Raw genomic sequence first — 58,699 nt, forward strand, 5'->3', positions numbered from 1 at the left:
GTGGAAAAGTCTGAAAATACAGACAAGGCAAAGAGAAAAGCAAACAAAAATAAAAATAATCAATCCTGCTACCTCCTCTAGAAACTTAAATTTTTTGGCATATAAGCTCACAGAAATTTTTTCTGTTATATATCTATATAAAATTATATGCATATATACATTTTTTAGACAGAATCGTGCTCTGTTGCCCAGGCTGGAGTGCAGTGGGGCGATCTTGGATCACTGCAACCTCTGCCTCCTGGGTTCAAGCAATTCTCCTGCCTCAGCCTCCTGAGTAGCAGAGACTACAGGCGCGATCCACCATGCCCAGCTAATTTTTGTATTTTTAGTAGAGATAGGGTTTCACCATGTTGGCCAGCATGGTCTCTATCTCTTGACTTCATGATCTGCCTGCCTCGGCCTGCCAAAGTGCTGGGATTACAGGCATGAGCCACCGCGCCCAGCTACATATGCTTCTTAAAAATGAAAACAAAGCTGTATGTGGTGGCTCATGCCTGTAATCTCAGAATTTGGGGAGACCAAGGTGGGTGGCTCACCTGAGGTCAGGAGTTCAAGACCAGCCTGGCCGACATGTTGAAACCCCATCTCTACTAAAAATGCAAAATTAGCCGGGCATGTTGGCGCATGCCTGTAGTCACAGCTACTTGGGAGGCTAGGCAGCAGAATTGCTTGAACCCGGGAGGCAGAGGTTGCAGTGAGCTGAGATCACACCATTGCACTCCAGCATGGAGTGCAATGTGAAACTCCATCTCAAAAACAAAACACAACGAACAACAAAGAAGAAACGTCAGAAAAACAAAAATGAGATTTCATTAATCACACTGCTTTTTAACTTTATAAGCTAGTGTAAATATCTTTCCACGTGAAGTGATTATGACCATGCCATCATTTTTCATTGGTGCCAAGTTTTCCATGGAACAAACATACTGCAATCTATTTTAACCCAATGTTTCCCAGAGGGTATTCTACATAACAATCCCACAAGCTGTCCCTTAACAAGAGAATGTGGGTTAAACCATTTGAAAATGCTTCATCCACATCCTCTTTCTTGGGCTTTCAGAATGTTAAAGAAACAAGTCAACTGAATTTTCCAAGCTTACTTGATCATGGACTCCCCCTGGACCCTCCTCTTCAGTTCTTCAGGAAATTTACTTATTACCGTTTTTTTCGGTTGGTACAAAATGAATTGCAGTTTTGGCCTTTACTTTTAATGGCAAAAACCACAATTACTTTTGCACCAACCTAATATAAAGCACCCTGAGAAATGCTCATTTAACTGATCTTAGTGTGACCAGACATTAGTTGTTGGTTTTTTTTTTTTTTTTTTTTTTTTTTTTTTTTTGGTGTTGTTTTGGTTTGGTTTGGTTTTTGTTTTGAGATAGAGTTTTGCTCGAGTGGAGTGCAATGGCAATCTCAGCTCACCGCAACTTCCCCCTCCTGGGTTCAAGTGATTCTTCTGCCTCAACCTACTGAGTAGCTGGGATTACAGGCATGGACCACCACACACAGCTAATTTTGTAGTTTTAGTAGAGATGGGGTTTCTCCATGTTGCTCAGGCTGGTCTCAAACGTCCAACCTCAGGTGATCCGCCTGCCTCAGCCTCCCAAAGTGGTGGGATTACAGGCATGAGTCACCCTGCCTGGTCCCTAGTTGTTGGTTTTTTTTTAAACATAAAACTTACTATTTTAACCATTTTTAGGTATACAATTCAGTAGCCTCAATTACATTCACAATGTTATGCAACCATCACTACTATCTATTTCCAAATCTTTTTTTAAATCACCCCAAACAGAAACTCTGTACCCATTAATAACTCTCCATTCCTCCCTCCCTCCAGTCCCTGGTAACCTATAATCTATTGTCTGTCTTTGAATTTGTCTATTCTAAGTATTTCATGGAAGTGAAATAATATTGATCCTTTTTGTCAGACTTATTTCACTTAGTATCATGTTTCGTGATTCATCCATGTTGCAGCATGTGTCAGGACTTCATTCCTTTTTTTTTCTTTTATTGAGATGGAGTCTTGCTGTGTCACCCAGGCTGGAGTGCAGTGGCGTGATCTCAGCTCGCTGCAACCTCTGCCTCCCGGGTTCAAGTGATTCTCCTGCCTCAGCCTCCTGAGTAGCTGGGATTACAGGTGCGTACCACCGTGCCCGGCTAATTTCTGTATTTTTAGTAGAGATAGGGTTTCACCATGTTGGCCAGGATGGTCTCTATCTCTTGACTTCATGATCTGCCTGCCTCGGCCTGCCGAAGTGCTGGGATTACAGGCGTGAGCCACCACCCCCAGCTACATATGCTTCTTAAAAATAAAAACAAAGCTGTATGTGGTGGCTAATTTTTGTATTTTTAGTAGAGACGGGGGTTTCCTCCATGTTGGCCAGACTGGTCTCATACTCCTGAACTCGGGTGATCCATCCACCTCGGCCTCCCAAAGTGCTGGGATTACAGGCATGTGCCACCGTGCCTGGCCACTTCATTCCTTTTTATGGCCCAACTTCATTATTTTACATTATTTTACTCAGTTTCCCCAGCAGCACTTGTTGAAGATTTCATAACTGATTTTTTCACATTTACAAATAACATTACATTAAATACCTTTTTCAACTTGTCCCATATTTTTCCCTAAGACAAATTCCTATAATTGCTATCCCCAAAGAGATGCACTTTTTTTTTTTTTTTTTTTTTTGAGATGGAGTTTCACTCTTGTTACCCAGGCTGGAGTGCGATGGCGCAAAGAGATGCACTTTTTGAAGGCTTTTTTTTTTTTTTTTTTTTTGAGACGGGGTTTCACTCTTGTTACCCAGGCTGGAGTGCAATGGCACGATCTCGGCTCACTGCAACCCCCGCCCCCTGGGTTCAAGCAATTCTCCTGCCTCAGCCTCCCTAGTAGCTGGGACTACAGGCGTGCGCCACCATGCCCAGCTATTTTTTGTATTTTTAGTAGAGACGGGGTTTCAGCATGTTGACCAGGATGGTCTCGATCTCTTGACCTCGTGATCCACCCGCCTCGGCCTCCCAAAGTGCTGGGATTACAGGCTTGAGCCACCGCGCCCGGCCTTTTTGAAGGCTTTTTGATACACACTACTGAACTTCCACATTAAAGGACATTAGGATTCCACCACAGTAAATTCAAACACCACTTTTCCTGCTGCCAACAGCCTTGTATATTATTTAAAATTTTTTAAATTTCTGCTAATCAACGTGGCATGGGAATGTATTCCAAATCAAGTTAAAGAGGCAGGGCATGGTGGCTCACGCCTGTAATCCCAGCACTTTGGGAGGCCAAGGCAGCCGGATCACTTGAGGTCAGAAGTTCGAGACCAGCCTGACCGATATGGTGAAACCCCGTCTCTACTAAAAATACAAAAAATTAGCCGGGCGTGGTGGCGGGCACCTGTAGTTCCAGCTACTCAGAAGGTTGAGGCACCAGAATTGTTTGAACCAAGAGGGGGAGGCTGCAGTGAGCTGAAACCACGCCACTGCACTCCAGCCTGGGTGACAGTGAGACTGTCCCATAAAAAAAAAAAAAAAAAAAAAAAGTTGGAGTTTTAGCTGAACTTCCTTTACAGCCCTACCATGTTAGCCTCAGTACCATCCTTTCCAAAGACCCCACTCTTAGAGTTTAATACAAGCCGAGTTAAGGAAGCAAACTAACCCCTTCCTCTCAGAAAAGGGAGACCAGAAATGGAAAGTATAATTAGGTTCCTCTGCCGGGTAATGTATTTTTAAAGTATTTCCTTTCTCAGAACAAAGTCACAAGCCAGCTACTTGAAAGGACAGCTTTCAAGTTTGTCCTTTTTTGTTAGTGTTCATTGCAGAGTTACCAAGCACAAGAGCCATGCAAGAAGTAAACCAACTTAGCATTAGAAGGCTTTTCTTAGTGCCACATCGCAATTATCAAGGAAAAAGGAAAAGCTCTTTGGTAGTCTGCTTTTTAGTTCGAGTAGAGCACTTCCGAATTTGTATTGGGATGGTGTTTTCATAGTTGATGTAGTTTTTGGACATGTCTCCCTTGCTTCTCTGAAACGAATATACCAAGTATATCTTTATTTTGTTTTGTCTCAAGTTGTTGTTACAGTACAATGAAAATTTTGTGGTGAGTATTGTGTCACTGGGAACTTGTTATTAATATGGAAATCCCGAAAGGATCATTTATTCACACAAAACAAGAAGCCAGGGGGAAATTAGTTTTCCACATTTCATCATAAATCATGTATCATTCAGAAAAGAGAGGAAACTATTGATGAAGCTGAGCACAATGAGTTTCTTGTTGCCAGAAAGAATAAAAATATTAGGCACAGAGCTCTCTAATTTCCCAAATATTTTAAATGCCACCATGACTTTTGCTGTCATGCCAGCAAAGATGAAGGCAGATATTGTCACAGAATCCATAAAATTTTAGGAGGCAGAAGGGACCTCACAAATAACTAGTCTGATCTCTTACAGCTTGAATTCCTGAAGCCCAGAGAGGTGACGTGACCTGCCCAAAGACTCACATAGCTAGTCTCCCGACTCCTGTACTTACTACCAATGTAGTTTGGTCACTTTCCGAAAAGGCTGACGTGAGCATTTATGTTACTGATTTACTTTGCTGTCAGTAAAGCCACAGAAATCTCCAGTTGCACATATGTAGCTGTTGGTCAATTTATAGGATTCAGGTAATAACTGCATTCATTTAATGCATTTTTTCCGAGAGACCATGGTCATCAAGTCTCCCTTAATAAGGGGGTGGAGCAAGTTTCCAAGATTCCTATATGATGTATGATTCTCTCCTCCTATACCTTATAGACACTTACGGAAATCAATCTTATTTACCCTTGAGTTAAGAACCACATTGTAAGAGGTCTGTGAGACATTATGGAATTTCAGGAAAACAAAATTACATATTTGCTGGAGTACTTATGGTTCCCTGAACTTTTCTAAATGCACAATTTTAACTATCTGACAGTGAAGTCTACCTATATGATAGATTTTTTCAAGCTCAACTTTTAAGATCTAAAATATTTAAAAACACTCTAGGCAAATTGTAATTAGTTTCCCCCACATATCTGAAGTATCATACATGCATTTTCATCATGGATATTTACATATGGTTGCTCCTAGGTGAATTTTAAAAATTCATTTAGGAGATGAGATTAAATATATCCTGTAGTGGGAGTACTAATAATTCAAGGAGCAGGGACAAAGATTAATGCAGAATTAGAAACTTAACTCGTGTGCTTTTAATAGTTCATTTGATTTGCCTCAATTCTAAAGAGCCAATGAAACAGGCCACCTAAATACAAACTCTACACCCATCTCCCCCTTTTAATGTAAGAGATTTCTAAATATGAGAGCTGTCCAACAATAGAATAAACTGTCTTGTGACAGAGTCAGTTCATTCTTTCAAGATTGCAAACTAAGGTTAAAAAACAATCTGTTTGGAATTATTTCAAATACTTCTAAAATCCCTAAATACTAAGATCACATGATCTCAGTATTATCTTTATATCTTATTTTATAGTAAAAGTGTCCTTTTTTTTTTTTTTAGACGGAGTTTCGCTCTTGTTACCCAGGAGTGCAATGGCGCGATCTCGGCTCACCGCAACCTCCGCCTCCTGGGTTCAGGCAATTCTCCTGCCTCAGCCTCCTGAGTAGCTGGGATTACAGGCATGCGCCACCATGCCCAGCTAATTTTTTGTATTTTTAGTAGAGACGGGGTTTCACCATGTTGACCACGTTGGTCTCGATCTCTTGACCTCGTGATCCACCCGTCTCGGCCTCCCAAAGTGCTGGGGTTACAGGCTTGAGCCACCGCGCCCGGCCTAAGTGTCCTTTCTTATGTGCATCTATAGTCATATTATCATAGACTATCTTGTATCATTATTTTTGTACTTAGTTATTCTGCTTGAAGACAGATAAGGTACCTCTCATCCTCATATGTCATACAAGTTTTACTAAAGTTTCCTGTCACAGAAAGTATTCATTAGGTATTTATTGAATATACTTAAAATCATTAAGTGTTATTGGTTGATTTAGTAATTATAAATTTTAAAAACCATATAGATTCTTTCCTGATCTGACAACACAACTTATTATTACAGTGAGTTTTCATGTTGAATCTCAGTGAATCATTAGGGTAAATTTGGAGCATTGCTCTTTCATAACATTGTAAGTAAAATAGGAATACTTGATTGAACACATATTTGAGACTTTATAATGATGCTTTATAGTTGCCTCTTGTTCTCACATTTTTAAGACGAGTTAGCCAGGTGTGGTGGCTCATGCCTGTAATCCCAGCACTTTGGGAGGCCAAGGCAGGTGGATCACGAGGTTAGGGGTTTGAAACCAGCCCGACCAACATGGTGAAACCCTGTCTCTACTAAAAATGCAAAAAATTAGCTGGGCATGGTGGTACATGCCTGTAATCCCAGCTACTGAGGAGGAGGCTGTGGGCAGGAGAATTGCTTGAACCCAGAAGGTGGAAGTTGCAGTGAGCCAAGATCTCCCCACTTCACTCCGGCCTGGATGACAGAGCGAGACTCCGTTCCCCGCCTCCCCCCCCCAAAAAAAAAGACGAGTTACAGGATAGACAATTTTAAAAAACTAATTTAGGAAAGATAAAACAAGCAAAATCAAAATTCTAAAAGTATACCGTTGTGTGTTAAATTGTGTCCTCAAGAAGATATCTTGAAATTCTAAACCCTAGGTCCTGTGAATTTGACCTGGAAATAGGGTCTTTGCAGATAGAATCGAATTAAGATACATTCATATTGGATTAGGGTTGGCCCTAAATCCAGTGACTGGTTATCTTTATAAGAAGGCCATAAGAGGACACAGGACACAGAGAGAATCCCATGTGATGGCACAGGCAGAGATTAGAGTGATGTATCTGTAAGCCAAGGATTGCCAGCAACCACCAAACGGATTGTCCTTCGGAGCTTCCTGAGGGAACCAACCCAGCTGACTCCTTGATCTTGTATTGGTAGCCTCCAGAACTGTGAAACAATACATTTCCATTGCTTAAGCCACCCAGTTTGTGATGCTTTGTTATGGCAGCCCTGGAAAACTAATACATGTCCTTCACTATAGAAAACTGATATGATAATTCTTTGGCATGTTTAGGAAGACAAAATAGAGCCTTACCATATTTTTCTCTTCTTTGAGACAGAGTCTTGCTGTTACCCAGGCTAGAGTGCAGTGGTGTGATCTCAGCTCACTGCAACCTCTACCTCCCAGGTTTTAGTGACTGTCCTGCCTAAGCCTCCAGAGTAACAGAGATTACGGTTGCCTGCCACCATGACTGGCTAGAACCTTTCATTTTTAGAAGAGAAGGGATTTCACCGTGTTGGCCAGGCTGGTCTCAAACTTCTGACGTCAGGTTATCTGCCCACCTCGGCCTCCCAAAGTGCTGGGATTACAGACATGAGTCACCGTGCCCAGCCACCTTACTATAATTTTTAAAAAATCAAACACAGAATAGCAAGTAAAAGTTACAATCATTTTGGTCTTAAAATCAACAATAAATGGAAAATCACTTTAGAAGTGGATCCTCCCAATAGACAAACTCAAAAGGCAACAGACAGAGTGGAGAACCAACTACAGAACCCTTGCGTCTGAGCATATTATAGTGAGTTGTGGCATCCTAGTGTACGGCTAAATCAATAAAAACGAACTGAATAGAACTGGGTTGGGTGGCTCATCCCTGTAATCTCAGTACTTTGGGAGGCCGAGGCAGGTGGATCACCTAAGGCCAGGAGTTTGAGACCAGCTTGAGCAACATGGTTAAACCCCATCTCTACTAAAAATACAAAAATTAGCCAGGCATGGTAGCATGCACCTGTAATCTCAGCTACTTGGGAGTTCGAAGCAGGATAATTGCTTGAACCTGGGAGGCAGAGGTTGCAGTGAGCCGATATCACGTCACTGCACTGCACTCCAGCCTGGGCAAAGAGCAAGACTCTGTCTCAGGAAAAAAAAAAAAAAAAAAAAAAAAAAAGCAGCTGAATAGAAGGAAAGGAATTGTCTGAGTTGAGAAAAGTATATTGAGATAGTCAAGATTACCAAGATTTGCTGATAAAAGTTCCTTATACAACTGAGTAGTAATCTAACACCCATTGGTTACTTTCTCCATCCTTAGTCTTTGAACTTGAATATTCTGTGAAACTCTCTTTGGCTAAGGTAAGAATAGTACATGTGGACCTTTGTCTGTCAGTGATCTACAGTTTCAGCAAGAAACATCACCACAACCACACCTCATTCTATGAGGGGCCCACAATTGGTCCACTAAAGGTCTGGCAGGTAAAGAAGCAAGTAACAATGCAATATTTATAGTTTACTTGTTCTTAGCCAATTTATAGAATCCTGTCCCAGTTTCAAGAGACCATCATGCTCCTAGTCATTTCATAAATACTTGGTTTCATCTATTTATAATTGAATAGCCTCTTCTCCCACTTATATATCAATTCTGATCAGTTCCATCAGGGTCACTGTCAAAAAATTGTTAGTGCCACAGTGTTTTTCCCATATGGCAGCATACCCACATCGGATTTTTTTTTTTTTTTTTTTTTTTTTTTTTTTTTTGAGACAGAGTTTCACTCTTGTTACCCAGGCTGGAGTGCAATGGCGCGAACTCGGCTCACTGCAACCTCCGCCTCCGAGTTCAGGCAATTCTCCTGCCTCAGCCTCCTGAGTAGCTGGGATGACAGGCACGCGCCACCATGCCCAGCTAATTTTTTGTATTTTTAGTAGAGACGGGGTTTCACCAGGTTGACCAGGATGGTCTCGATCTCTCGACCTCGTGATCCACCCGCCTCGGCCTCCCAAAGTGCTGGGATTACAGGCTTGAGCCACCGCACCCGGCCCGGATTTCTATCAGTCTGAATCTTTCCGATTAAAAGAAAAAAGTCTTTTATACATATATTAGGTAACTGTTCCTATCTTATTAGCTGAGGCAATTTAAACCATTCTCAGCTTCATTTCATAAGAATAAGTTTCTGTTTTTCAAAATGCTAATACTACCACCAATTACTTAAAGCACTTATTTTAAATTTAAAATTTTTAAGACACAATTTTTCCTATTTAAAAAAAAAAAAAAACCCGTAAGACTTTTGAATAGAAAATTAGGGTTTAAACAAACATTTATAGCCCTTAGGGAACAATTGGAGGCACATGATTTTGGCAGAAAAGCCCTAACATATTGAGTCTGTATTTAATCAAATCAGTAGTCATGATGATGAATAAAACGTAATTGATAAAAATGTAAAAGACTACAATATATCAACATTTTTCAAGACTTAATTAGAATACAAAATTAATCAGGGTTAATCAGGTTGAGTACAAATTGAGTGAAGTCCCAATTACATATTATTTTCTTTCTATTCAATTAACTTTAATTCATCTTGCTCTTCTCCTACCTACTGCTTCCCAACAAATTGAACATCTAAAGATTCATGTGCAAAATAAGCAATCCTTGGATAAGTATGGTATAACTAACTTAGTTGTAAAAATTGCCTTCGATAGGTGACTTTTCTTTACCAACTGGAAGCTAGTAGTTACTGAAAATAGGATTAAAGACTAGCATGGACCAGTAAGTACATAATTGTCAAAAATCATTTTACTTTCTTAATTGAACAATTATATTTTATTAGGATTATACTTCAGATTATTTTAAAAAGTCAAGGTACAGCATTTCAAGACATTAGTAGCTTAACAATCTATGCTTCTGTCTTAACATAATTCTTACTTGGAAAACATCTTTGAAAATATTATTACATTGGATACATGCAAGTTCTGTAGATAAATAGAATTTTAAGAAATTGAAGAAAAAAGACAAACAGGAGACAGTTTATGTTACAGTACAATTCTTGTTGCTTTGACTTGATTTGCCTGATGTGTGTGTTTCTCCATTGGTTCAAAGTCTTGAGATGGGTGAATCATTTAGTTGAAAGTTCCTCTTCTAGAACAAATGAGAACCAGTATAAGAAGGTGACACAGAAGAGTTTGTGACCGTGCTAATTTTAGCTGACGAATTACCTGAGGATCCAGCGTTGCTGTTGTTTCCATCAAAAGTAGCTGGAAGTAGACTAGAAGAAGAAAATGCCACTCATTGATAACAGAACTCAAGAGATCTCTCTGTGTACTCTGCTTTGTCTACATATGAGTGCAAAATACATGACCAAGAACTGGCACTTCTCGTAAATGAAGTTTTGTAAGAGTTGTATAAGAAACCACCAATAACAATAAATAGAAATCTATGGCCAGGTACTGTGGCTCACTCCTGTAATTCCAGCACTTTGAGAGGCTGAGGCGGGCAGATCATGAGGTCAGGAGTTCAAGACCAACCTGACCAATATGGTGAAACCCGGTCTCTACTAAAAATACAAAAATTAGCCAGGCATGGTGGCTCGTGCCTGTAGTCTGAGCTACTTGGGAAGTTGAGGCAAGAGAATCGCTTGAACCCGGGAGGTGGAGGTTGCAGTGAGCCAAGAACTCCCCTCTGCTCTCCAGCCTGGGTGACTGAGAAAAAAAGAAAAAAGAAAAGAAAAAAAGAAATCCATTCCGGTATTTCCCATTTTTATCATTAAAACATACTTTCTTGGACGTGCATTTCAATTAATACTCTCAACGCAACAAAATAGACAAAAATCCAAGAAGAAAAGATGAGCAGAAGATGCCTTTTTCCAAGGATGCCTTTCTATGTATTTCTTTAATATCTCTTCATCTAATGCCAAAATCTCACTTCTAAAAATGTATCCACCATATATTAGTGTCACACACACCTTATGAGAAAAAACCTCTGCCAGGTGCTGTGACTCACGCCTATAATCCCAGCACTTTAGGAGGCCAAGGTGGGTAGATTGCTTGAGCTCAAAAGTCTGAGAACAGCCTGGGCAACATGGCAAAACCCCATTTCTTTTTTTTTTTTTTTTTTTTTTTGAGACGGAGTTTCGCTCTTGTTACCCAGGCTGGAGTGCAATGGCGCGATCTCGGCTCACTGCAGCCTCCGCCTACTGGGTTCAGGCAATTCTCCTGCCTCAGCCTCCTGAGTAGCTGGGAGTACAGGCACGTGCCACCATGCCCAGCTACTTTTTTGTATTTTAGTAGAGACGGGGTTTCACCATGTTGACCAGGATGGTCTCGATCTTTTGACTTCGTGATCCACCCGCCTCGGCCTCCCGAAGTGCTGGGATTACAGGCGTAAGCCACCGCGCCCGGCGGCAAAACCCCGTTTCTACAAAAAAAAAAAAAAAAAAAAATACAAAAATTAGCCAGGCATGGTGGTGCACACCTGTGGTCCCAGCTACTCAGGGGCGGAGGTGGGAGGACTGCTTGAGCCTGGGAGGCAGAGGTTACAGTGAGCCAAGATTGTGCCACTGCACTCCCAGCCTGAGAGACAGAATGAGATCTTTTCTCAGAAAAAGAAAAAAGAAAAGAAAAAAAAAGAAAAGAACTCAGGTTTATAGTATCCATTTGGAATATCAGTTTTAAAACTTCTAAGAATAGTTAATAATGGGCTGGGCTTGGTGGCTCATGCCTGTAATCCCAGCACTCTGGGAGGCCGAGGCAGGCGGATCATGAGGTCAGGAGATCGAGACCAGCCTGGCCAACATAGTGAAACCCCGTCTCTACTAAAAATGCAAAATAATTAGCCGGGCATGGTGGCATGCACCTGTAGTCCCAGCTACTTGGGAGGCTGAGGCAGGAGAATAGCTTGAACCCAGGAGGCAGAGGTTGTGGTGAGCCAAGATCACGCCACTTCACTCCAGCCTGAGCAACAGAGTGAGACTCTATCTCAAAAAAATAATAAAGAAAATAATAATAATGTACCATACTTCTGAATACATACAATAATCAAAGTAGACTTAAAAAACAAGTAAAAATGGTCAATTAATGTTTAAAATCTCATTTTAATACTTACCACACATTATTTTCTGATAGCTGGGAAGTATCAGAAAAAGGCATGTTGGTTGTGCCTTGGAAAATCTTCTTTGGTTGATATTGAAATGCCGTTTCACCTATGACAATATAGCAGATCAAGGTAGATATGTTTTATTTAACATGTATGTTATGATTTTTAATTGCAAAAGTAATGCTTGTTCACTGCAATTAATTTATAAAATACAGAAAAGCACAAAGTAAATAATTTTAAGTAACCATTATCCAGGCATAACCATTCTTCAGTACTTTTTGAATATGTTATATACACAATTTTTTAAAATTAGGTTTGTCCCATATATAATGTTTTTAAATCTACTTTTTGTTTTTAATGATTATAATTTTCTTTTCTTTTTTTTTTCCGAGGTGGAGTCTTCACCCAGGCGGGAGTGCAGTGGCACAATTTCAGCTCACTGCAACCTTGACCTCCCTGGTTCAAGCAATTCCCCTGCCTCAGCCTCCGGAGTAGCTGGGATTACAGGCACTTGTCACCATGCCCAGCTAATTTATTTTGTATTTTTAGTAGAGACGGGGTTTCACCATGGTGGTCAGACTGGTCTTGAACTCCTGACCTCAGGCAATCTGCCCACCTCGGCCTCCCAAAGTGCTGGGTTTATAGGCATGAGCCACCGTGCCTGGCCTGGTTATAATTTTCTTATATTATTAACTAAATTCTACAAGATTATTGTATTTTACTGTTTTATTATTATTATTATTATTATTATCATTTTGAGAAGGAGTCACTCTGTCTTCCAGGCTGGAGTGCAGTGACGAAATCTCAGTTCACTGCAACCTCCACCTCCCGGGTTCAAGGAATTCTCCTGTCTCAGCCTCCTGAGTAGCTGGGATTATGGGCACACATTACCACATCCGGTTAATTTTTGCATTTTTAGTAGAGATGGGGATTTCAACATGTTGACCAGGCTGGTCTTGAACTCTTGACCTCAGGTGATCACCCACCTCGGCCTCCCAAAATCCTGAGATAGCAGGCGTGAGCCACTGTGCCCAGCCCTGCAAGATGATTTTATATAGCTATGTAGTAAGGCTGTTTAAGTTTAATCTCATTCCTTATTTTAAAACTTTAGGTTGCTATCTTTATTTTGCTAACCGTACACAATGAACTAAATAGATATGGCCTTTTACAGCACACAATGAACAAAATAAGTGGATCTTTAAAGATTAAGGAGGAACAACTAATCTCAAGAAAAACTGCATTTGTGTAACGTTTGCCTTGAAGTAAGTGTTAAAACCTGCACAAAACCTAAAATGCAATTAAAAAATATATAAATTGGGTTATAATACAATTCAGGTCTAAATTAAAAAAAAAAGATAAAAACCTGCACAATGTTTCACATTCATATAGTAACTATTTCTGGACCTGAGCAAAACTGACATTCAAACCCGTAACTTCTATTTGAATGAGAAAACACTAAGGTCACCATCAAGATATTGCATAGACCTTCTACAGAAGTGTAATCATGACTCAAAGTTCAAAAGAAGTCTGGCATCCCATGCCTTGCCAGATTACACTTATGCCACCATAGAAAAACTACTCAGTTCTCCTTTTTTGATTTAAAATTGAAAACATGACAAATCAAAACAAATTCCTCATAAAAGAAAATTAGATCTTTCTTTGCTAAAACCAGCATTACTTATCAAATGATTTTTTTTTTTTTTTTTTTTTTTTTGAGACAAAGTTTTGCTCTGTCGCCCAGACTGGAGTGCAATGGCACAATCTCAGCTCACTGCAACCTCCATCTCCCGAGTTCAAGCGATTCTCCTGCCTCAGCCTCCTGAGTAGCTGGGATTACAGGCACCCACCACCACGCCCAGCTAATTTTTTGTATTTTTAGTACAGACGGGGTTTCACCACATTGGCCAAGCTGGTCTGGAACTCCTGACCTCAGGCGAGCCGCCCACCTCGGCCTCCCACAGTGCTGGAATTACAGGCGCGAACCACTGCGCCCAGCCTCAAATGATATTTATAGGTGCCCAATTTCTGTGGTATTCCAACATGAAGGCTTATTTGCTCTTGCTTATTACTTTTCTTTTTTTTTTTTTTAGATGGAGTCTTACTCTATTGTCTAGGCTGGGGTGCAGTGGTGTGATCTCAGCTAACTTCAACCTCCGCCTCTTGGGTTCAAGCAATTCTCCTGCCTCAGCCTCCTGAGTAGCTGGGATTACAGCCACGTACCACCATGCTTGGCTAATTTTTGTATTTTTAGTAGGGACAGGGTTTTGCCATGTTGGTCAGGTTGCTCTTGAACTCCTGACCTCAAGTGATCCATCCACCTTGGCCTCCCAAAGTGCTGGGATTACAGGCGTGAGCCACCATACCCAGTCCATGCTCTCGCTTATTCCTAATGGAAGTAACTGCTGCTTCTTACTATAAAATGTGACTTTGGAGACTCTAATCTTGATCTCATACTCTCCTTCACTTCACAGAACCCTCATTCTTTTTAGGTCCTCTGACCCCTGCCTCAGGACCTCTCTTTTATTTTTATGCTATCTTTCTCCCACATTTCATTTGTATTAATGGGGTCTGAATAGTACATAATTTATTGTTTCCCAAATGAATATGCATATTCCAAAATATATGAATAAATTTCATTTATGTTTATCTGTTATTGTATCTAGCCAAAAATGACCAAATGAATTTTCAGTACATTTGCATAGGGCATGCTTGAGAGGGTGGGCTATGACTTAAAATATGGAGTAGATAGTATATTCATAATTCAGTTTGGAGTTCCCTTAGGGACATCTCAAAGAACTATGGCAGTCATCTTTCAGAGCACCTAAAAGCAAAGTGTGATACAGGTCACATCTCCGAAGACACTAGGCAGAAGCTACATCTTTTGTATTTTTTCCCATCTTTTTTTTTTTTTTTTGTATATTTGTTTAGAAACTACGTCTTTTATGTCAAAATTGATCTGTAAAACTCATTTTTAAATCAAAAATTCTAAGAAAATTCCAGATAGTTTTCATGTAATAACATATTTTATGTATATGTGTCTCAAAAGGAAAAATGTTTTATTTTGGTGAAACATTCTTCAATTTAAGTGTACTTTATTTTAAATACTCAATTGACCCTCGACTTCTAACAGCTCTTAAGCTGCTAATTTGAATATTTGAATATTTTTTCAACGCTAGGCCAAACTTCACAGCACAGGCAAAAAAAAAAAAAAAAACAAAAAACCGTAAGCTTAGTAACTGAAGCATCTTCATAAAACAATGTGCTTATTACTTTGGAAAAGAGTGTTTTCCAGAATTTAGCCCTTAATCTTAGAATACAAAAAGTACATGCTGAGTTAGGTATGTTGTTAGGAAGACTGACATTAATTAATCCAAAATACACAAAGAGCATTAAAGCATAATTCAGTATCTTTTTTCTTCTTATTCTTCTTCCTCCTCTTTCTTATCTTAATACATTTTTCACAACACACATTTTTAAGTTTAATCTTCTTTCCTATTCACCCATTTCTTTTCCCCATTGTAATTAAACATTGTACTAAATATACAAATTCAATAGTGGTACTTAAAAAGGAAGAAGAGTGAGAACTGGCTCATACCTGTAATCCCAGCACTTTGGGAGACAGAAGTTGGCGGATTATAAGAGGTCAGGAGTTTGAGACCAGCCCAGCTAAAATGGTGAAACCCAGTCTCTACTAAAAATACAAAAAAATTAGCCAGGCATAGTGACGAGCACCTGTAACTACAGCTACTCAGGAGGCTGAGGCAGGAGAATCCCTTGAACCCAGGAGGAGGAGGTTGCAGTGAGCCAAGATTGTGCCACTTTTCTCCAGCCTGGGTGAAAGAGCAAGACTCTATCTCAAGTAAAAACAAAACAAAACAAAGAAAAAGGCAAAAGAGGATAATTTACTGAGGTACCATTGAGAAGCGGGATCCAGGATTGCAGGAGTTTTTAAAAAACACTTCTGTTCTTTCCACTTCCCTTTTATTACTGAGTAGGTGGGTCGCTTTCCATATATGTAACCAAAAATAACTCCCATACATAAACTAAACATCATGGGGTGTGGTGGCTCACGCCTGTAATCCCAGCACTTTGGGAGGTTGAGGAGGGTGGGTCACGAGGTCAGGAGTTCGAGATCCACCTGGCCAAGATGGTAAAATCGCATCTCTACTAAAAATACAAAAATTAGCTGGGCGCAGTGGTGGGCTCCTGTAATCCCAGCTACTTAGGAGGCTGAGGCAGGAGAATCACTTGAATCTGGGAGGCAGAGGTTGCAGGGAGCCGAGATCACGCCACTGTACTCCAGCCTGGGCAACAGAGCAAGACTTCACCTCACAAAAAAAAAAAAAAAAAAAAAAAAAAAACCAAAAAAAAAAAAAAAAAACCCAAAAAAAAAAAAAAAAACTAATGAAAGAACATACACCTTCATATATATTTTTAGTGTTGTACGGTGGATCTAATTTGTGTCAACTTATTCATATTATATCAATGAGTGTGTGGCAGTGAGACAGGGGTTGACATTCAGCAAAATACTTGACTGACTCACTCTATTTGTTCATTCATTCATTTATTCTCTACTTTGTTTTAGAAAGTAATGAAGATAGCTAGCTTGGTGAATTATATTGAAAATCTTAATAACCAAGAAAATTGGAATTAAATTTCTCAATTCACATTTATATAGCACTTTAGAGTTTTCAAAATATCTTTATACATATTTCTACTTGCATAAAATGAAAGGCCTCTAATAACTTATCAAATATATTTTAAATAAATAAAGCCTTTAAAAATAAATTCTTATATAACAGTTGATTTTCAATATTTTATAAAATAATTTAAAGTTATATTTATTTCTGCTCATATATAAAAGTACCTTTTCTTTTTAATGATCCAAGGATACTTGGTCTAAGAATGTTGGTAGGATTTTGACTTCTTCTAAAATAAAATCATCATGATCATTATAAGAAATATTTTTAACAAAATCAGCAATGACTATTTCATTATAACAGATCTAAGGACATATATAAAAACAGGACTCTGTATAGGACATGGTAGTACATCATTTTACTGCTTTTCTTTACGTATGAGTAAAAACAGGAATGCCGTAGGAGCAAACTATCTTCTAATTCACAGGGATTCAGGATTTTGAATCCTACAGTCTACAAAAACCTACAGTCCTGGCTGGGACTTGCCTTGAATCAAGGTGAAAATCATGGATAAAGTTGTTTAAAGTTCTAGAGATAGCTCTGATCCTTATTAACAAACTTGGTCAGAGAAAGATTATGTATAAGCAGGGTGAAGGAATTATTAAATTATTCACATGTTCTTAGTCACCTAACTTTTTTGATACACAAAATGATAAACTGAAACAATGACATTTTAATGTCACTGAAAAGAAGTCACTTCTGGCTGGGCACGGTGGCTCACACCTGTAATGCCAACACTTTGCGAGGACGAGGTGGGCGGATCACGAGGTCATGAGATGGAAACCATCTTGGCCAACATGGTGAAACCCCATCTCTACTAAAATACAAAAAATTAGCCAGGTGTGGTGGCCCGGGCCTGTACTATCAGCTATTTGGGACGCTGAGGCAGGGGAATTGCTTGAACCTGGGAGGCGGAGGTTGCAGTGAGTCAAGATTGAGCCACTGTATTCCAGCCTGGCAACAGAGCAAGACTCCTTCTCAAAAAAAAAAAAAAAAAAAAAAAAAAAAAAAAAAAAAAAAAAAGTCACTTCCTTGGCACAAAACTTGGAGCTATAATTTCTTTCAAGTTTCTATAATTAATTCTTATTTTATAAACAATTTGGTATTTTCATACAACATAAACTTACATGATGTATTGTTGCATAGGACTGGGAGCAGGACTTGAAGGCGAACAAGTGCAATTCACGGAAGTTTGTAATGATGGAGAAAAAAATTGCTAAAATCAAATAGGAACAGAGGTTTTAAAACTGCCTCTCTTTTCATAAAGCAAATCATTGGTTTCCTAGAAGGGGCAGGGATGATGGAGAGGGAGACTAGGGTACAAAAGATCATGAGGAAATTGTATTGAGTGTGAGAACTTTACGATATCTTGATTATGGTTGTGGTTACAGAATTGTACACAACTACCAATATTAATCAACCCTATACTTTAAAGTTGGTGAATTTTATTATATATAAGTAATACTTGAAGAAATGAAAAACTGTTAGTTAAAATCAGATACACTGTGGCAAAATATACCCCCCAAAAGATTTGAGTGAGTGACCATTAATGTTCCTAAATATTTCCTAAATATTTCAAGGGACATAGACTTTTAGGTACTCCTTTCTTACCTTCCCAGTCCTCTTGATGGAAGAAGCCATTGAGGATACTGGAGTTAAATCAATGCACTTTGGAGAGGATGATTTCTGCGAGCTGCTGTCACTCTGTAAGCAGAAAGAAGTGTACAATTGTAGCACCAATTGCTTACTAATCAAATACTTGAGATACCTGTTGCACAGGGAAGTGAGTCCTTACTACTGGCTGCACCATGGTGAAGAGCTCTCACCATCCTAAAGAAATCAGGGAACCCAAGATTCACTTCAATAAGCAAAGGTGCCCTTTGCCTTTTGGGGACAACAGCTATTTGGTGATTGAGGGGCTACCCTGCATGCCAGAAAGATCTAGAATGTGAGTACTCAATACTATAAACACAAATCCTAAATTTAAGCTCTTTGGCTTTGACGTGTGCTTTGTTTTTGAAAACTCTAATGGTACGTCCAGGAAAGGACCAAAAAGGTTTTGGCTAGAACTAAGATGAAAATGAGACAGCAGGAATAACTACATTTATGAAAACTATCTCTAGATTTTATATAGACAAAAATCAGTGCTTCATAATTCAGGATTTTAAATTCTGCCCTTTTCTTCCCAAAACAAGACAAGTGTGTATTACATGTGGCCTTCCTCTTCCTAACACACTCATAGATTCTCTTACTCATCCATGCCAATACCTAAAGTAATTAGAATTGGGCCAGTTAAAGGACTCCAGCAGTATTGATCAATTGTATTAGCACCAAAACATGAAAAGTGACAGGCTCCAGAGATTATCAACTCATTCTCCCAGACCTACTCCAAAATCAGGGATAACTGCTCATGTAAGGTACTCAGAGTGCAAAGGAAAATAAGATGCCATTGCTTCTGTTGATGACCCATTTCTGTATCGAATAACTTCCATATCTGAAGATTGACATTAGTCAGAATCTCTCCTATTCAAATTTCAGTTCAGTTATTGTTTTGTCACTATCTGGGATATCCATGGAAAAGAACACTAAATATCATCAGTAACCACAACGTGTACCCAGACATTTAAAAATATTAACAAGAGATGAAACTAAATTCTAAGAATGTTTAAATTAAAAGTTTTATATTAAAATGTTAGTGGGAGAATATGTTACAGGCTGATATGGCTTGGCTGTGTCCCCACCCAAATCTCATCTTGAATCATAATCCCCATAATCCCCACATGTAGTGGGAAGGACCTAGTGGGAGGTAACTGAATCATGGGTGTGAATTCCCCAATGCTGTTTTCATGACAGTGAGTGAGTTCTCACAAGATCTGATGGCTTTATAAGCATCTGGCATTTCCCCTGCTGGCACTCATTTTCTCTCATGCCACCCTGTGAAGAGGTGCCTTCTTCTGCCATAATTGTAAGTTTCCTGAGGCCTCCCCAGCCATGCAGAACTGTGAGTCAATTAAACCTCTTTCTTTTATACATTACCCAGTCTTGGGTATTTCCTTATAGCAATGTGAGAACGGACTAATACACAGGCATAAAAAATGCAATATTTTTCTAGTAAGTCTATTGTCTATAGTTTAAGACTGTAATATATAGTTCATAAACTATGGAGAAAGGAGTGAAATCATTTATTGTGTTGTTATCCTAAGCACTTTAGCTAGTGCGACTGAACTTTTTTTAGGCCTGCTGGGACAGAGAAGAAACTGGTCCACAACAGCTATGGTTTTGTTCCACAAAACTGTTTACTTTGAACCCCACTTTCAAACAATGATAAGCTATTTTTATGAGTAAATCATAAAGCATTTCTTAAGAGTAATCAAGGGCTAGGCCCAATGGCTCAACCCTATAATCCTAGCATTTTGGAAGGCTGAGGCAGGAGAATCCCTTGAGCTCAGGAGTTCAAGACCAGCCTGGACAACATAGTGAGACCTTGTCTCAAAAAAAAAAAAAAAAAAAAAAATTAAAAATAACAACCAAAATTATTTATGCAGCAGATACAATTTTTGTTTCAAACTAGAGCTTAGATTTCTAGATATTACAACAAAACTAGATAGGCCAACACTGAAAGTCAATAAAAATTTGAAATTTTCTACAAAACTGAAATTATAATACCATACCAGTTTCAAGCTTTCTTCCCAAGATCGACTTATCTGTATTTCAGTTTGTATCTTCCTACAAAAGAAATCAAAATTGCAGTTTGCCTGTCTGAAAGAAAAGATATAATTAAATATACAAATTATCAGAATAGTAATTCAAAGTACAGTACTCACCATTCATACATTGTTTCTCTATTTATTAAATCCATGGCTTCTTCCTGTAAAGGTAGGAAAATGAGAATAAACTGAATACCAAGTTCCTATGGTTTTATAAAATTTGATTTCATTTGGATGCACCATTATTTTTATTCACTGGGCTATAGAAGAACTAAAGAATAAACAAATCTCTGAACAAGTATCTGGTTCTCTACCCTTTATTGCTTCACAAATTATCACACCAAAGATCTATTACTTATGCATTACAGTACATCAGACATGCAGAACTGATTAGATGAAAAACTTTGTACCTTTCTTTATTCAAAAGCAAAAACATTAAGCATTCAAAATTATACAGTTTTCTCTGAACTTTTTAAAGGCCTACTAGGACAGAGAAGAAACTGGTCCACAACAGCTATAGATGCCCATTAATATTATGATATTCATAAAAATCATTCACAGTACACAGACAACAAATGTCTATCAGGATGAGCTTGCTTAAGTAAATGATGAGACAAACATAATTTAAATCCAGTCATTGACATCAAAAAACAAGTATTACATATTAAATAGGAGACAAATGGATCCTATATATGTAAAATTCTAAGAGAGGTGCTCAGAAAGATGTCCACCATTGATAACTACGGTTATCAATGAGTAGTAAGATCTGGAGTAATGTGTTCTTTCTTCCTTTGTATATTACTACATTATTTGACTTTTTATTAATATGCAAGTATCATTTTCACATAAGTAGTTTTTTAAAAATAATCCACCCGTAGAAAGACATCCATGTTCGTGGATTGTGACACTTAATATTTAGATGACAGTTCTGCCCAAAGTGATCTACAGATGCAATGCGGCCCTTACTGAAGTCCCAATCACATTTTTTTACAGAAACAGAAAAACCCATCTTAAAATTCATATGGAATATCAAAGGACCCCAAATAGCCAAAACAATCTTTGAAAAGAAGAACAAATCTGGAAGACTCATACTTCCTGATTTCAAAACTTCCTACAAAACTTCATAATCAAAACAGTGTAGTTCTGGCATAAGAACAGATGCATACCTAGCACTTTGTGAGGCCGAGGTGGGGCGGATCATCTTAGGTTGAAAGTTCGAGACCAGCCTGTCCAACATGGTGAAATACCATCTCCGCCAAAAATACAGAATGAGCCAGGTGTGGTGGCACATGCCTATAATCCCAGCAACTCAGGAGGCCGAAGCACAAGAATTGCTTGAACCCTGAAGGCAGAGGTTGCAGTGAGCTGAGACTGCACCACTGCACTCCAGCCTGCATGAGAGAGCAACACACTGTCTCAAAAAAAAGTGCATATAACAATGGTGGTGCAGAATGGAGAGCACAGAAATAAACCCTCACATATATGTTCAAATGATTCTTTTTTTTTTTTTTAATTTCACCTGGGTGTAGGCGGGCTGAGGCCGAAAAGGGCATCAGCCATGTTCAAATGATTTTTAACAGGGATATCAAACCATTCAATGGGGAAAGGACAATCTTTTCAACAAATGATATTGAGAAAACTGAAGATCTACATGCAGAACAATGAAGTTGAACCCTTTTCTTTTACTGTCTGTAAAAACTCACTAGAAATGGATTAAAGACTTTAACTTAAAAGCTAAAAATCTAAATCTCTTTGAAGACAACATAAGGCTAAATCTGCATGACACTGGATTTCACAATGATTTCTTGGATATGATACCAATGGCACAGGCAACAACAGAAAAAAATAAACTGGTCTTCATGAAAATAAAAAAGTTTTGTGTATCATATGACACTATCAAGAGAGTGAAAAGACAACCAGAGAATTGGAGTTGATATTTGCAAATCATATATCTAAAAAGGAATAAACATCTAAAATATATACAGAACTCCTACAACTCAGCAACAACAAAAACCAACCCAATTAAAATATGGGTGAAGAGACTGAATAAATGTTTCTCAAAAGAATGCATGCAAATGACCAAACAGTACTTGAAAAGATGCTCAACATCATTTGTCATTATGAAAATGCAAACCAAAACCACAGTGAGATGCCACTTTACCCCCATTAAGATAGTTATTTATTTATTTGTTTGTTTATTTATTTATTTGAGACAGGATCTCACTCTGTCACCCAGGCTGGAGTGCAGTGGTGCAATCTCAGCTCACTGCAACTTCCACCTCCCAGGTTCAAGTGATTCTCGTGTCTCAGCTTCCTGAGTAGCTGGGATTTTTTTTTTTTTTTTGAGACAGAGTCTCACTCTATTGCCCAGGCTGAAGTACAGTGGCACAATCTCAGCTCACTGCAACCTCTGCCTCCCAGGTTCAAGCGATTCTCCTGCCTCAGCCTCCTGAGTTGTTGGGATTACAGGCACCTGCCACCACACTCACCTAATTTTTGTATTTTTAGTAGAGATGGCATTTCACCATTTAGCCAGGCTGGTCTCAAACTCTTGACTGCAGATGATCCACCTGCCTCGGCCTCCCAAAGCGCTGGGATTACAGGGGTGAGCCACTGCACACCGCCAAATTTCTAAATTTTCTAGAACATCATTTCATCCTTATCTCATCCTTTTTTTATACTTCTACTTTATATATATTCTATGATTCACATGATATAATAGCACAGTGGCATATGTCCAAAATGTATAAGTAAATGCAGTGTACCTATGTTGGAGGCATGTGCTCAAACATTTTCTCCTGATGTGATGTGTGATCGAAAGAGTTTAAAGATTGTTGTCTATATAGTATAAATAATAAATGTTTGGGGTAGTCCATAATAGAAGAGTGGTGTGAGTTGTGTGAAAGCAATAAAATTTGGCGACATACTGTGGCTCATGCCTGTAATCCCCGCACCTTGGGAGGCCAAGGCAGGAGGATTCCTTGAATTCGGGAGTTCAAGATCAGCCTGGGTAACATAGCAAGAACTCATCGCTACTAAAAGAAAAAAAAATTAGCTGGGCGCATGTGGTATGCATGCCAGTAGACTGAGGACTCAGGAGGCTGAAGTGGGAGGATCTCTTGAGCCTGGGAGATTGAGGCTGCAGTGAGCCACAAATGTGCTACTGCACTCCAGCGTGGGCAACAACATGAGACCCTGTCTCAATCAATCAATCAACCAATCAATCAATATTTGACCTAGTCCTTCAAAGATGTATAAAATATGAACAAGCAGTAGAGGGAAGGGTATTCCAAGCAGAAGAAACCATATGAACAAAAGTTTACAAGAGGGAAAAAATACAGCAGATTTGAAGATAGTCAGACTATCTTGTTTGAAACTGAGTTTGTGCTCCAAAGCAGTGAGAGAGAAAACAGGAGAGGTAAGACAGGGCCAGATTTATAGGCTCCTAAATAACCAAAGAGTTTGAATTTAAAGGATTTGGGCAGAATTACTTAGTTGTCAGAACCACAGGCTTTGGAGATAAACAGAAATGAGTCAAACCCCAGCTCTACAACCTACTACCTGTGCAAACTTAGGCAGGAGACATCACCTGAGAGTCAGTTTCTTCAGCCATATGAAGATGATGATAAGAATGAGGATGATGAGATGGCTATACAGTTCTCATCACAGTGCCTGGCAAACAGTTCAGTGCTTAACATATGTTAGCTATTTTTATTATTATTCAATAGCTAATGGGAAGCCATTGTAACATTTTGTATGGGGGGAAGAAAGCGAAAATGATGTTTAAAAAAAGTCGGCTGGGTGCGGTGGCTCACGCCTGTAATACCAGCACTTTGGGAGGCTGCGGCAGGTGGATCACGAGGTCAGGAGTTCAAGACCAGCCTGGCCAAGATGGTGAAACCTAGTCCATACTAAAAAAAAAAAAAAAAAAAAAAAAATTAGCCGGGCCTGGTGGCATGTGCCTATAATCCCAGCTACTCAGGAGACTGAGGCAGAGAATTGCTTGAACCTGGGAGGCAGATGTTTAAGTGAGCCGAGATTGTACCACTGCACTGTACTCCAGCCTGGGCAACAGAGCAAGATTCCGTCTCAAAAAAAAAATAAAAATAAAAATAAAATGTTGGTATTGATTGTGGAAGTTAGATTAAACTGGGAGAGACAGAAAATCTATTGGGATATTATTTCGGTAATCTAGACCCAAGGGACAGAAGAAGGAAGTGGCAGTGAGAACAAAGAGGATATTGTCAAGGAAGAATTAGTAGGATTAGAAGCTTAATTGGATACAGTAGAACAATAAGGAAGAACTGAAGATAAATCGAGAGCTTTGAGTCTTAAAACTGGGACTATTTTGATACCATTACAGAAAATGAGAGAATTGGAGAAGGTAATTTAAGAAGATAATTAGTCTTTTAAAAATAATGTAATAACAGTAAATTCAGCAAAATGTAATTGTTAGTACAGTTGTTAGATTTAATATTATGTAGATATTCTCCTCCAGTGTGAAGCTCAAAGTATTTTGTAGTTCATTTGGTCAACAAGTAAAGAGCAGGTAGTTTTGTGAAATTGAGATCGAATTCTGCTTAATATTCCTTCCACTGAAAGTTGGAGCATTAGCCAAAATCAGCTATTGAAGGCTGTTAGGAGGAGTGTTGACTCTTTTTCATTTATGTCTTGCCTATTTCCAAAATGGATTTGAGATGGCTTATAATAAAATAAGATTGTTAAAATAAGTATAAAAGGTCAAGAGCCATGCATTATAACTGTAAGAAGCAGAGTACTAGAAACCTAGTTTAAGGAGAGTTGTTATACTTGGATGTTAAAGTTAGCTTTCCATTTTTTAGGATGCATGGTAAAAATGGGAACTATAAGTTACCAACTTTTGCTCTCTGAGGGAGACTACGCCTCAAAGATTTTAGTTGCCGAGTGCCTGCACAGTACCCAATAAAGGTTTGTTGAAAGAAGGAAACAATCTGTAAACTAAGATAAAATTTAAAAAAAAAAATTTTTTTTTTTTTGAGATGGAGTCTCACTGTGTCGCCCAGGCTGGAGTGCAGTGGCGCGATCGCAGCTCACTGTGCAACCTCTGCCTCCCAGGTTCAAGCAGTTCTCTGCTTTAGCTTCCCAAGTAGCTGGGATTACAGGCACAGGCCACCACGTCCGGCTATTTCTTTTTTTCTTTTTTCTTTTTTTTGTATTTTTAGTAGAGACGGGCTTTCATCATCTTGGCCTTTGTCACCCAAGCTGGAGTGCAGTGGTACAATCTCAGCTCACTGCAACCTCCAGCTCCCGAGTTCAGGCAATTCTCCTGCCTCAGTCTCCCGAGTAGCTGGGATTACAGGCATGCACCACCATGCTTAGCTAATTTTTGTATTTTTTAGTAGAGATGGGGTTTCACCATGTTGGTCAGGCTAGTCGCAAACTCCTGACCTCAAGTGATTCACCTGCCTTGACCTCCCAAAGTGCTGGGATTACAGGCGTGAGCCACCGCGCCTGGCCCAAATTTATTTTAAAACAAGTTAGGCTATTCCCTTAAAGAACTTTTCTTCATAAAAGAGACTAGGTGCTTAGTAGGTTCCAAAGAAAACTCAAAAACATATCAGAAAAATATAATTTCATTGCTTTACTAGACTAGAAAATGGTGACAAAGTCTCTAAGACAGACACTGCAAAACCTGGCCAGCAGAAGAAAAACCCTACAAACACAGATGATATCCAAATTGTGCCTGTCATGATCATAACCTGTACTCCAGCTAGTGCAATCTGCTTTAAATGGCTTCGTCTCCTATTGTTCCCCTATGTTTGTGTCTCACTTCAATTCAGTTTGTACAATCCAGCTAACATAAAATGAAAACTGTAATATGTATTATTAAAGTTTATATTTGTGAAGATACGAATACAAGGAATTCTAGAAATGCAGAGGTAGTACGTCGGAAGACTATTTTCACATTTCACATGAAGTATTCACATTCATCAATGCTTTAAAAAATACCCTGAAAAGGCTGGGGACTGTGGCTCATGCCTGTGATCCCAGCACTTTGGGAGGCCAAGGTGGGTGGATCACGGAGTCAGGAGTTCAAGATCAGCTTGGCCAAGATGGTGAAACCCCGTCTCTACCAAAAATACACACACACACACACACACACACACACACACACACACACAAAATAGCGTGGTGACCGGTGCCTATAATCCCAGCTATTTGGGAGACTGAGGCAGAGAACTGCTTGAACCCAGGAGGCAGAAGCTGCAGTGAGCTGAGATCAAGCCACTGCACTCCAGCATAGGCAACAGAGCAGGACCCCATCTCAATAAAAACAAAAAACAAAACAAAACAAAACAAAACAAAAAAAAAACACAAAAAACAAAAAACAAAATAAACCAAACCAAAACAAAACAAAACAAAAGCCCTGAAAATAGCCGGGGCGGTGGCTCACACCTGTAATCCCAGCACTTCGGGAGGTCGAAGTGGGCAGATCACCTGAGGTCCAAACTTAAAGACCAGCCTGACCAACATGGAGAAACCCCATCTCTACTAAAAGTGCAAAATTAGCCAGGTATAGTGGCGCATGCCTGTAATCTCAGCTACTCAGGAGGCTAAGGAAAGAGAGTAGCTTGAACCCAGGAGGCAGAGGTTGCGGTGAGCCAAGATTGTGCCACTGCACTCCTGCCTGGGCAACAAGAGCAAAACTCTGTCTCAAAAAAATAATAAAAACAAAAACAAAACCCTGAAAAATGTGGTTTTTCTGTAATACATTTCTGCTAAGCAGCGCGACTATTTACATAGGCTATTGCAACTCCTAAACATGCACAGATGAGGATAAAACCGAGTTGTAACAGATTCAAGCTGCTGTAGTCTAATGGGACTTTTCTTTCCCCCTCCCACTTCTCGCTTTCTCCCCTCCCCTCTTCTTTCTTTCTTTCTTTTTTTTTTTTTTTTTTGAGACGGAGTTTCGCTCTCGTTACCCAGGCTGGAGTGCAATGGCGCCATCTCGGCTCACCGCAACCTCCGCCTCCTGGGTTCAGGCAATTCTCCTGCTTCAGCCTCCTGAGTAGCTGGGATTACAGGCACGCGCCACCATGCCCAGCGAATTTTTTGTATTTTTAGTAGAGACGGGGTTTCACCATGTTGACGAGGATGGTCTCGATCTCTTGACCTTGTGATTCACTCACCTCGGCCTCCCAAAGTGCTGGGATTACAGGCTTGAGCCACTGAGCCCGGCCCCTTTCTTTCCTTTTCTTTTGAGATGGAGTTTCATTCTTATTGCCCAGGCTGGAGTGCAATGGCATAATCTCAGCTCACTGAAACCTCTGCCTCCCAAGTTCAAGCAATTCTTCTGCCTCAGCCTCCTGAGTAGCTGGGTTTACAGGCGCCCACCACTACCCTCAGCTAATTTTTTTTTTTTTTTTTTTGTATTTTTAGGGTAGACAGGATTTCACCATGTTGGCCAGGTGGCTCTCGAACTCCTGACCTCAGGTGATCCACTCACCTTGGCCTCCCAAAGTGCTGGGATTACAGGAGTGAGCCACCACGCCCAGCCTTCTTTACTTTTTTAAGAGATGGGGTCTCACCCAGGGTGGAGTGCAGTGGCAAGATCATAGCTCACTGCAGACTCAAACTCCTGGGCTTAAGTGGTCCTCCTGTCTCAGCCTCTTGAGTAGCTGAGACTGTAGATGTGTGCCACCATGCCCGGCAAATTTTTTTTTCTTTTCTTTCTTTTTTTTTTTTTTGAGATGGAGTTTTGCTCTTGTTGCCCAGGCTGGAGTGCAGTGGTGCTATCTTGGCTCACTGCAACCTCCGCCTCCCAGGTTCAAGTGATTCTCCTGCCTCAGCCTCCCAAGTAGCCAGGATTACAGGCATGTACCACCATGCCTGGCTAATTTTGTATTTTTAGTAGAAATGGGGTTTCTCAATGTTGGTCAGGCTGGTCTCGGACTCCCAACCTCAGGTGATGTGCCTGCCTCCGCCTCCCAAAGTGCTGAGATTACAGGCATGACCCACTGTGCCCGGCCAGCCAATTAAAAAAAAATTTTTTTTAGAGATGGAATCTCACTATGTTGCCCAGGGTGGTTGAACTGGCCTCAACTGATCCTCCTGCTTCGGCCTCTCAAGTTACTGAAATTATAGGCATGAGCCACCACACCCAGCTTAATTTCTTTTTATTGAGTTTTACTTAAGACACTACAGAGAAAGTCACTTTCTTACTGGGTGCCAATGACTCCAATCCTGTTTAACAAATCAGGAATTAAATATAAAGTTATATAACAAAAAACTGTGAGGAAACTGTTAAAGGTTGAATTGTGTCCCCCAAAATTCATATGTTGAAGTCCTAATCCCCAGTGCCTCAGGAGGTGACCCCATTAAGAGACAGAATATTTGCAGAAGCAAGCAAGTTAGGATGAGGTCATTAGGGTGGACCCTAGTCTAATATCACTGCTGTCCTTCATGAAAAGGAGAAACTTAGAAACAAACGCATATGCAGGGAGAACACTATGTGAACTTGATGATAGCCGTCAGCAGGCCAAGGGCAGAGGCCTGGAGCAGATCCTCCTTCTCAGCCCTCAGAAGGAACCAGTCCTACTGACATCTTTATCTCAGACTTCTAGCCCTAAGAAATGTGAAACAATATATTTCTGTTGTTTAAGCCACCCAGTTTGTAATACTTTGTTATGGAAGCCTGAGCAAACTAATATACAAACTGTTTCTGTATGGCACGTATTTATGTTTAGAGCTTTGGGAAACAGGGAACTACAGACTGAATACGTTCAGATCCTTTGGAATACAAGCTCAATTTGTATTAGGGCTCACATGTGGTGGCTCATGCATGCAATGCCAGTACTTTGGGAGACTGAGGCAGGAATATCACTTGAGTCCAGGAGTTCAGGAATAGCCTGGGCACCACAAGAAGACCTCATCTCTACAAAAAAATTTTAAAAATTAACCAGGCATGGTGGTGTGCCCCTGTAGTCCTAGCTAGTTGGGAGGTGAGGCAAGAAGATGTCTTTAGCCCAGGAATTTCAGGCTGCAGTGAGCTATCATCACGCCACTACACTCCAGCCTGGGCAACAGAGCAAGATCCTGTCTCACAAATAAATAAATAAAATAAAATGTTTATTAGGAAAGGAAAATTACACAAAAATAATTTCTATTTAGGAATAATGACTCTTTAGAAAATTAACTTCCAGCTTGATGTTTTCAAGCTCTTTAATACTTAGAAAACAGCTAACAACAAAGGTTGAGAAGAAATTGTCCATTAACTGCCTAATAGGAAAGGTGTAATATAAAGCAAATGTTGGCCCAGAATCTAACATTGACTTGGGACTGCATGATTATTTAAAATTAAAAGTAAATTTCATCAAACTATTTTACAGGAGGCTGGGTGTCGTGCATCACGCCTATAATCCCAGCAATTTAGGAGGCCAAGGAAGGCGGATCACCTGAGTTCAGGAGTTCGGGACCAGCCTGGCCAACATGGTGAAACCCCATCTCTATTAAAAAATAATAATAATACAGGCCGGGCGCGGTGGCTCACGCCTGTAATCCCAGCACTTTGGAAGGCCGAGGCGGGTGGATCACGAGGTCAAGAGATCGAGACCATCCTGGTCAACATGGTGAAACCCCGTCTCTACTAAAAATACAAAACATTAGCTGGGCATGGTGGTGCGTGCCTGTAATCCCAGCCACTCAGGAGGCTGAGGCAGGAGAATTGCCTGAACCCAGGAGGCGGAGGTTGCGGTGCACCGAGATCGCGCCATTGAACTCCAGCCTGGGTAACAAGAGCGAAACTCCGTCTAAAAAATAAATAAATAAATAAATAAATAAATAATAATAATACAAAAATTAGCTGTTGGGGTGGAGGGGTGCGGGCACCTGTAATCCCAGCTACTTGGGAGGCCGAGGTGAGAAAATTGCTTGAACCCGGAAGGCAGAGGTTACAGTAAGCTGAGATTGCGCTACTGCACTCCAGCCTGGATGACAGAGCAAAACTCTATCTCAAAACAAACAAACAAACAAACAAACAAACTCTTTTACAGGAAATACAGAGGATAAAAGAACATATTAACACCACATGGAAGCAAAATCAGAATGTGGGATATTTTACAGGACAAATGGGCTGGACTCTTCAATAAATAAGAGGCACAGAACAAAAAACAGGCAGAAAATTCTGTTTTACAGCATGGCACTGGCACCAAAACAGACACAAAGACCAATGGAACAGAACAGAGCCCTCAGAAATAACACCACACATCTACAACCATCTGCTTTTTGACAAACCTGACAAAAACAAGCAATGGGGAAAGGATTTCCTATTCAATAAATGGTGTTGGGAAAACTGGCTAGCCATATGCAGAAAGCAGAAACTGGACCCCTTCCTTATACTTTATACAAAAATTAACTCAAGATGGATTAAAGACTTAAATGTAAAACGCAAAACCATAAAAACCCTGGAAGAAAACCTAGACAATGCCATACAGGACATAGGCATGGGCAAAGACTTCATGATGAAAACACCAAAAGCAATTGCAACAAAAGCCAACATTGACAAATGGGATCTAATTAAACTAAAGAGCCTCTGCACAGCAAAAGAAACTACCATCAGAGTGAACAGGCAACCTACAGCATGGGAGAAAAGTTTTACAATCTTCCTATATGACAAAGGTCTAATATTCAGAACCTACAAGGAACTTAAATTTACAAGAAAAAAAAAAGAGCAACTCCATCAAAAAGTGGGCAAAGGATATGAACAGACACTTCTCAAAAGAAGACATTTATGTGGCTGACAAACATGAAAAAAAGCTCAACATCACTGATCATTAGAAAAATGCAAATCAAAACCACAATGAGACACCATCTTATGCCAGTCAGAATGGCAATTACTAAAAAGAAACAACGGATCCTTGCAAGGCTGTGGAGAAATCGGAGCACTTTTACACTGTTGGTGGGAATGTAAATTAGTTCAACCATTGTGGAGGACAGTGTGGCAATTCCTCAAGGATCTAGAACCAGAAAAACCATTTGACCCAGAAATCCCATTACTGAGTATATACCCCAAGGAATATAAATCATTCTACTATAAAAACACCTGCTTGGATATGTCTTTGTAGCAATCTATAAGAAAAAATTGAAAAAAAAAAAAACCCACCACATGCATACGTATGTTTATTGCAGCACTATTTACAATAACAGAGACATGGAGAACCAACCCGAATGCCCATAAGTGAAACTGGATAATGAAAATGTGATACATATACACCATGGAATACTATGCAGCCACAAAAAAGGATGAGTTCATGTCCTTTGCAGGGACATGGATGAAGCTAGAAGCCATCACCCTCAGCAAACTAACATAGGAACAGAAGAACCAAACAATGCATGTTTTCACTCATAAGTGGGAGTTGAACAATGAGAACACATGAACACAGGGAGGGGAACAACACACACCAGGGTCTGTTGGGGGTGGGTGGCGAGGGGAGGGAAACTAGATGACTGGTCAATAGGTACAGCAAACCACCATGGCACACGTATACCTATGTAACAAACCGACACATTCTGCACATGTATCCTGGAACTTAAGTAAAATAAAATAAAAATGCCATTTTAAATAAAAGAGATCTAAGAGCCTGGGCACGGTGGCTCACGCCTGTAATCCCAGCACTTTGGAAGGCCAAGGCAGGTGGATCACAAAGTCAGGAGTTCAAGAGCAGCCTGGTCAAGATGGTGAAACCCCAGCTCTACTAAAAATACAAAAAAATTATCTAGGCGTAGTGGCAGGCACCTGTAATTCCAGCTACTCGGGAGGCTGAGGTAGAGATTCATTTGAACCTGGGAGGTGGAGGTTGCAGTGAGCCAAGATCATGCCACTTCACTACAGCCTGTGCAAAAAAGTAAGACTCCGTCTAAAAAAAAAAAAGAGAGAAAGATCTAAGAGATATATATCAACTAAATGTCATATTCGGATTGTGTTTAGATCAGTTAAAAATGCATTTTTGAGAATTAGGAAAAGTATAACATGGCTTTACATGACATTAAGCAGTAAGGTAATTTGTTATGCATAATGATGGCATTGTGATTATGAAGGAAAAAAAGTCCTTCTCATACTTATAAACTTGGGTAAAAAGATATGTCAGAGATTTATGTTAAAGTACTCTTTCCTACCCCTAAGAAAGAAGAGGATAAATGAAAAAGGATGTACAAAATGTGGATAATTGTTAAAGCTGGGTGTTAGGTACATGGAGATTCTATAGTGTATATGTTTTCAATTTTCCATTTAAAAATATTTTTTTAATGAAGTACCCCAGGCACCATGCATAATTACTTACAGTTGTCCCTTGGTATGCAGGGAATTTGTTCCAGCACCCACCAGCCCCACATATACCAAAATCCACACATACTCAAGTCCACAGTAGGCCCTCTGGAACCCAAGGATATAAAAAGTCAGCCATACATATAGAAGGGTTTTGCATTCCAAGAATACTGTATTTTTTATCTGCATTATCTATGTATAAGTGCACCCGCACCATTCAAATCCACATTGTTCAAGTTTGGAGTTTCCTCAAAAAGCAAAAAAATAGAGTTACCACATGATCCAGCAATTCCACTCCAAGGTACATAACCCACCAAAAAGGAAGTCAGTATATGGAATTGATGTCTGCACTCTCACGTCTGTTGCAGCACTGTTCACAATAGCTAAGATTTGGAAGAAGCCCAAGTGTTCACCAACAGATGAATGGATAAAGAAAATGTAATACATATAAACAAGGAGTACTATTCAGCCATAAAAAGAATAAGATCGCCAGGCGCAGTGGCTCACGCCTGTAATCCCAGCACTTTTGGAGGTCGAGGCGGGATTACCTGAAGTCAGGAGTTCGAGACCAGCCTGGCCAACATGGCGAAACCCCGTCTCTACAAAAAATACAAAAATTCACTGGGCGTGGTGGTGCGGGCTTATAATCTGAGCTACGCTGAAGGCTGAGGCAGGAGAATCACTTGAACCTGGGAGGTGGATGTTGCAGTGAGCCAAGATGGTGCCACTGAACTCCACCAGCCTGGGTGATAGAGCGAGAACGACTCAAAAAAAAAAAAAAAAAAAATGAGATCCAGTCACTTGCAGCAACATGGATGAAACTGGAAACTAGAGGTCATGTTAAGTGAAATAAGCCAGGCACAGAAAGACAAACATTGCATATTCTCACTTATCTCCTTTTATCTTTTCTTCTTCTTCTTTTTTTTTTTTTTTTTTTTTTTTTGAGACAGAGTCTTGCTCTGTAGCCCAGGCTGGAGTACAGTAGAGTGATCTTGGCTCACTGCAACCTCCTCCTCGTAGGTTCAAGTGATTCTCTTGCCTCAGACTCCTGAGTAGCTGAGATTACAGGCACCCACCACCATGCCTGGCTAATTTTTGTAGTTTTAGTAGACACGGGGTTTCACCATGTTGGGCAGGCTGGTCTCGAACTCCTGACCTCAAGTGATCTGCCCACCTTGGTCTCCCAAAGTGCTGGGATTACAGGCATGAGCCACCACACCCGGCCTCATGTTCTCACTTATTTGTGGGAGGTAAAAATGAAAACAATTGAACTCATGGTGATAGAGATTAGAAGGATGACTACCAGAGCCTGGAAAGGGTAAATGAGGAGTGGCGAGGAAGTGGGATGGTTAATGGGTATAAAAATGTTGTCAGAAAGAACAAATAAGACTTAGTATTTGCTAGCACAACAGGGTGCTAGTCGATAATAATTTAATTGTACATTAAAAAATAACAAAGTATAATTGGATTGTTTGTAACACAAAGGACAAAGGCTTGAAGGGATGGATACTCCATTTACCCCGATGTGATTATTACACATTGCATGCCTATATCAAAGTATCTCATGTACTCCATGGCACCTGTAAAAATTAAATTACTTTTTAAAAACCAAGGTTGTTAAAGGGTCAGTTGTAATTCTTTTCATACTCATAACAATCCTATGAGATAGCCAATATTATTCCCCTTTTTTGATAAAATCAATGCCCTTATTAATGTTGTTAAAGTGAAAGTTCAGAATGTAATGGGGAGAGAACCAGACATTTCTGTTTTGCACTTAAAATGTTAAGTTTAATAAGTACAATGAAGTCAGTCAAAGAATGCATGTAAAGAAATATGCAATTTGTGCCAGGCACAGTGGCTCATGCCTGTAATCTCAGCACTTTGGGAGGCTGAGGCAGGCAGATAACTTGAGGTCAGGAGTTCGAGACCAGCCTGATCAACATGGTGAAACCCCATCTCTACTAAAAATACAAAAAAATTAGCTGGGTGTGGATCACACCTGTGATCCCAGCTACTCAGGAGGCTGAGGAAGGAGAATCCCTTGAACCCAGGAGGTGGAAGTTGTAGTGAGGTTATAGTGAGCTGAGATAACACCACTGCACTCCCGCCTGGGCGACAGAGTGAGACTCTGTCTCAAAAAAAAAAGAAATATACAACTTAAAATATCTATCAGACCATTAAAATGCTGAAATTAAGTCTTAATTTTCCATTCAATCAGTATCTAGACTGAAAATTAATGTTTTTCTATTTTCCCATCTTATTCATTTTCTACTTGTATTTCATTTAAAATGTTTATACATCACTATGGAAATAAACTGCATTAAACTTATATTCCTAACCAATGTAAATTAGTATTTATATCAAGCTTCATCAGCAAATAGCAACACATAACCCATCTGCAAATATTTGACTTAATTTAGGAGAAGCAAAGAAACATATTGCACAGATAAACCAGAGGTCACTTTAACTACTCATTTGAAGTCGCTGAATTCTTTAAGAATTTCTAAAACAGATACATACAAAAATGGGAGTAAAAGAAGTTTTACCTACTAAAAAGTAAAAAACCGGCCTGGCGCGGTGGCTCACGCCTCTAATCCCAGCACTTTGGGAGACCGAGATGGGTGGATCACCTGAGGTCAGGAGTTTGAGACCAGCCTGGCCAACATGACGAAACCCTGTCTCTACTAAAAATACAAATATTAGCTGGGCATAGTGGCAGGTGCCTGTAATCCCAGCTACTCGGGAGGCTGAGGCAGGAGAATCACTTGAACCCAGGAGGAGGAGGCTGCAGTGAGCCGAGATCGCGCCACTGCACTCCAGCAGGGTCAAGGCAACAAAGTGAGACACTGTCTCAAAAAAAAAAAAAAAAAAAAAAAAAGGTATGAAAAAACCGTTTTTACCATACTTTCTTGGTAGGGTATAAACTGACCTTAGGAAGGCATGGCACTGGGGTGAAAGGGAGAGAGGGAAAGGAAGCAAGAGTTGGAGGACAAGTAACTGGGATTACAAGACGGTATTATGGGCTTTGTGCCACTGAAACAGCAAAACGGGAGCTGGAAAAGAATCCAGTAATTTTGGGCCAAATCTTGGTTCTGACACTCACCAACTCTGGACATTGGGTAAATTGCTAAATTTCTCCCCTTTTTAGTTTCTGACCTTATGAAGTTGTTGCAAGATAAAATGAGGCCACAGATGTAAAGTACCTATTAGTGCTAAGGGAATAACTTTAGCCTCCCTTGGGGGGAAAAAATGTCTGCTTGTAACTGGGTCAAAAAAAGAAATAACACCTCTGGTGGAGTGGTGATTTGATCTTTTGAGTTCTGTGGCTAATCCTTGGATAATTAAAAGGTTGAATTCTGTATTAGGCTTGTGCTATTAAGCATCATGTGCATGAGTGCACACCTACCAACCTACCCACATCCACCCACCCAACAACACACACACACACACACACACGCACACACACACACACGTGCACAAATGAGCAAAATACAAACCAGTGAGGTACAATGTGTCCCTGATCTCAAATCACTAAGAAGTGAACACAAAACAACAGCATGAAGGCCATTTTATCTGTCAAAAACACTCATCTGAGGGTCAAAAAAATAATGATACCTATGGTTATTATGAAGCTGAAAATTAATTTGTATGTGTAGCATTCCACTTTCAGATCCCTGGAAGAAAGAAGCCAGGCTCAAGATAGAAAAGTATGCAGTATTTCTAGAAATTATTAATTTATTAAAATAGTGAATAAGCCAAATATAGGGTTTCTTAATTTGTTTTCTTTTTTTAAGAAATCATTCCTAGAAATAAAAACTTAATTACATGTGACCTCACTTAGAATTACTGAAACACAGGTATTTTTACAAAGAAAAATAACACTTACTTTTTTAAATGAACAGTTCTCAATTTGGAAAGTCTTCTTACCTGTTTGATTTGATGAAGGCGGCTGATGGAACCACGAAAGGGAGATGGTGGCAACAACTGAAATTTAAAATGTAGAAGTCAAGCTCGCTTTAGTGTTTCTGATTAATTATATCTAAACCTTAAGTCAATGTTGAATTACCTAAAATATTTATTTAGTGCCTTATGCATTCCAGCAACAGTATAAGTTAAGTTCAAAGTTAAAAAAAGATCCAACTGGATCTTGACAGAAAATTATACTGATCAAAAATCAACACTTTCCAAAACAGAACAAAATAACTGTTATAAGAAATACAGAGCAGAACATCAACAGATGATTTTGTTCGTCTCTACCTTTTCTTTCCTAAGGCACTAGATCTTAAAATTGCCTCATTTCTCTTGCCAGTTTCAGCCCATCATTAAGCTGAGTGAGAGGTATTACCCGGAAAAAAAAAAAAAAAAAAAAAAAAAAAAAAAAAAAGCTGAAACAGTCATTGAATCAGTAGCTTGCTTGCCAAGCATACCGCCCAAAAATCATAAACAGAATAACGACATCAAATAAACTGAAATCTACCTGGGGAAACCAAACTTTCAAAATATAGAATGACTTTAAGGTAGTCACTTTCAAGTCATTTAGCACATTTTACTCTTGGTTGCTAAGATACTTCTTGTCTAGGTCCTTTCTCTTTTTCCGGGGCTACTTTTTCCTTTTCAGTCCTTTCTCAATGTTTGTGAGGACCCATACAAGAGGGGAATGAAAGAATGGAGGGATTTAAAGTTAAGTGTGAAAATGAGGCTTGAAAATTACCTTCAGAATTCATTTGTAAACTCTTTCTGTACTGTGCCTATTTCTTGAAATGCCAGATAATGTGTTTACCATATCTTAGTTTCAAATTCTATAAAGAGCACATTGAGTTGTACATTCAAAATATTGAATGAGGCTGGGTGCGGTAGCTCATGCCTATAATCCCAGCACTTCGGGCGGCCTAGGCAGGTGGATCACTTGAGGCCAGGAGTTCAAGACCAGCTTGCCCAACATCATGAAACCCTGTCTATACTAAAAATACAAACATTAGCTGAGGATGGTGGCACGTGCCTCTAATCCCAGCTACTTGAAATTTACAAAAAAAAAAAAAAAAAAAAAAAAAAAGAAAGAAAGAAACGAAAAGGCCTGGAGGCCAGCCACCATGGTGGCTCATGCCTATTATCCTGGAACTTTGAGAGGATCACTTGAGGCCAGGAATAAAAGACCAGCTTGAGCAAGATGGCAAAAACCCACCTCTACAAACAAATAACATGTAACGAGCACTGAGCTAGGCCCTGAGGATCCAAAGATAAATAAGAGATTTTCCTGTCCTTGAGCAAGTCCAGTTAGGGGAAACTAGGTCACAGTCAAATGGCAGAACAGAGTTATGATTTGAGTCCAAAGCACAGAGAACTCTGTGTGGGGTCTTGGAGAAGACTTCATAGAGGAGTAGCAATTCATTAGAGAAGAGAAGGGAGGACATTTCAAGGAGTGAGAGGAAACAGGCAGAGAGGAATGTTCAGGGAACAGGGAGGTTCAGGGTGGCTGAAACTTAGTATCTGAGAGGGTGCAGCAGGAAACAAATTTAAGGAAATTAGGCTAAAACCAGATTGTAGTTTTTGGACTTTAGCCTTTGAGCACAGTAAGAAACCCAGAGCATAGATTTCTCTGAGTTCTCAAACCTCAAAGGTTCTTTTAAACAAGATCGTATCTGTTTTAGAAAGGTAACCCTAGCAGCATCATGCAGAACACATTGATGGTGGATGGAAGAGGGACTAGAAGCAGGGTCATGGGCCAGGTCACAGATGGTGAGGGTCTAAATGAAAAAGGGAGGGTGAATAGGAGGTAGATTGGAGAAATGACCAAAAGGAGGGCAAAGAGGTTGCTAAGGTTCCGAGTGGAAACCAGTAGATGGAGCAGGCCCATGAAAGGCAGTAAGAGGAGTGAGTTAGTGAGTGGTGAGAAGATGAGTGTTCAAAAATGCCTGTTATCCCAGCACTTTGGGAGGCCGAGGTGGGCAGATCACCTGAGGTCAGGAGCTCGAGACCAGCCTGGGCAACGGAGTGAAACCCTGTCTCTCCTAAAAATACAAAAATTAGCCAGGCATGGTGGCAGGCACCTATAATCCCAGCTACTCAGGAGGCAGTGGCAGGAGAATTGCCTCAGCAATTGAACCCAGTAGGCAGAGCTTGCAGTGAGGTGAGATCGTGCCACTGCACTCCAGCCTGGGCAACAGAGCAAGACACTGTCTCTAAATAAATAAATAAATAAATAAATCAATAAATAAAGTATGTGTTGGATAAATAAATGTTTCCATGAAGCAGAGAGTCTGAAATTTTATTGGGTTTTAAAATGTATCAGATGACTTTTTAAGGAATACGTTACCTCACTCATTACATGTTGCTTAAAGTATTAAAATCAGTTTGTTTTTTTCTAATCATTTGCTAGAAAGTAGAAGAAACAGCCAAGGTTGCAAAAAGAACTATAGAAAATTGGTATGTGGGTAACTGAAAATTCACTACATATAAATTTTGTTTGACAATTAGCAGCAGCTACTTCACCACAATAATTCGCTATTGTCAAAATATGGCCGTTAAGTAGTTCAGTATTTTTTGAATGCTTACTAGGTTTAATGAGCTATTTTTCTGCTCAGAGAGGAATGAGAGTTTTTTCTTTAAAGAAAAACAACTAATAAGCTATAGTTATTACCCTCAGAGACCTTACAATCCACTGAAGAGACCAGTGTTGGAAGCAGATTTTATGTAAGAGACGAGGAAGCGCACGTTGAACGAAAACAAAGTGAGGTGGGAATCAAAAGCAAAGATGAAGTGGGTGTGTGTAGGTGGTGGGAGGTGGAGACAAACAAGAAAGGCTTAAGGTGGTATTTCAGTTAGACCTTGTAGGACAAAGAGTTTGTCAGCATAAGCAACAGAAAAGTGAAGGTGCCTGGCATATTTTAGGACACGTTATTGGCCCTGTGTGAGTGCAACGCCAAGAGTTCACGGAGGGAGAAAGGACTGTGAGGCCAAAAGTGTGAAGATACTAGAAAGCTTTAAATGTCTTGCTCAAAGAGTTTGAACTGTGAAAAAATAATCTACTCTGGTATATATAGGAGAAAAGCGGGTTACACCTAATGGCACCATCTACATAACTTTGGAATAGACATACTCAGATATCATCAGCCCTGAGCCTGGTTCTGTTGCTATCCAGAGGATGGGTATAGACATGTCACGCTGGATGTGGTGGCTCATGCCTGTAATCCTAGCACCTTGGGAGGCTAAGGTGGGTGGATCACTTGAGGTCAGGAGTTCCAGACCAGCCTGGCCAACATGGTGAAACCCCGTCTCTACAAAAAAAAATACAAAAAGGAAAAAGAGCCAGGTGTGGTGGCGGGTGCCTATAATCCCAGCTACTCTGGAGGCTGCCACAGGAGAAGCACTTGAACCTGGGAGGCGGAGGTTGCAGTGAGCCAGATCGCACCACTGCACTCCAGCCTGGACGACAGAGTGAGACTCTGACTCAAAAAATAACAATAAAAAAAATGTCTGACAGCTGTGGACTATTGACTGGTGTGTGACTCAGACTGGCCTGTACTAATCATGTTCCACGGTTGATATTTTAAGAAAATTTGTAATTCAAATCAATAATGCTACTGGCTGACCCTTCTCACGAAAGTCAAAAATCTTTTCTGGATAAAACTTACATTAAAAAGATACATTGGATATATAATTTGTTGCTATAGGCAACAGTGTTATGAACAAGAGTTGCTGTTTCAAGCATCTATTTATATTAAATGTGATAATGGTCATAATGCATGTAATGTGTTCAGCACAGCATCTGGCACATAGTATGTGCTAAATAATTGATAACTATAACTACTGCCACCATTATTATTACCATCATCAAATACTCTAGAATTCATCATTTAATTATACATAAACAACTTGGATTATATGCTGCACATTTATAAAACTAGCCTATCTGTCCTCTGCTACGTAGCAGTTTTTTTTTTTTTAATTGCATTTTAGGTTTTGGGGTACATGTGAAGAACATGCAAGATTGTTGCATAGGTACACACATGGCAGTGTGGTTTGCTGCCTTCCTTCCCCTCACCTGTATCTGTCATTTCTCCCCATGCTATCTCTTCCCACCTCCCCACCCCCCCGTCCCTCCCCCATTTCCCCCCAATGGACCCCAGTGTGTAGTGTTCCCCTCCCCGTGTCCATGTGTTCTCATTGTTCAACACCTGCCTATGAGTGAGAACATGCCGTGTTTGATTTTCTGCTCTTGTGTAAGTTTGCTGAGAATGATGGTTTCCAGGTTCATCCATGTCCCTACAAAGGACACGAACTCATCGTTTTTGATGGCTGTGTAATATTCCATGGTGTATATGTACCACATTTTCCCTATCCGGTCTATCATCGATGGGCATTTGGGTTGGTTCCAGGTCTTTACTATTGTAAACAGTGCTGCAATGAACATTCGTGTGCATGTGTCCTTATAGTAGAATGATTTATAATCCTTTGGATATATACCCAGTAATGGGATTGCTGGGTCAAACAGGATTGCTATTTTTAGGTCATTGAGGAATTGCCACACTGTCTTCCACAATGCAAAAAGAACAAAGCAGGAGGCATCACACTACCGGACTTCAAACTATATTACAAGGCTACAGTAATCAAAACAGCATGGTACTGGTACCAAAACAGAGATATAGACCAATGGAACAGAACAGAGGCCTCAGAGGGAATACAACCATCTACAACCATCCGATCTTTGACAAACCTGACAAAAACAAGCAATGGGGAAAGGATTCCCTGTTTAATAAATGGTGTTGGGAAAACTGGCTAGCCATGTGCAGAAGGCAGAAACAGGACCCCTTCCTGACACCTTACACCAAAATTAACTCCAGATGGATTAAAGACGTAGCAGTTTTTAGTATTTTCCTATTCTATTGGATCTTTTATTTATTTTTAATAGATTTTATTTTTTAGAGTGCTCTTCAGTTCACAGCAAAATTGAACAGAAATTGTGAAGAGTTCCCACATAACCCTGACCCTCACACATGTGCAGCCTCTCCTATTATCAACATCCCTCACCAGAATGGTACATTTGTTACAACCAGTGAATCTACATTGGCACATCATTGCCACCCAAAGTTCATAGTTTACATAGGTTCACTCCTGGTGTTGGACGTGCTAAGGGTTTGGACAAATGTATGACATGCATCCACCATTACAGTATGGTACACAGTAGTTTCTCTGCCCTAAAATTCCTCTATGCTCTGCCTATTCATCCTGATCTTTTTTTTATCTTCCTCTTCCTCCTCCTCCTCTTCTTCTTCCTCTTTTTCTCCTTCTCCTCCTCCTTCTCCTCTTCCTCCTCCTTCTTCTTCTTCTGTCTTAGTCTGTTACCCAGGCTACAGTACAGTGGCCAAATCTTGGCTTGCTGCAACCTCTGCCTCCTGGGTTCAAGTGATTCCCCTGCCTCCGCCTCCCGAGTAGCTGGGATTACAGGAGTGCACCACCATACCCAGCTAATTTTTGTATTTTTAGTAGAGACAGGGTTTCATCATGTTGGCCAGGCTGATCTTGAACTCCTAGCTTCAAGTGATCCGCCTTGCCTTGGCCTCCCAAAGTGCTGGGATTACAGGCATGAGTCACCATGCCTGGCCGTGATCTTTTTGTTTTTAACAGAACTTGACTTACATTTTGTCTCATTATAAAGCATATATATTTAATATATATAATTTAATACATTCTGAGTCTTTCCATGTTAAAATTCATGTGCAACATCATTTAAGTGCTGAGTATTATACTCTAAGGATGTACCATAATAATAAGCAGCACTTTTATTATATGCCACATGTTTTACCTCAATTCCTTTTTTTTTCTTTTTTTTGGAGATGGGGTCTAACTTTGTCGCCCAGGCTGGAGTGCAGTGGCACAATCTCAGCTCACTGCAACCTCCGCCTCCTGGGTGCAAGTGATTCTCCTCCTGCTTCAGCCTCCCAAGTAGCTGGGATTACAGGCATGTACCACCACACTTGGCAAGTTATGTATTTTCAGCAGAGACAGGGTTTCTCTATGTTGGTCAGGCTGGTCTGGAACTCCTGGCCTCAGGTGATCCGCCCACCTCGGCCTCCCAAAGTGCTGGGATTACAGGCATGAACCACTGCACCCAGCAATGAAGATGCAGAATTTTAATACGTTTAATTCATGCTACTGAAGTTCACATCTTCATCAATCAAATGCACAGAAAAATCACAATATATAGCATGAAACTTTATGGTGTGTGAAGTTTATAATCTAAGGAAAAAGATATGCTAAACTGAACTTAAATGTATACATATACTTTCTATAGAAATTATGACACTGGATGTATTATAACGACATGTCATAAATAAGACGATTACTTTTTATTTTTTAATTTTTTATTTAACTTTTATTTTAGGTTTGGGAGTATATGTGAAGGTTTGTTACATGGATAAACACGTGTCACCAGAGTTTGTTGTACATATTATTTTTCTTTTTGTTTTTGTCTTGTTTTGTTTTGTTTTTTGAGATGGAGTCTTGCTCTGTCACCCAGGCTGGAGTGCAGTGGTGTAATCTCGGCTCACTGTAACCTCCGCCTCCCAGGTTCAAGCAATTCTCCTGTCTCAGCCTCTTAAGTAGTTGAGACTACAGGCATGTACCATCATGCCTGGCTAATTTTTTTGTATTTTTAGTAGAAACGTGGTTTCACCATGTTGACCAGGCTGGTCTCAAACTCCTGACATCAGGTGATCTGCCCGCCTTGGCCTCCCAAAATGCTGGGATTACAGGTGTGAGCCACTGCACCTGGCCTGTTGTACATACTATTTCATCACCCACGTATTAAGCCTAGTACCTAATAGTTTTTGGTTTTTTTTGAGACAGATTCTCGCTGTCGCCCAGGCTGAAGTGCAGTGGCACGATCTCAGCTCACTGCAACCTCTGCTTCCCGGGTTCAAGCGATTCTCCTGCCTCACTCTTCCGAGTAGCTGGGACTACAGGCACGTGCCACCATGCCCGGCTAATTTTTTTTTTTTTTTTTTTTGTATTTTTAGTAGAGACGGGGTTTCACTGTGTTAGCCAGGCTGGTCTCGAACTCCTGACCTCATGATCAGCCCCCTTCAGCCTCCCAAAGTGCAGGGATTACAGGCATGAGCCACTGCGCCCAGCTAATAGTTATCTTTTCTGCTTCCCTCCTCACGCCCTCCCACCTCAAGTAGACCCCAGTGTCTGTTGTTTCCTTGCGTTCATAAGTTCTTATCATTTAGCTCCCACTTATGAGTGAGAACAACATGGTATAGCAAATTTGTTTCATAAAATAATAAAAGATTTCCTAGAAGAGATTATTTTTAATGACTACCTAAGGGATGGGAGGGAACCAGTTTAGGTTCAGACAAAGGCTTAGGATTTCCAACTGAAAAACTTTATCCAGGAAATCGTGAGAAGATTGACTGAAATTGATGATACCAGCAGGGAGACAGTGTGAAATGTCTGAAGTAGGTAGGATTTGAACTTGAGCTACAGAATCATAAGCCACAAGAAGGCCTTTTTTTTTTTTTTTTTTTTTTTTTTTTGAGATGGAGTTTCACTCTGGTTACCCAGGCTGGAGTGCAATGGCACGATCTTGGCTCACCGCAACCTCCGCCTCCTGGGTTCAGGCAATTCTCCTGCCTCAGCCTCCTGAGTAGCTGGGATTACAGGCACGCGCCACCATGCCCAGCTAATTTTTTGTATTTTTAGTAGAGAAGGGGTTTCACCATGTTGACCAGGATGGTCTCGATCTTTTGACCTTGTTTGTGATCCACCCGCCTCAGCCTCCCCAAGTGCTGGGATTACAGGCTTGAGCCACTGCGCCCGGCCGAATAAGGCCTTTTAATTGGACAAAATGTGGATCAAACATTGTATTGGCCAATTCTTTTAGTAATAATGTGAGAAATTAATTGTAGAAAACAAGACTTCTGGAAGAGAATTGTCCCCAAATTAAGTACTACAAGTGGCGTTTGCAAAGGAATTACCTTAGATAATTTTTCCATACGAAACAAAGTATTAAAATAGAAATAATGAGTTTCCTCAGATGTAATAAACCTCACTGGTATCTTTTGTGTAAATTTCCCACTGTGCCTTTCTCTCACACTCCAGGAGAGTAAAAAGTCCTTGGAAGGAACTAAGATTATCAGCACCAAAGAACAATGTCATGGTGTGAAGCAGGCTGGGAGTGGAAGTAGGGGGAGGTTAGGGAGGGTTCTGGGTGAAGCTAATTCCCAACAATTATCTACAGTGAAGGAATTAAGATAGGAGGAAAAACCAAACTCAGTTCCATTTAAGAGAGATCACCATAAACTAATATTGTAAAGACATTAAGATTTTTAAAAATCATTTTTCATTTTCCTTGATTTGCTGTTTTTAAGCCATCTTGAACGACAGTAACTAGAGATAAAATGCTCAGAAAATCCTAAACAAAGGGCTGTACACTATGTTCATAAATGTCTGCCTAGTTTCAGAAATGATTTAAGGTGGCCTATAATGCTACTTAACACCAACTGAACATGGGCTGGATGCACAGGGCACAAAGCAGGGCAGGAATGCACTATATGCTTGTGACTTTGTGGGCCATACAGTAGATTTGGGGTTTGTGGTTGCCAATGTGAAAAGCAAAATCTAATGAGATAGATGCCAGTAGGCATAAAATTAGAACAGATGAATCGCTCAAGAAAAGCACAACCTTTTTTCTTAGGAAGATGAGACATTTCCCCTGCTTCCTTTGGAAGAGGAGAGGGTGGGGATGGAAAAGTGAGGCAGTGACATGCAGATTGAGCAAAAGTGCCAGAATTCCTGGTGGGAGAGAAAGAAACAGGCATGCCAACTTCAGAGTTGTTAGGAGTTAAAGCAAAAGGGTGATTTGAGAGAAGGCAGTCTCAATGTCAGAAGAGGTCTTCGGGCTTCTGTTCAACAGAAGTGGGTGGAGTGATTTCCTGAGAGAAGTGAAGAAAATATTTGCACTTAATTAAACAAAATGATTGTGAGAGAACAGTTGTTTTTTTTTTTTTAACGATGCTTAGAAAATATGCATCTTTATTTATTTTTGTGTTGAATGAAACCTATGGTTCTTCAATGCCTTCTGTCACAGCGATTTGTTTCTAAAACATTGCTTTACCTACATATGTAGAAACACACATGCACACACACACACAAACACACACACATTTTTTTCTCATATGGAGTCTCTCACTGTTGCCCAGGTTAGAGTGCCGTGGCGCGACTACAACCTCTACCTACCAGGTTCAAGCGATTCTCCTGCCTCACCCTCCCGAGTAGCTGGGATTACAGGTGCCTGCCACCATGCCTGGTTAATTCTTGTATTTTTAGAGATGCGGTAATTGCCATGTTGGGCAGGCTGGTCTCGAACTCCTGACCTCAGGTAATTTGCCCACCTCAGCCTCCAAAGGTGCTGGGATTACAGGTGTAAGCTACCGCACCCGGCCGTACAGTGCCATTTATAGGTCCTCCCGTCTCAGTCATTCTTCAACCCAGTCAAATCTGGCTTCATGTCACCCCACTCCTCCTTCAACTGAAAGTGTTTTCAAATATAAAAATTTGGCCAGACTTGGTGGCTCACATGTGTAGTCCCAGCACTTTGGGAGGCCGAGGTGGGTGGATCATGAGGTCAGGAGTTTGAGACCAGCCTGGCCAATATGGTGGAACCCCATCTCTACTAAAAATACAAAAATTAGCCGGGCACGGTGGTGGGCACCTGTAGTCCCAGCTGCTTGGGAGGTTGAGACAGGAGAATCACTGGAGCCCGGGCAGCGGAAGTTGCAGTGAGCAAATATGTGTCACCAAAGCCAGACTCCATCTCAAAAAAAAAGGACTGGATAGGTATGGAAGGCTTTGAGAGGTGAGCAGGTGATCAACAAATATTGTTGAATGAATGAGTAAATGACTGAGTAAATGACTAAGTGGAAAGAAGAAAGATTCATTTAATGAACCGTTCTAATTTCTCCCACTATAATATTAATGCATTTGTGGGAATAATATTGAGGATCAAAATGTATGAAGAGGAAAATGTTTAGTTTCATGATTAGTGAGCAATATTTTAAAATTGGTATCAAGCTATAATATTTCACTAAAATGTATTCGATAGATTTTATCACACTAAAAAATCATAAGAGAAATCTATAATACAGAACACATAACATATAAATTACCAAACTGACTCAAGAAGAAAGAGAAAATCTCAACAGACCTATAACAAGCAATAGAATTGGTAATAAAAAACCTCCCAACAAAGAAATGTCAGATGGTTTCAATGCTGAACTCCACCAAACATTTTTTTTTTTTTTTTTTTTTTTTTTTTTTTTTTTGAGACGGAGTTTCGCTCTCGTTACCCAGGCTGGAGTGCAATGGCACGATCTCGGCTCAACGCAACCTCCGCCTCCTGGGTTCAGGCAATTCTCCTGCCTCAGCCTCCTGAGTAGCTGGGATTACAGGCACGCGCCACCGTGTCCAGCTAATTTTTTGTATTTTTAGTAGAGACGGGGTTTCACCATGATGACCAGGTTGGTCTCGATCTCTTGACCTCGTGATCTGCCCGCCTCGGCCTCCCAAAGTGCTGGGATTACAGGCGTGAGCCACCACACCCGGCCTCCACCAAACATTTAAAGAATCAACACTAGGCCGTGTGCAGTGGCTCATGCCTGTAATTCCTGCACTGTGAAGGCTGAGGCGGGCGGATCACCTAAGTTCAGGAGTTTGAGACCAACCTGGCCAACATGATGAAACCCCGTCTCTACTAAAAAAACACACAAACAAAAAACAAACAAACAAAACTAGCTGGGCAGGGTGGTGGGTGCTTGTAATCCCAGCTACTTGGGAGGCTGAGGTGAGAGAATCGCTTGAACTTGGGAGGCAGAGGTTGCAGTAAGCCAAGATTGTGCCACTGCACTCTAGCCTGGGCAAAAGAGTGAAACTCTGTCTCAAAAAAAAAAAAAAAAAAAAAAAAAAAGAAGGAAAGGAAAAGGGAAAATACTCAGCAAGTAAAAGGAAACTTCCTTAACATGATAAAGGGCAGTTACTAAAAACTCACAGCTAATATCATATTCAATGGTGAAGGACTGAAAGCTTCCCCTCCTTGGATGAGGAACAAGACAAGGATACAAGGATATGCACTTTAGGAACCAGACAGAAGTGGTGGGTGAACAATGTGAATGCACCAAATGCCATTGAATTGTATATTTTAAAATAGTTAATTGAATGTTATGTGGATTTCATCTCAATAAAAAAAAAAAAAAAATCACAGGTGCAGTGGCTCACGCTTGTAATCCCAGCACTTTGGGAGGCTGAGGTGGGTGGATCACCTGAGGTCAGGAGTTCAAGACCAGCCAGGCCAAGATGGTGAAACCTCGTCTCTACTAAAAAAATACAAAAAATTAGCCAGGTGTGGTGGTGGGCACCTGTAATTCTAGCAACTCAGGAGGCTGAGGCAGGAGAATTGCTTGAACCTGGGAGGCAGAAGTTGCAGTGAGCCAAGATCAAGCCACTGCACTCCAGCCTGGGCAACAGAGAGAGACTCCATCTCAAAAAAAAAAAAAAAAAAAAATCATATAATGAATCATGTATTCACTTTGGCTTACTGATCTACAAGTATATTCCCTATGTTTACAGGATAATTAGTAGAAAAGAGTTATAATTTAGAGATTACATTATAACACCATGAAAAGCAAATTTTATTTACAATTCAAGATAAATGTGAGATAAAAGTCTAACTAAAAGCCTGAAAACTACTTTTAGGAGAGTCTGCAAATTTTCCTCTCAAAGTTAGAATTTTCTTTAAAAAAACTGGAAACCAGATGGTCTTATACATAAAATCTCAATGTTAAATCCATATGGGATTTAAAAATTAATTCTGTTGCAGCTGCAGCAATCATAACCGTAGTCAGTGTGTTTATTTTTCCTTCAGTAATGTTTAGAGCAGTGTTTCTCAAAGTGGGAACTTGTTAGAAACGCAGATTCTCAAGCTCCACCCCCGATCTACTTAATCAGAAACCCTGGGGGTGAGACTCCCGCTGGCCATCTGTGTTTTAATAAGCCCTCCCTGTGAATGCTCATGTTTGAAGACCATTAGTTAAGACCAATAAGCACCAATCTTGGACAGGGAGGCCACTATAAGCATTTTCTTACCAGAGAATGTTGATTCCCAAACGTTTTTCTGTTTGTCCTAACTCTTAATGTGTCAGCTTGCAACACCTGTGAATTAAAACTAAAAAGAAAAACATTTGTTATATAAAATCCATTACAAAAATCTTTTAAAGCAGATTTCAAATACTTAAACACTAAGGGTAAAGGCAAGCTGTGCAAAGGTAGAAATTCTCTCTCTCTCTCTCTCACACACACACACACACACACACACACACACACACACACAAGGCCTTAGTTGGCTGAGCCTAAACAAGTCTCCATATAAGGTAAGGAATTCTCTAGCACACTACTTTACTTCTAATCATGCTACAGAGAATAAGTATAATTTATTGTGACCTTGGAAATACATCGTTTTCAGTGTAAACCTGTAAATGATTTAAATTTATGGTCAGAGCAACAATGTGCAAATACCAATTCCCTCTCAACTCCCAAAGTGTCACAGGAATAAGAGGAATAACCAATAGCAGGGGTTGATGAAACTGAGATTTTTCACAGATGTGTTTTGTTTGGCCTACACAGTGTTAAAAATGTTTTTGAATTTGTTTTGTACACTGTGAGATTTCACATTAAGAAAAAACCCAGATTCCAACTTTCTGGCTTCTATTGAAAAGTTGCAAGATTTTGCAACGCTGGGCCACATTCCCATGATAACAATGGACTGAAGTTGTGCAGCTGCAGCCCACTGAAGATGGATCTGTGTCCTCAGGTTTGATGGTTGCCCACCCAAGTGAATCCTATTTGACCTTGTAATCCCGAAGAAATCATCATGTCATTTTTTTTTTTTTTTTTTTTTTTTTTTTTTTTTTTTTTTTTCAGAAACGTGGTCCTGCTATCAAACTCCTGAGGCTGCCCTCAAATTCCTAGGCTCAACAATGCTCCTGCCTCAGCCTCTCAAGTAGCCATGATCACAGATCCCAGCTGTGCCTGGCATCTTTTCCTTTTTATTATAACTTTTTAGTTTGAAACGATTTGAGACTCACAAGAAGTTGCAAAAAGAATACAGATGGTTCGCATACACCCTGCATCCAGGTTCCTCCTAGATGAGAAATCATCTGTACCCCTTTTTTGTTTTAGCTGCCTATAGCCAATCAACTGCCAGTATTTTAGATTGTACCTCTATACTCGCCCTCTCTGATATCCACCTGATTCTTTTCAGGCTCCTTGCCAAAAACCAATTCAAGGCCTTTTTCCTTTTCTGCAGACTGACTGCCATAGTCTAATTGGGCTCCTTGCCTCTCTTCTTTCCCTTCTCCAGGCTATCTAACAGACTACCGGGGGCACCTGCTTAAAGAACAGTTTGCTCACAACTTTCAGTGACTCTCTTCAGTGCCTGTCAGATTCAGTTATGTTCTTTACGATGACATTCAAAGCCCTCCACAGTTTGGCTACAGACTCTTCAATTTCACGGACAAGTACAATTTCAAAACAAAATCTAGGCAGAAACATACATTGCCACTTCTTTCTTTTGCCAAGTCATTTTTTTTTTTAATTCCACCATTGGCAAGGTGCAGTGGCTCACACCTGTAATCCCAACACTTTGGGAAGCCGAGGCAGGTGGATCACGAGGTCAAGAGATCGAGACCATCCTGGCCAATATGGTGAAACCCCATCTCTACTAAAAATACAAAAATTAGCTGGGCATGGTGGCGCGCGCCTGTAATCCCAGCAACTCAGGAGGCTGAGGCAGGAGAATCGCTTGAACCTGGGAGGCAGAGGTTGCAGTGAGCAAAGATGGTGCCCCTGGACTCCAGCTGGGTGACAAAGTGAGACTGTCTTAAAAAAAAAAAAGAAAAAAAAAAATCCCACCACTGACCAACACCATCATTTCATTTGTAAAAGGACATTTTGGTATTTAAAAAATAAGAGAATAACAGTCTCAGAGTACAGTACAGCCCTGCCCAGGAAGGACAATTAACAACTATATAATGACATCTTTAATTATGCCGTACTTAACTTCTCTAAAAGCATGGATTGGTAAAAACTTCATCTGAGATCAGCACTGATCAGCAGATGAACATTTGGGAGTCAGGGTTTCAGGCAAAGTGGACCATTCGGTTCTCTGGAATACATCTATGCTTTTCTGCCTTCAAGTCTGTTGTGTATGTAATACTTAAAATGCTATCCCAACCATTGGCCCCCCTCTCTTCCAGGGTATATCCTATCAATCCATGAAGGCCCATCTCAAATGCCACCTTCTCCTCCCTCCCTTCTATGAATTCCCCTAGCACTTTCTTTAGCACATTCAAGTCCTTTGAGTATTTATATTCCCTATTAAAGCTTATTGAGCCCTGAGATACAGCTTTGCAACATAATAATTTGCATACAACAGATTGTAATTCAATATTTTGTGAATGAGAAGGTATATGGATGTATCTAATTTTACTTCTATTCCCAGTCATTTTCTTTGTGAGAATAGGAATATGTTCTGGCAGTCACTTATAAGAAAACTGGAGGGACAGTAATGGGCTATTTCTTTCCACTCTCTTTCGCGTATGTGTGTAGGGGGCCTAATTCTTAGGGCTGGCAATGATATATTTGCCCCTAAATTTGTTTGCCAATTTTAGTAAGACTATAACTGAAAGAAAGAATTCAGGCAGCATATACTTCAACTGGTATGCATCATTCAACATGAATTTATAAAACCCTAGGTGATATCTGAACTGAGCTAAGTGCTACTTCTAACTTGGAAAAAGCAGAGGTAGTATATAACTGGATGGATGTTCAACGTTCCACATCAAATGATCAATAAACAGCTCTGTCTAAACTATAATAGATTTATGTCATAATATTCCCAAAGCAATAATTTTTTATGGCTGCTATTCTTCCACGTTCCTAGGAGTTCAATAAACCAGAGGGTGGGCAAACTTTTTCTGCAAAGGGCCATATTAGGCTTTGTGGGCCATATAGTATCTGTTGCAACTCCTCAGATCTGCCACTGCAGTGGGAAAGTAGCCATGGATAATAAGTAAATAAACGGGCATGGTTCCATTCTAATAAAATTTTATTTGCAAAGTCAGTTGATGGGCTGGATTTGGCTTTGGGACAGTAATTTGCCTTTCAAATAGAATTGAGGGCCAGGTGCGGTGGCTCATGCCTACAGTCCCAGCACTTTGGGATGCCAAGGCAGGCAGATCACCAGGTCAGGAGTTCGAGATCAGCCTGGCCAATATGGTGAAAACCTGTCTCTAACAAAAATACAAAAATTACCTGGGTGTGGTGGTGCACACCTGTAGTTCCAGCTACTTGGGAGGCTGAGGCAGGAGAACTGCTTGAACCCAGGAGGCAGAGGTTGCAGTGAGCCGAGATTGCGCCCCTGCACTCCTGCCTGGGCAACAGAACAAGATTCCATCTCAGAAAAAAAAAAAAAAAAAAAAAAAAAAGAATTGAGGAAGTAACAGTTTAAATGCAGTATCAAGGTAGAGGTTTTTAAGGTAGGGAGACACTGGCAGGAATACAAGAACCTAATCTCTGAGTCTTTGAATAATGGTCAGAGAAAGAGAAGTAAAAAAAACTCCTAGCTTTAAATATAGTTAGACACCAGTAATAAAGTCAGTCACCTACAGAGATAAAGAGTATAAAGAAACAAGAGGTTCGAAACTTTTGACACTGGAATTTTTATTAGTACAAGATATACACAAAACAGTGCAGAAACTTCTTCGAAACAGTTAACACTGTATTGAAAAGAGTTGACATCAAAGAAACAAATGTAAGGAATTTAATTCTGCAAACACTGGTGCTAGAGGGTCCTTATATAGAAGAAACAGTAAGCAAAGTTCGAAAACTACTTGAAAGAGGTGCAACGTTTAGCAAGCTAATTTTTTCTACAACAGCACAAAACGTGCCCTCAGATTATTTGGGTAAGTTCGGTGACCTCAGGCATGTCACATCATTCCTGTTACTTCTTTCTGATGGACGATATCTTTAACTCCTACTAAAGAAATATGCTAGTGACTCTCACCTTCCTGAAAATAATGCTTTACTACCAGGTATAGATTAGGAAGAGGGAGTACACTAGTGTTAGAGGGCCAAGGAAGGAAAAAAAAAAAGAGAAAAGTGAGCAGTATACATATGCAAATGAGAACTGAGGTAAAAAGGAATTCAACTAAGGCTCAGTGTAATCCGAAATTTTTCTTGCTTCAGAATAACTTTTCCGACCACACCCTACATTTTCTACAACAGCACAAAAAATGCCCTTAGATCATTTGGGCAAGTTCCCTGACCTCAGGCACGTCACACATCATTCCTATGTTACTTCTTTCTGATGGACTAGAGTCCCTGGACTCTGTCCACTTTGTGGCTTCTATATCTTTAAACTCCTAGTAAAGAAATATGCTAGTGACTCTCAACATTCTGTACAAATTTTACTTCATGCATCAGGATTTTAAGCTATGGAATCCAACATTGTAGCTATGCTCTAATATGATAAAAGCAAAAAAAAAAAAAAAAAACAAAAAAACCCCACGCCTTTTCTGGTGTATTTAATACATTAAATAGGATCTAAAGGTTCTTTCAAGTCAACATCCTCCATCATCTATTTGCAACCTATTTCTTCTTTTTACATTGTCTTCAATAAAGCCAGCATTCTCCCTACGCTCTCTTCTCCTAGTAGAATGGATCCCTTAATTCCTTTATTGCCACAAAAGGATTAGAGCAAAATCCTGAGTGTATAAAATGTTCTTGTTCTCAGCACAACATGCAGAGTCCCCGTTCTATGCTTTTCTGCCAGCCTATTTTAAAAAGGTAATGTATTTACTTCCAGTCAATCTTTGTTTGCTTTTCACTTTGTGAACAATATATTTTCTCCTACTTCAAATGACCCCAAAGCAGCATTTATTTAGAGTTAATCAGCTTAGATATTGGTTAGCAGTGGACAGAACAGTCGTTTAGGAGTCAGGAAACAGAGGTTCCTAGTACTGGTTCTGCCGCTAAACATGTCATTTTGGAGATTTATGGGTCTCAGTTTGCTCATACGTTAAATGAGGAGGGTAAAGCTGGTCTCTGAATCCCTTCCTGATAGTCTAGGGCAGATGTCCCCAAACTTTTTACACAGGGGGCCAGTTCACTGTCCCTCAGACTGTTGGAGGGCCGCCACATACTGTGCTCCTCTCACTGATCACCAATGAAAGAGGTGCCCCTTCCTAAAGTGCGGCAGGGGGCTGGATAAATGGCCTCAGGGGGCTGTATGCGGCCCGAGGGCTGTAGTTTGGGGACGCCTGGTCTATGGTATTGTGAATTACAACTATCAATTAGTATGATGCCACAAAAGGTGAGGAGCAAAGTTAGTAACGTATGTAGTGAATGCCGTTATTCAGATATTTTTACAATATCTAGAAAGTCTTATATACTGAAATGTGAGATCCAAAATCTCATTTTAAAACTCCAGTTTAAGAAATAAGATTTAGTAATGCTAGACCTTCAGAAATACAGTTAATCATCACTTAGTGCAGTGTTTTAAAATCCTTTTTCCATTATTGACCCTCTAAAAAGTCTCTTTAGACATTTTCCCCAACTGCTCCCCCATGAAATTTTAATAACACATATGTACTATGTACGTGTATGTACTGTATGTAGATCTGTATACATAAAAAGAGCAAAAATTTTTCACACTCCCCCAAGAACTATTTTCTCCACCCTTGGGGAGTTACCACCCAGCATGAATGTGTAATTTAGGAGATCGAGCTTCTGTGGTATCAAAACTTTTTGCTCCAAGAAAAAATATATGTAGGCAGGGCCTGGTGGTTCACATCTGTAATCCCAGCACTTTGGGAGGCTGAGGCAGGCAGATCACCTGAGGCCAGGAGTTTCAGACCAGCCCAGCCAATATGACAAAACCCCGTCTCTACTAAAAATACAAAAAATTAGCCAGGTGTGGCGGCGGGCTCCTGTAATTCCAGCTACTAGGGAGGTTGAGGCACGAGAATCGCTTGAATCCGGGAGGTGGAGATTACAGTAAGCTGAGATCGTGCCACTGCACTCCAGACTAGGCGATGGAACAAGACTCTGGCTCAAATGTGTGTGTGTTTGTGTGTGTGTGTGTGTGTGTGTGTAAAAAAGTCCAAAGCTTATTTGCTTGACAACCATTTTCATTCGAGAGGCTGTAGGTGAAGGTCAGAGGTGACAAAGCAGCCGAAATGACAAATATTAAGAGTCATGGCAGAAGATCTGGAGGTGAGTGGGGGAGGATGCTAAATTTCTTCAAAGGAGTGGGTAAGAAATGGGCTGAAGTTAGAAAAAAGTCCTGATCCACACCAGTTGGCTGCTGCTTTCGGGTCCGGGTGGACTGTCAGGAGAGGACATTCAGGTTTAGATATTTGTCAACCTCAGGGTGGATGCGCACTCTCCCTGAGGTCAGCCCATCCCACTACCCCCACCGAAGGTTGAGGTTGGGATTTCTGGACACCAGGAACAAGGGAGATACCTGCAGAACCTCAACAAATAAAGGGACGGGAATTCTATAGGAAATCACTTTACTGAGCACCTCCTCCCCACCTGCTTGCCTCCTCCAGTATCTCAACCAGGCTCACCCAAGTCCATTGATCAAAGGGGCACTGCTGACTCTTCCCACAATGTTGCTGTCCGAGGTGGTGGAAGTCGGCGGCAGCTTGAAATCTAGTTCCATTTTCTCCTGCGCCATGTCTGGATCGAAGAATAAGTTCTCAAGGTTTTCCGGCTCCAGTTCACACAAGGAAAGCCGACTAAGTGGCAGATGATGTAAGAAGAGAGGCAAAGGGGAAAAAGAGAAGAGGGGAGAAAGGTCTTAGATGAGTGGGGGTGCCCACCTTTGCAGCCCTAGCATGCCTAACATCAGTGAACACAAAGTTAGGCAGGACTGGCCGAACCGCCTATCTCCCATGACAGGGGTCTCTAACAATGAGAAGGTCCCCCACCTCCAACTCTATAATGTAACTGGGGAATTTAACCTGTCACCGCCGCATATCCTCTTCATCTCTTCCAGCCCTGGCAATTCATGGTAAGCCTCTCGGGACAAAGCAAAAACTACAACCTGCCGCCTTCGACGATCAGCTGGGTCCCGCTCCTCGGAGCCGGCGGTACTCTTCTAGCGAGACCACGAGGATTGTGACGCTCAATGACGTCACTCACGCGCCTTTGTCAGCTTTCCCAGTGGCGCATGCGCAAAGAAGTCGCTTCTTTCCCCATGTCCCGCCAGCTTTCCTCTTTCCCCAAAGCCCACCCGCCGTGGTTGTGCCTCTTTTCTTTTGCTAAACCCTGGCATGGTTTCCATAAGCATTATTTAGAAATGAAAGCGTTGGGAGGAGAGTGAGTTCCTTTTTGCTCTATGCCTGGTACTCGGTTTTCTCATCATCCCTTTATGAGGGAGGCCAACAAGCTTCTAACCTCCTATGATGCATTTTTTCCGTCCTGTAACAGCAGACACACTACACCTTTGTAATTTTACAAAAGCAAAAGTCTGAAAAGGAAAAGAAAAGATACTACTACCTAGGTGCTTAGAGGCCACTTGGTCCCCAAGAGGCTTGCTAAGGCGGTAACCTAATTGAGCTCATTTGGCAAACTAATTACTGTTTTCAGTGTGGTTTCTTTATTTTTTTTAACCATAATTGTACAGTGTGGGTTTTTTTGTTTGTTTTTTTTGGCGGCGGGTGTTTTTTGAGACGGAGTTTCGCTCTTGTTGTTCAGGCTGGAGTGCAGTGGCCATAGTCTCGGCTCACGTAATCCTCTTGCCTCAGCCTCTTGAGTAGCTGGGATCACAGGTACCCACCACCACAGCCAGCCAGTTTTTGTATTTTTAGTAGAGACGGGGTTTCACCATGTTGGCCAGGCTGGTCTTAAACTCCTGACCTCAGGTGATCCACCCGCCTCCGCCTCTCAAAGTGCTGGGATCACAGGCGTGAGCCACCGTGACCAGCCACCGTGTGTATTTTTACATTATATTTAATCTGGTTCCTCACATCTTTTCATATAAAAAAACAAAGACCTCAGCTAATTTACAAGATTTGAGTTAAAGCAGTAAGACTTTTCTTAAAACAAATATCGGCCCGACACGGTGGCTCACGCCTGTAATCCCAGCATTTTGGGAGGCCGAGGCGGGCAGATCACTTGAGGTCTGAAGTTCGAGACTGGCCTGACCAACACGGAGAAAACCCGTCTCTACTAAAAATACAAAAAAATTGCTGAGTGTGGTGGCACATGCCTGTAATCTCAGCTACTCAAGAGGCTGAGGCATGAGAATCGCTTGAACCCGGGAGGCGGAGGTTGCGGTGAGCCGAGATCACAGCATTGCACTCCAGCCTGGGCAACAAGAGCGAAACTCCGTCTCAAAAAAAAAAAAAAAAAAAAATTCATAACACTGGTATAGCACTATACAGTTTACGAAATTTTTCTTCTTATTTATTTTTATTTTTATTTTTTGAGACGGAGTTTCACACTTGTTGCCCAGGCTGGAGTGCAATGGCATGATCTTTCAGCAATCTTGACTCACTGCAACCTCACCCTCCCAAGTTCAAGCAATTCTCCAGCCTCAGCCTCCCAAGTAGCTGGGATTACAGGCATGCGCCACCAAGCCCGGCTAATTTTGTATTTTTAGTAGAGACGGTGTTTCTCCATGTTGGTCAGGCAGGTCTGGAACTTCTGACCTCAAGTGATCTGTCCGCCTTGGCCTCCCAAAGTGCTGGGATTACAGGCCACCGCACCCAGCCTACAAAATGTTTTCACATACTTACCTCCAGTGGTTCAATCATCAACCCTGCTCAGCTAGCCAGTGGTGAACTTAAAATAATGGGACAGTCTTGAGATAGTTCATGACAAGTCATGACATGTAAGATCATAATTATTTATTCTTTGTTCATTGTGGGAATAGAATAAGACAAACTTGATTACATTAGACAGAATTAGATTACTTAAATTCCAGACATCAGGATGATTAGGAGTCTCCGTTCCTGATATAAGACAGATTGCTAATAGCTACCATTTATTGGTCACTTACTATGTGCGAGGTACTGTCCTAATCACTTTAAATATATGATTGCATTTAAAGTTTACAATAATTCTGTGAGGTAGGCACCATCACAATGCCCACTTTTCAAAGGAGGAAACGAAAGCCCAGAGGGGTAACTCACGTTAAAACTACTAAGTGGCAAAGCCAAGATTCCTCTGCCCTTCTGTTTAAGTAAAAATGAGGTGCCTCAGAATATCTCCCTGGACACAATTTCTGTACTCATAAGCATTTGGTAAATACTTATTAAATTATTTTATGAATAAATGCAGGTTTAAATAGCCTATCTTTCATTGCTCTCTTGTAGAGCAGGTAAATCATTTCTATTTTACAGTTGGATAAAATTCCAAAGAGATTAATAGCACATAATTAGATACCAGCAGAATTCAGGCTAGTATCAAGATCTCCTAAATGCCACTGTTAAAAGTCTTAGGGTACTTGGAAAGTTTATAAAAGATGATGGTTAAAGCTGAGTAAATTCAGGGTGAATGCAGAAGGCAGTGATTAAAGACAGAACAGAGTCAAAAACAAATTGTCCGAATAACAGAAAAATATGGGGCACACCAGCAAACAAGTGAATCTTACCTCCACTCGGTTCATTTTACTTTTCACCATTTGCTGGTATTTTTGGCAGGTAATAAGGTTTCATACATATATTTTGAATAAATGGACAAAACCTCATCCTGCCTAAGCATTACAAATATCTAATTTTTAAATAAGTACAATAACAGTAAGAAAATAGGTGTACTGGGCCAGGCGCTGTGGCTCACACCTGTAATATCAGCACTTTGGGAGGCCAAGACGGGTAGATCACAAGGTCAGGTGTTTGAGAGCAGCCTGGCCAACATGGTGAAACCCCCATCTCTACTAAAAAAAATACAAACAAATTAGCTGGGCGTGGTAGTGTGGGCCTGTAAATCCAACTACTCAGGAGGCTGAGGCAGGAGAATCGCTTGAACCCGGGAGGTGGAG

The 58,699-nt window shown here is 40.5% G+C and overlaps 1 protein-coding gene across 7 annotated transcripts; it reads right to left on the reverse strand.

The window, feature by feature from the left end:
• Nucleotides 1-9,351: 9,351 nt before the first annotated feature.
• Nucleotides 9,352-55,745, reverse strand: PABIR3 (PABIR family member 3). 7 transcript variants are annotated; one of them, XM_039464048.2, is made up of 10 exons: nt 55,281-55,390; nt 48,739-48,817; nt 36,529-36,585; nt 20,418-20,461; nt 20,265-20,319; nt 18,205-18,297; nt 17,721-17,809; nt 16,761-16,822; nt 11,903-11,999; nt 9,941-10,067 (listed from the first exon to the last, which is right to left on the reverse strand). In XM_039464048.2, exons 1-10 carry the CDS (start codon nt 55,388-55,390, stop codon nt 9,941-9,943), a joined length of 813 nt encoding a protein of 270 aa, XP_039319982.1. The 7 variants fall into 7 exon arrangements, with proteins under 7 accessions (XP_039319983.1, XP_003931202.1, XP_003931203.1 ...); XM_039464049.2 differs by lacking the exons at nt 11,903-11,999; nt 16,761-16,822 and having other exon boundaries at nt 9,352-10,067; nt 55,281-55,745; XM_003931153.4 differs by lacking the exons at nt 16,761-16,822; nt 17,721-17,809; nt 18,205-18,297 and having other exon boundaries at nt 9,352-10,067; nt 55,281-55,745.
• Nucleotides 55,746-58,699: the final 2,954 nt, after the last annotated feature.

This window comes from Saimiri boliviensis, chromosome X, assembly GCF_048565385.1.
Source record: "Saimiri boliviensis isolate mSaiBol1 chromosome X, mSaiBol1.pri, whole genome shotgun sequence".
In the NCBI taxonomy this organism is placed as follows: domain Eukaryota; kingdom Metazoa; phylum Chordata; class Mammalia; order Primates; family Cebidae; genus Saimiri; species Saimiri boliviensis.

Bases quoted from the DNA above. Each gene is read 5' to 3' on its own strand.
- PABIR3 (XM_039464048.2), bottom strand. From the start codon at position 55,390: ATGGCGCAGGAGAAAATGGAACTAGATTTCAAGCTGCCGCCGACTTCC. The intron at 36,586-48,738 runs GTAAGAAAATGC...TTTAAATTTCAG, and splicing joins TTGGGAATCAACATTCTCTG to TTGTTGCCACCATCTCCCTT. The intron at 12,000-16,760 runs GTACTTTTATAT...ATATTGTCATAG, and splicing joins TGGATCATTAAAAAGAAAAG to GTGAAACGGCATTTCAATAT.